Here is a 72089-nt window from a genome sequence, read left to right as displayed (position 1 = left end):
AAGCCGTATGCTTCAAAAGCAGCAATCCATTAAAGGGAGAGGTTGGTTGAATTCCATGATACATTTTGGGGTTCTGAAAACACCTCGCCCATAACAATAGTTATCTACAAGTGGGCAGCACAGTAGCACAAGTGGATAGCACTGTGGCTTCACAGCGCCAGGATCCCAGGTTCGATTCCCCGCTGGGTCACTGTCTGTGCAGAGTCTGCACGTTCTCCCCGTGTCTGCGTGGGTTTCCTCCCACAGTCCAAAGACGTGCAGGTTAGGTGGATTGGCCATGATAAATTGCCCCTCAGTGACCAAAAAGGTTAGGAGGGGTTATTGGGTTACGGGGATAGGGTGGAAGTGAGGGCTTAAGTGGGTCGGTGCAGACCCGATGGGCCGAATGGCCTTCTTCTGCACTGTATGTTCTATGTTCGACAAGTAATTATACCATGACTTATAAGTGGGTGCATTGCCCACACTGAGTTTTATACAGCAAGGCTGAATTAGTGAGGGTGCAGAAAAGATTCACAAGGAAGGAACCAGGGGTGAGGAACTTTGGTTACGTAGACAGATTGGAGAAGCTGGGACTGTTCTTCTTGCAGGGAAGGTTCAGAGGAGATTTGATGGGGCATTGAAAATCACGAGGGGTCTAGACAGGGTAGATAGGGAGATATTGTTTCCCAGCAATGGAAGGATTGAGAATCAGATGGCAGGGATTTAAAGGAAAAAGAAACAATGGCGACACGAGAAAATGCTTTTTCACGCTGCGGGTGTTAGGATCTGGAATGTTCTGGGGCAGTACGGTGGTGCGGTAGTTAGCACTGCTGCCTCATGGCACCGAGGTCCCAGGTTCAATCTTGGCCCTGTCCGTGTGGAGTTTGCACATTCTCCCCGTGTCTGCGTGGGTTTCACCCCCACAAACCCAAAGATGTGCAGGCTAGGTGGATTGGCCACGCTAAACTGCCCCTTAATTGGAAAAAAAACAGAATTGGGCACTTTACTTTTTTTTTTAAAGGATTTGGAATGTGCTGCCTGAGGGTGTGGCGGAGGAAGACTTGAAGCATTCAAGAGGGAACTGGATCCTTATCTGAAAAGGAAGAATGTGCAGGGTTACGGAGACTGGGTGGGGCAATGGCACCAGTTAAATTGCCCCTTCGGAGAGCCAGGACAGGTGAAGACGGGATGATTGGCCCCATTCTGTGCTGTCACCATCCTGTGAATCTGTGAATTATATCGCCAGTTAGATTTTCCCACTTGACATCCGAAAGCCAATTACGGCAGGTGCTGTAAACTCCAAATAAGAACAGAAAATGTGGGAAATGCTCCTCAGGTCTGGCAGCATCTGTGGAGCAAGAAACAGCGTTAACGTTTCGGGCCTATGATCAGACGAGTCAGAGGTGGAACATGTTTTGAGCAATTGCAGAGGCCGGGACGGGGGAAGAACAGAAGGTGAAGATCTGATATAGGGGGTGGAAGGCAGGAAAGAAATGACGATGGTGCAGTAACTCCGCCCAGGCCAGGCTTCATACAAACTCGAGTGCATTTGGATAACAGAATGAGCCGCAGCCATGACGTACAGTTCTTGCGTCCCAGACGGGGGCTATTGAGAATGCTAATCCGGGTCTGTGCTGCGGGTTTTAAACTCCAGTCTAATGGCTGCTATTGGGCAAGCCCCCGCCTGCTCAATAGGGGAACTCATATTCCAGACACCCCACAGGGAGACCTATCGGAAATCCCCCATGGCCTTGGCGGTCGCTATAACACCAGGCAAACAAAACAGCAATGAGACAAGTGAAGAAGCAAAAGATGGGTCCAGAGGAATTGTAAATGGCAAAAAGTTATATCAGTTCAGAGGCGCAGCAGCACGGCCGCACAGTGGTTAGCACCGTTGCCTCACAGCTCCAGGGTTCCCAGGTTCGATTCCCGGCTTGGGTCACTGTGCGGAGTCTGCACGTTCTCCCCGTGTGTGCGTGGGTTTCCTCCGGGTGCTCCGGTTTCCTCCCACATTCCAAAGGTTAGGTGGATTGGCCACGCTAAATTGCCCTCAGGTTCGGTGGGGGTTTCTGGTTTACGGGGATGGGGTGGAGGTGTGGGCTTAAGTGGGGGTGCTCTTTCCAGGAGCCGGTGCAGACTCGATGGGCCAAATGGCCTCCTTCTGCACTGTAAATTCTATGATTCTATGTTGCCTGAACAAATAGAGGCAGAGGTTCTGACCTAAAATTCTCAAAGTCAGCCCCTGAAGACTCCAAAGTGCTTATTCAGAAGATGAATTGCTGTTCCTTCATTGAACCTTATTCACCTTTACAGGAAACTCAGACGTTCCACAAGACTAGAGTCAGAAGACTGAGTTAAAGAAACGCTGAAATAAATAGGTTTTGCTAGAAGTGTGGGTTTTTTAGAGGCATTTATAACAATGAAGGGTTTTGCTCGGAGTAGATGGAAGGAGGGGTCAGCTTGGAGAGACTTGGGAAAATAACCAGGAACCCTCAATGAGAATTGAATTGTTTTGTTTACTCGGTTGTGACCTGGGATGGGGGTGACACGGTGGCGCAGTGGTTAGCACTGCTTCCTCAGAGCGCCCAGGTCCCAGGTTCGATCCCGGCTCCAGGTCACTGTCCGCGTGGAGTTTGCACATTCTCCCCGTGTCTGCGTGGGTTTCACCCCCACAACCCAAAGCTGTGCAGGGTAGGTGGATTGGCCATGCTAAATTGCCCCTTTATTGTAAACAAAAATAATTGGGTACTCTATGAGGCACGATCAATGGGACAAAGACGATAGTTGAATCCAACTGAGGTTTTATTGCTATCAAATGTGTGCCCTCCCACAGCAGCTGGCGAAATGGCTGCTGGCTGGAGGACACGCATATTTATACCCTGCCTGCTGGGCGGAGCCAGCAGGCAGGGACTACTGGCGAATCTGTAGTACAGATCCTACCGTACATCATCTAATACAGGTGCAGCAGTGGTTTACCACATTCACCCCCTGTTAAACATTGAGTCCGGCGGGGGTGGTGGATAACTATATACAACAATGAGTTAATATTTACAAGATTTGAGCAAACAAATGTCCTTTGATGACCGGTGGACCGGCCAGAGGTTTAGCTGGTCTGGGGCCTTGATGTTCCTCTGGGAGCGACGCAGTGGTGTCGGCGATGTTGGTGCTGATCTGGTCGATGGTGATTCCGGGAGTGTGCCGAAATCCTCTTCATCATCAGGCGTGGGCAGGGGGAGGACAGATGGTCCTGGGGGGGAATGCTGTTGGGAGCGACGGGGGAGGGGAGGGTGGCGCCGGGGGCGGAGGGGGTGCGGGGGGTGGAACCTGCTGGTGCCAGATTCCTGAGGGAGACAGTATCCTAGCGGCCATCGGGGTACGCCACGTAGGCGTACTGGGGGTTTGCGTGGAGCAAGTGCACCCTCTCCACCAACGGGTCCGCCTTGTGGAGTTGGACGTGCCTATGGAGCAGGACTGGTCCTGGAGCTGTAAGCCAAGTCGGGAGCGACACCCCGGATGTGGACTTCCTGGGGAAGGCAAAAAGACGTTCATGGGGTGTATTGTTAGTGGCAGTGCACAGTAATGAGCGAATGGAGTGGAGTGCATCAGGGAGGACCTCCTGCCAGCGGGAGGCTGGGAGGTTCCTGGACCGTAGGGTCAGCTGGACAGCCCTCCATACCGTCCCATTCTCCCTTTCTACCTGTCCGTTTCCCCGGGGGTTATAGCTTCTCGTTCTGCTGGAGGCGATACCCCTGCTGAGCAGGAACTGACGCAGCTCATCGCTCATGAATGAGGATCCCCTGTCACTGTGGATGTAGGCGGGGAAACCGAACAGAGCGAAGATTGTGTTGAGGGCTTTAATGACGGTGGCAGACGTCATGTCGGGGCATGGGATGGCAAAGGGGAATCCGGCGTATTCGTCGACCACACTGAGAAAATATGTGTGACGGTCGGTGGAGGGGGGGGGCCTTTGAAGTCCACGCTGAGGTGTTCAAAGGGGCGGGAGGCCTTCACCAGGCGCGCGCGGTCCGGCCGATAGAAGCGCGGCTTGCACTCCGCATAGACCTGGCAGTCCCTGGTGATTGTCCTTACTTCCTTGACGGAGTAGGGCAGATTTTGTGCCTTAATGAAGTGGTACAACCGTGTGACTCCTGGGTGACAAAGGCTGTCGTGCACGGCCCGGAGTCGGTCTACCTGTGCGCTGGCACATGTACCTTATGATAGGGCGTCTGGGGGCTCGTTGAGTATGACGGGGCGATAAAAAAATCTGGTAATTATAGGTGGAGAGCTCGATCCTCCACCTCAAGATTTTATCGTTCTTGATCTTGCCCCGCTGTGTGTTGTTAAACATGAAAGCTACCGACCGTTGGTCAGTGAGGAGAGTGAATCTCCTGCCGGCCAGGTAATGCCTCCAATGCCGCACAGCTTCAACGATAGCTTGGGCCTCCTTTTCGACGGATGAGTGTCAAATTTCAGAGGCATGAGGGGTGCGGGAAAAGAATGCCACGGGCCTGCCTGCCTGATTGAAGGTGGCGGCAAGGTCAATGTCTGATGCGTCGCTTTCTACTTGGAAGGGCAGTGTTTCATCTACAGCGTGCATTGTGGCCTTGGCAATATCAGCTTTGATCCGAGCGAAGGCCTTTTGGGCCTTGGCCGTCAGGGGAAACTGGGTGGACTGTATGAGTGGGCGGGCCTTGTCCGCATAGTTTGGGACCCACTGAACGTAATACGAAAAGAACCCCAGGCAGTGTTTGAGGGCCTTGGGGCAGTGGGGGAGGGGGAGCTCCATGAGGGGGCGCATGCGGTCGGGATCAGGCCCCAGAACTCCGTTCTGGACCACATAGCTGAGGATGGCTAAGCGGTTCTCACTGGAACGATGGAGGTTGAGGGGCGACCTGATAGAGGTCTACAAAATTATGAGGGGCATAGACAGAGTGGATAGTCAGGCTTTTCCCCAGGGTAGAGGGATCAATTACTAGGGGGCATAGGTTTAAGGTGCTAGGGGCAAGATTTAGAGTAGATGTACAAGGCAAGTTTTTTTACACAGAGGGTAGTGGGTGCCTGGAACTCGCTACCGGAGGAGGTGGTGGAAGCAGGGACGATAGTGACATTTAAGGGGCATCTTGACAAATACATGAATAGGATGGGAATAGAGGGATACGGACCCAGGAAGTGTAGAAGATTGTAGTTTAGTCGGGCAGCATGGTCGGCACGGGCTTGGAGGGCCGAAGGGCCTGTTCCTGTGCTGTACATTTCTTTGTTCTTTGATCTTTGTTCTCCTTGTTGTAGGTGAGGTTTAGGAGAGTAGCAGTGTGGAGAAATTTAGCAAGGTTGGCGTCGTGGTCCTGCTGATCATGGCCGCAGATGGTGACGTTGTCTAGGTACGGGAAGGTGGCCAGCAGCCCGTACCGCTCGACCATTCGGTCCATCTCCCTTTAGAAGAATGAGACCCCGTTAGTGACGCCGAAGGGAACCCTGAGGAAGTGGTATAGGCGGCCGTCTGCCTCGAAGGCGGTGTATGGACGGTCCGATTTATGGATGGGGAGCTGGTGGTCGGCGGATTTGAGGTCTACCGTTGAGAAGACCCGGTACTGTGCAATCTGATTAACCATGTCAGATATGCGTGGGAGGGGGTACGCGTCGAGAAGCATGTACCGGTTGATGGTCTGGCTGTAGTCCACGACCATTCGGTGTTCCTCCCCAGTTTGAACTACTACCACTTGAGCTCTCCAGGGGCTGTTGCTGGCCTCGATGATGCCTTCCCGAAGCAGCCGCTGGACCGCGGACCTGATGAAGGTCTTGTCCTGGGTGCTGTACCGTCTGCTCCTGGTGGCGACGGGTTTGCAATCTGGAGTTAGATTGGCAAAGAGGGAAGGTGGGTCGACCTTTAGGGTCGCGAGGCCGCACACAGTAAGGGGTGGTAGGGGCCTGCCAAATTTCAGGGTTAGGCTCTGGAGGTTACACTGGAAGTCCAAGCCGAGGATTAGTGCAGCGCAGAGGTTAGGGAGGGCGTAGAGGCGGAAGCCGCTGAATTCTACGCCCTGCATCGTGAGCGTGACCGTACAGTACCCGCGGATCGCTACGCAATGGGATCCGGAGGCCAGGGAGATTTTTTGGTTGGCGGGGTGTATCGTGAGGGAGCAGCGCCTTACCGTATCCGGTTGGATGAAGCTTTCGGTGCTCCGGGAGTACAGCAGGCAGGAGGTTACATGTCCGTTGACTTTCACGCTGGTGGATGCGTTGGTCAGGTTATGCGGACAAGACTGGTCGGTTGACATGGAGGCGAGTCTTGGTTGGTCGTAGCTGATGTCGGATAATGGGGTGGCTGGTGGTGCCCATGTGCTGCGGGGTGGACAAGATGGCGGCGCCCAAAGATCTTGAGGGTTAGTAAATGGCGGTGCCCATGGAACGCACGTTGGGGGGGTGGAACAAGATGGCGGCGCCCACGGAACACACGTTTTGCACGGAGGGGAAGATGGTGGCGTCCACTGGTCGCACGTGGTCTGGGGGGGGGATGGCGGCGGCCATTGTCCGTGACCGAGGGGGGGTGGGAGCGATAGCGGCTACTGAGCGGGCCTGGCACACCGCGGCGAAGTGGCCCTTCTTCCCGCAGGCTTTACAAAGGGCAACGCGGGCCGGGCAGCGTTGGCGGGGGTGCTTCTGTTGGCCGCAAAAAATAGCATCGGGGTTCGCTGGCTGGCGTGCAGCGCAGGTGTATTGGGTGGGCAGCGCCCCCGCTGGGGCGGCTGTCTGTGGGGTCCACGAAGAGTAGGAAGGGTGGGCCACGCGGCTGGGGGTGTAGGACTGGACGTTGCGCAGGGCGACCGTCATGGAGAGCGTGAGCATTTTAGTCTGCGAGGTCGCGCGTGGCCCCTTCTAGGAGTCGCTGGCGTATGAGATCTGACCCAATTCCAGTCACAAAAGGAGGTCTGGGTTTCCCTGGCCGTAACGGCCTGACAGTCACAGTCCCGGACTAGCGGGATTAGGGGCCGCCAGAAGTCTTCTATAGACTCACCAGGGAGTTGAGAGCGAGTGGCGAGTGCGTGCCTGGCGAAGAGCGTGTCCGTTTTCTGTGCGTAGTTGTCCTTGAGTAGAGTCATGGCTTCGGCGTAGTTCGCCGCATCCTGGATTAACGGAAAGACTTTGAAGCTCAACCTGGAATATAAAATCTGAATCTTCTGAGCCTCCGGAACAGGGGTTGGTGCCGCATTGATATGCGCTTCGAAGCAAGCTAGCCAGTGCTGGAAGTCCTTTCTGGCGTCGCTTGAGTGTGGATCCAGCTGCAGGCGATCCGGTTTGATACGGAGGTCCATCCTTCGAAACGGATAGCAATAAATTGAGGCACGATCAATTGGACAAAGACGATAGTTGAATCCAACTGAGGCTTTATTGGTATCAGATGTGTGGCCTCCCACAGCAGCTGGTGAAATGACTGCTGGCTGGAGGACACGCATATTTATACCCCGCCTCCTGGACGGGGCCAGCAGGCAGGGACTACCGGCGAACCTGTGGTACAGGTCCTACCGTACACCACCTAATACAGGTGCAACAGTGGTTTACCACTCTCTAAATTTATTTTTAACAAGTTTTGACCTGGGGATGGGCTGCCTGAAAGGACGGTGGAAGCAGACTCGATCGCAACTTTCCAAAAGGAATCAGACGTAGACTATACTTGAAGAGGAAGAATTTGCAGGCCGTGAGGAAAGACTGGAGGATCGGGCCTAATTGCAGAGCTCTTTCAAAGAACAGGAACAGAATGGTCTCCTTTTGTTGCTTTGAGTAAAACAATACAGAAAAGGTAAATCTGTAAACTAAACTGGGACAGGGCAACAAGAGGAAAACAAGTGCAAACCAGGAAAAGACAAATATTGGACACTATCTGTTACAACCCTGAAGGGGTTCCAACCTGCATTGTATCAGATTCCCCTCCTACACCTTGGAATACAAACTCCTCAGGTGATTAGGGGGTGGAGCTTCCTCCCAATTGGAGGAACCCCCACAGGATATGAACCCCGGCCTGGGAGCAGGTCGGGAAGGGGACTCTGAGGGGAGTGGAGAGAGAGAGAGTATTGAGGAACAGTAGAATAAAGGTAGTTGTATCCTGTCTGACTGGCAACGTGTGGAGTCCTTACCTTCTGTCACAACACTGGCGATGAGGATAAAGTAGAGCTCTCATAACCACAGGCCTCTGCACCTCCGCGGAGCTTGGAGAGGTCTCCCCTGCAGACAAACCAATGGCATTCATCGGTTAGCTTGAAACCTTTGACACCGATTCAGGCGATTGGGCCCAGTATGTGGAAAGGGTGAAACTGTTTTTTCGAACCAATGCCATCGTGAACAGTGGGCAGTTCACCGTGACCTTGCTGCCTTCTGTGGGCAGCCCTGCTTACGCCTTGATTAAGAACCTCACTTACCCGGACAGGCCTGACGAACTAGCTTTCGATATGTTGGTTGACCTGGTCAGCCGTCACCTGAATCCACAGCCCCCTATCACAGTCCGCCGGTACCGGTTTCACATGTCTTCGGAAGCTCCGACGGAGTTGAATGAGGAGTATTTGGCGCGCCCCCGGGGTCTCACCGCCCCCTGCAGGTTCGGAGTCTCCCTGGCTGAATCCTTAAGAGACTGCTTTGTTAATGGATTGCGGGACTGGGAAACGCAGCAGAAGCAGTGGGCCGTAGACATGGCACTTTCCCAGCAGAGCACCGAACGCGGCTTCCAGGAACTCCAGGGCATGGCGGTCCTCAACATCGGACACCGGCGGGACCGTTGGCAGGCAGCTACTGGGAATGAGGAACCGGGTTCATCACAGTTAGGGGACATCGCAGATCACCGAATCGGCGCCGAGACTCGCCCTGAAGCGACCGGGAGGAACTCCCCTGACCAAACACTCTCAGACTGCGGTTGCCCCCAGCGAGCGGGGTGTTGAGGCCAGGAACGAGGCTCCCGGAGGTCACGTGAAGGATCCATTCCCAGGCAACATGCCAGTCATCACCTCTCCCGAGAGTTCGCATGCACTTCCTGGAAGACCTAGAGGCTGAGGAAGCACCCCTTCCGCTACATTGTGTCCCAGGCCCCAGGACCGCACCTATCCTGGCTGGTGACTCTGCAGCTTAAGGGACACCTAATGGAGCTTGCCACAGGAGCTGCAGTCTCTGTCATCAGTCTCCGCACGGTCACAGCAATCCAGACCGGCCTCCAGTCGCTGGAATGCAGGGACACAGGAGCTCGGCTCGCCACCTATACTGGGGAACCATTGGCGATCATGTGCCCGTGGTGTGCAGGGATCAGTCCGTGTCCCTACCATTGGTGGTAGTGTGTGGCGGTGGGCCAAGCTTATTGGGGCGCGATTGGCTGTGGAATCTGCGACTGGATTGGCAGCGAGTTTGCCAGATGCACCACCGTGGGCCAGAAGGGGTGCTGGCTGAAATTCCGGCGTTTTTTTCCCGAAGGTCTCGGTACAATGAAGGGAGCAGTAACCACAATCACTGTGGATGAGCAGGCTCAACCCAGGTAGTTCCGCTCCCGCCCCTTGCGGTATGCACTTCGACCCAAGGTTGGCCAGGAGTTGGACCGTTTGCAGCAGTTGAGCATAATCCACCCCGTCCAGTTGGCAGATTAGCCAGTGTCCCAGTAATGAAACCTAACGGGTCGGTGCAACTACGTGGCGACTACAAGATGATGGTCATCCGAGTGTCCCGTCTCGACCGTGACCCCTCGGGTCGAAGACCTTTACGCCCGGCTTTTAAAAAAAATTACTTTACAGGATGCCGGCGTCGCTGGTTAGGCCGGCATTTATTGCCCAGTCCTAGTTGCCCTTGAGAAGGTGGCCAATTGCCTTCTTGAACTGCCACAGTGCTTGAAGTGTAGGTACATCCACTATGCTGTTGGGGAAGGAGTCCCAGGATTTTGACCCAGCAACAGCAAAGGGACGGTGATATGTTTCCAAGTCAGGGTGGTGAGTGTCTCGGAGGGGAACCTCCAGGCGGTGGGGTTCCCACGCATCTGCTGCTCTTGTCCTTCTAGATGGTAGTGGTCGTGGGTTTGGAAGGTGCTGTCTAAGGAACTTTGATGAGTTACTGCAGTGCAGCTTGTAGATGGTGCACACGGCTGCGACTGTCCGTCAGTGGTGGAGGGTTTGAATGTTTGTGGAAGGGGGAGCAATCAAACGGGGCTGCTTTGTCCTGGATGGTGTTGAGCTTCTTGAGTGTTGTTGGAGCTGCTCTCATCCAGGCAAGTGGGGAGTATTCCATTACACTCCTGACTCAGGACCCTGACCTTCCTGTTGCTTGCCATTTTAACAAAAGACCCGGCTCCCATGCCCACATGTCTGTTCTTGGCCTGCTGCAATGTTCCAGTGAAGCTCAATGCAAACTGGAGGAACAACATCTCATCTTCCGGTTAGGCACACAACAGCCTTCCGGCCTGAACATCGAATTCAACAACTTCAGATGATCAGCTCTACCCCCACCTCGACCCATTTGTTTTCATTTTTCATTTTAACTGTCTTTTACCATTTCTTTCTTTCTTAATATATATTTAATTCCCCGTCCCCCCAATCTTATCCCCCATTCCTTCACCTTTCTCCTCTTCGCTTCCCCCTTCCCCTCCCCCACATCTACAGTTCACCCTCTGCTGTTAGTTTCCTTGCTGTTTGGCCTTTCGCATCTTTTGTTCTCTCTGGGGACTGCCCTCTTTCCCCTTGGTTTCTGTGGCCATTAGCACCCGGTTTCCCTGGGTTTCTGTGGCTATGACTCATCTTTCATTCTCGCTCCGCAGTATAAATATTTCCCACTTTCTCTGCCTGTTAACTTTGACAAAGGGTCATCGGACTCGAAACGTTAGCTCTTTTCTCTCCCTACAGATGCTGCCAGACTTGCTGAGATTTTCCAGCATTTTCTCTTTCATTTCAGATTCCAGCATCCGCAGTAATTTGCTTTTATACTCCTGACTTGTGCCTTGTAGATGGTGGACAAGCTTTGGGGGTCAGGTGTGAGTTATTGGCTGTGGGATGCCTAGCTTTTGACCTGCCCTGTTAGCCACAGTATTAACATGGCTAGTCCAGTTCAGTTTCTTATCAATGGTAACCCCCAGAATATTGATTGTGGGGGATTCAGCAATGGTAATGCCATTGAATGTCAAGGGATGGTGGTGAGATCCTCTCTTGTCAGAGATGGTCATTGCCTGGCACTTGTGTGGCGTGAATGTAACTTGCCACTTGTCAGCTCAAGCCGGGATATTGTCCAGGTCCTGCTGCATTTGAACATGGACTGCTTCAGTATCTGAGGAGTCGCGAATGGTGCTGAACATTGTGCAGTCATCTGCGAACATCCCCACTTCTGACCTTATGTTGGAAGGGAGGTCATTGATGAAGCAGCTGAAGATGGTTGGGCCTCGGACACTACCCTGAGGAACTCCTGCAGTGATGTCCTGGAGCTGAGATGATTGACCTCCAACCAGCTTCCTTTGTGCCAGGTAGGACTCCAACCAGCGGAAAGTTTTTCCCCTCATTCCCATTGACTCCAGTTTCGCTCGGGCTCCTTGATGCCGTACTCTGACAAATGCTGGCTTGATGTCAAGGGCAGACACTCTCACCTGACCTCTGGCATTCAGCTATTTTGTCCATGTTTGAATGGTGATAGTGGTGTCTGTAAGGTACGATTAGGTGAGTATGACTATGTCAGACTGTTGTTTAACTAGTCTGTGAGACAGCTCACCCAACTTTGGCACAAGCCCCCAGATGTTAGTAAGGAGGCCTTTGCAGGGTCGGCTGGGCTGGGTTTGCCGTTGTCATTTCCGGTGCCTGGTTCGATGCCGGGTGGTCCATCTCATGTAGGCCAGACCAGGTAAGGAAGGCAGATTTCCTTCCCCTGAAGGACAGTAGTGAACCAGACGGGTTTTTACAATAATTGACAATGATTTCATGGACTTTTAATTCCAGATATTTAATTGAGAGTAAATTCCATCACCTGCCGTGGTGGGATTTGATCCTGGGTCTCTGGATGACTAGTCCAATGACAATGCCACTGTACCACCGCTTCCCCCTCAGTCGGAGCAAGATATTTACGAAGTTGGACATGAGCCAAGCATACCTACAGCTGCTGCTCGACCCAGGGTCATGGAAGTATATAACAATCAGCATCCGTCAGGGTCTGTATGAATATACCTGTTTGCTGTCTCCTCGGTCTGTGCTGCATGTCATGGAGAACACACAATGTGGATTGCCACGAACGGCCATTAACCTGGAATATTCCCTGGAGCATCATTTGCGCACAAGGGATCTGCATACCGACACGTTAATCCATCTACCTCTCTCCACAAAGCCGCTGGCACCTGTCGCAGCCGTTGAGGTAATAGCCGCCCTCTATTTCTTAGACACTCTGCCGGTAATGGCGGCCCGCATTAAGGAATGGACCCAGGCGGACCTGAAATTGTCCCGGGTCCGGCACGTGGTCCAGTACGGGACCCAGCACCAGGCTTTGCCAGATGAACTGAAGGCCTACACCTCAAAGCTGCCAGACATTAGCATCGAGGACGGTGGTCCTCTTGTGGGGGACATGGGTGTCGTGCCCCAGCAAGGTCGCACATCTTTATTGGTCGACCTGCACAACGGACATCCAGGGTTGGCCACTTCTAAAATATTGGGGCGCAGTTATATTTGGCGGCCTGGATTAGGCTCAGAGATTGAGAAGGTGGCCCCCAACTGCGCTCCATGCCAGGTGCACCAAAAAGCCCGCCGGCAGCTCCGATGCACCCCTGGGAGTGGCCCGGGAAGCCGTGGTCGCAGGTCCACATAGACTTTGCCGGTCGGTTGCGGGGGCCACATTCCTCTTCCTTGTGGATGCCCACTCTAACTGGCTGGAGGTCTACTGGGTTCCCACTACGACCCAACGTGGACAGACTGCGGAGCATCTTCAGCACGCACGGTTTGCCCAAAGTCCTGGTATCTGACCAGAATGGCATTCACCACCGAGGAGTTTGCGCCGTTCATGGCTGCAAACAGCATTCGGCATGTACCTACTGCCCTGCACCACCCAGCCCCAACCAGATTGGCCAAACGAGTGGTTCAAACCTTTAAACGGGCAAAAGGAAACATGCCCACAGGATCCTGGGAGACGCGGTGAGCGGGATCCCTTTTCAGTTATCGCACGATGCCACTTGCCATGACCGAGATCGCGCCAGCGGAATTACTCATGGGGTGACGGCTCAGGACCCACCTCAGTCTCGTCCTCCCCGACATTGTGGCACGGGTCCATCAGCGCCAGGAACGCTCCAGAAGGGACTCACGTCGGGGCCCAAAGATCCGCAACTTCAAAAGAGGTGACGCGGTCTGCGTCCAATATTTTGTGGCGGGACCCACATGGATTCCTGATGTGGTCGTCCGCACAACAGGACCAGTGTCCTCCACAGTCCAGGCCCAGGGAAATGATTGGAGGATCCCCCACAGGGTATAAACCCCGGCCTGGGAGCAGGTGGGAGAAGAGGACTCTGAGGGGGAGTGGAGAGTGAGAGAGTTATTGTATTGTGGAGCAGTAGAATAAACCTAGATGTAACCTGTTTGCCTGGCAACGTGTGGAGTCCTTACCTTTGGTTACAACATCAGCAGAAGAAATACAATCAAGGTTGCGGATGGGAAATCCAAGAATAATTGAAGACACAGCTGGGAGGTGTGTCTGGGACCAAAACTGCCAGGTTTCTCAGGGTGAATGAGCTAAGATGAGGCTTCCACCCTCCACTTCAATCTGGTCACCTCGCATGTTAAATATTGGTGCTAAGTTGATTAACGCAGTTGGAGACCCCGAGTCAGGTGGTTGAAACACGTTTTATTCTGTGCTTCAGGGTGAACGTTTCGGCGAACAGACAGAGATGATTACTGAGTGACTGGCACAGCAAAAAATCAATGACCCATGACCGTGAACCATGACCCCTTGAGCCTTCAGGACACAAAGAAGAGCAGGATGGTCCCAACTCATGCAACTGCACAAAGAAAACACCTAAAACAAACACAAGGGGAGAGATATTTAAATCCTTTATTCTCCTTCTGAAGTTTGGCAAAGAGGTTTGGTACAATTGTGCTTTCTACAGTTGTGTGTTCAAATCCTGTTTTCTTTATAAAGAATAAAATAGTATGGAAAATTCCAGAAACTGTGTACATCTTGTACACTATGCAGTGTACAATAAAAACCGAGTGCAAGTATAAATTGATGCAGCAGAATATACATTTGTGTTTTATATACAAAATTACTTTTTCTAAAACTAACTATAATGCCAGCTATGTGAGTTATATAAATAGAAAAGGGAAGAGAGAGGAGGGTAGCAGAAAGTGAGAGATAGGGAGAGAGAGTACAGCAGAGAGAGTGGGAGAGAACAGAGAGAGAGAGAGCAGAGTGGGAGAGAACAGGGAGAGGGAGAGCAGAGAGCGGGAGAGAACAGAGAGAGGGAAAGCAGAGAGAGTTGGGGAGAACAGAGAGAGAGTGGGCGAGAACAGAGAGTGGGAGAGCAGAGAGAGTGGGAGAAAACAAAGAGGGAGAGCAGAGAGAGTGGGAGAGAACAGAGAGGGATGGCAGAGAGAGTGGGAGAGAACAACGAGAGGGAGAGCAGAGAGAGTTTGAGAGAACAGAGAGAGAATAGAGAGCGGGAGAGCAGAGAGAGTGGGAGAGAACAGAGAGAGGGAGAGCAGAGAGTGGGGTGGAATAGAGAGCAGGAGAGCAGAGCGAGTGGGAGAGAACAGAAAGAGAGAGGAACAGCAGAGAGAGTGGGAGAGAACAGAGACAGAGGGAGAGCAGAGAGAGTGGGAGAGAACAGAGAGAGAGAGGAACAGCAGAGAGAGTGGGAGAGAACAGAGACAGAGGGAGAGCAGAGAGAGTGGGAGTAAACAAAGAGAGGGAGAGCAGAGAGAGTGGGAGAGAACAGAGACAGAGGGAGAGCAGAGAGAGTGGGAGAGAACAAAGAGAGGGAGAGCAGAGAGAGTGGGAGAGAACAGAGAAAGGGAGAGCAGAGAGAGTTTGAGAGAACAGAGAGAGAGGGAGATCAGAGATAACAGAGCGAGGGAGAGCAGTGAGAGTGAGAGAGAACAGAGAGAGGAGGAGAGCAGAGAGAATGGGAGAGAACAGAGAGAGTGGGACAGCAGAGAGAGAGGGAGAGAATCGAGAGAGGGGGACAGCAGAGAAAGTGGGAAAAGGTGAGAGAGGGAGAGCAGAGAGAGTGGGAGAGAACAGAGAGAGGAGGAGAGCAGAGAAAATGGGAGAGAACAGAGAGAGTGGGGCAGCAGAGAGAGAGGGAGAGAATAGAGAGAGGGGGACAGCAGAGAAAGTGGGAAAAGGTGAGAGAGGGAGAGCAGAGAGAGTGGGAGAGAACAGAGAAAGAGAGATAACAGAGAGAGTGGGACAGGAGAGAGAGGGGAGAGCAGAGAGAGTGGAAGAGAACAGAGAGATGAGGGAGAGCAGAGGAAGTGGGAGAGAACAGAGAGAGGGGAACAGCAGAGGGAGTGGGAACAGGAGAGAGAGAAATAGCAGAGAGAGTGAGAGCGAACAGAGAGAGGAGGACAGCAGAAAGTGGGAACAGGAGAGAGGGGATAGAAGAGAGAGTGGGAGAGAACAGAGAGAGGGGTTTGCAGAGAGAGTGGGAAGAGGAGAGAGAAGGACAGCAGAGAAAATGGGAGAGAACAGAGCGAGGGGGACAGCAGGGAGAGGGAGAAAATGGAGAGAGTGGGAGAGAACAGGAGAGAGGGAGAGAGTGGGAGAGAACGGTGAGGGGACGATAACAACAAGAAAGAGAGAGAAAACAGAATGGAGAGGGGAGATGGCAGAAAGAGAGCATGGGGGAGAGAGAGGCCAGGAAAGAGAGAGGAGGGTGACAGTGGGAGAGTCAGAGAACGAGAAATGGAGAGAGTGAATAGTAGAAAGAGGGGAATGGGGGAGAGGAGGATATCAGAATGAGAAAGAAATGACTGAGATAGAAGCATCTGATCAGAATCAGAAATCTAGGTTGAATGTTTCTATTAATTTTGATCATATATTTTAAATAGTTTCTGAGCTTATAATCTATAAAATGATTTGTGGTAATCACATACAACAGAAGATAGGACAATGTCCTTTACTGCAGGTTCTGTGAAGGTTGCTGTTACTGCTTTCAGACAATATGCGCCCTGGGTTAAAATTGCTCACTCAGCATTTTATTTCAGTTGCTGTTTTTTCTGGAGCTTGCAGTGTAACAATTTATGAATATTAATTTCATAAGCATTATTCCTGATCATGAAAGAGGATGTAATCTTCTTTACTGCCCTCGCTCCAGCCCTCGAATAAGCACCCTCAACATCTCTTCTCCCCCACAACCGTGAGGAGTAGACCAACCCTCAGATATCACCGCATGTACCATCACTTTTCACTGGACTGTAAGTTTCACGATTGTGTCCGGAATATTTAATGTCACCACACTGAACTTTAGCCTGAATTTGCTGCCTTGGTAGTGGAACGTCAATCTACTGGAGGTGAGGTTCTCAGATCCTAATTGCTGTTGGTTAGGCTTTTCAAAGAGGAGCTATAACTAAACCATCACAATGTCCATTAGCCTTGTTATTTAGACCCGCACTAGATGACATGCATCCATTCTAACCCCCTGCCACTTCTGCCTCTTGGGTGAGATGTTAACCCAGGGCCCGTCTGGGGATGGGAATTCCATAGCCTCTGAAGGTAGAAATTCCTCCTCATCGCCAACTTAAGTGGGAGCAGGGTGACCAACGCTCGGGGAAAGAAAAGAAGATAGACTCTGACAAGTGGAAACATAGGGCCGTGGGTGGGGTTGCTTGCACTGTGGGAACGGAAGGTATGTTGGGGGGGGGGGGTCCTGGATTATGGGAGTGGGTCACGAGGAGGTGGGCGCGATGCACATACATGGGAATCATGGAACTCCAGAAACCATGTAGCAGGGAGTCAGGCGCAGCCTCCGAAGCGATGGTTTGAAAATACGGACAAACAGCGTCCTGGCTTCGAACGATCCCAGAACACAGGACAGCCCCCTCGATTATAGGAGGGTTCCAAAAAGTCCAGGATGGTTGGTCACCCTGAATTGGAGACCCATTACTTTCAAAGTAGGCCCCGTAGTTCTAGATTCCCCAGAAGGGGAAGCATTATCTCAGCATCCACCCTGTCAATAAGATCAACTTTCATTCTTCTAAACTCCAAGTCCAACCTGCTCAATCCTTCTTCCTAGGACAAGCCCTTCATCTCGGGAAGCATCTTTTTTTGCCAGCATCTGGGCGGCTGCAATTTTAGCCTGGCAAACTGTTTTTAACAATGTGATTTTGATCTTTCTGGCCCACTGACATGTTCAATTGTTTCATTGTTCTGAGTTCGTTTAAGCCAGTCTGGTAACTGATCCATGCTCACTGTGCTTGATTGTTTAAGGCTGGGTGTGGACTTGGAGCAAAGAAAGCAGACACTGGCAGAAGCTGAGCTGTCAGCATGGTGCAGATATTTTGTAACTGCAGAGATATTTTAAAACTGTCGTACAGTTCGAAGCTAGTGTTGGCTCTGCATTGCTGTGAGACATATAAGATGCACCATGTCCGTGAGAAAGCCTAAGGCGTCTCCTGCCTCGGACCTCCCTCACTCTCAACTCTCCCCACCCGGGTAAACCCCCGCCTTCCCCTCTAGTGCACTTACCTCGTGCCAGCAACTATTTCCTTGGATTCCCTGCAGCAACTCAGCGGGAATGGGCTATGAGGGACACCGTGTTGTATTATATGGTGGAGACTGCTGTCTTGGACAGGGAAGACATTCAGGGACACCCATTACTGAGTCATGGGCAACTAGTGTCGGGTAAGCAGAGATGAGGCCAACAAGTGGTTGGAAAGAAATGCAGTTTTTCCCGCATCATCTAACAACAACCTGTACTTATATAGTATCCCTTAATCCAGTAAAACATTGGAAGGTGCCTCACAGGAGGATGGTTAGACTGAAAACTGACACTGAACCAAAGGAGGAGAAATTTGGTCAGATGACCAAACACTTGATCACAGAGGTAGGTTTTCAGGAGCCTCCTGAAAGGAGAGGTAGCAACGTGGCGAGGACTGGCGAGGGCAATTCCGGAGCTTCGAGCTGAGATAACTGAAGGCACGGCTACCAATGGTGGTGCAAAGCGGGTGGGGAATGCACTTGAGGCCAGAACTGGAGGAGTGCAGAGATCTGGTAGGGTTGTTGGGCTGGGTTCCAGGGACAGGGCGAGGTGAAATCCTGGAGGGATTTGCACACAAGGCTCAGAATTCTAGCAATGAGACATTGCTGGACCGGGAGCAGGTTAGAGAGCACGAGTACGAGTTGTACTTTTTATAACTCAACCACAACATATAACATACTGAATCTAATCAAATCAGTTAAAAAAATAAAGTTGGAAATAAAGTTTAAAGTAAAAATAAATGTGAATCCCTCAAATCTGGCTTTGCAATGAAATCTACTCCTTCATAAACCAATGGTACAAACAGTTGAAATAGTGGTAAGTTCCCACTAGAGGGCAGAGCTAACTATAAAAGCCAAATAGCTTTCTGATGCAGCCAAGTTCACATGAGATAGTGAAGTGATTCTCACAGACCAGGTTTAAATCACTCTCTGTGCTGGCTGGGCTACTCTGGGACAGTAGCAGGGATTCCACAGGTAGCCCTGCACCAGGGAACTAACATCAGTCACGATTCCTGCGCTGATCGCTAACCAGCAGATAGGACTTGCAAATAGGCTGCGATGCCCCCAAGGTCAAATAGTTTGCCGAGATTCACTGGGCCAGAGCAGGCGTGAAATGGTCACTTGGATAAGAATCTGTTTTACAATGCGGTTGCTGTACTCAAGTCAGCAAATTCAGGAAGTGTTTAAAATTATTAATTGGGTTGAGGGGGTATATAGAGAGAGACTATTTGCTTTTGTTGGGGGTGTACAGGACAAGGGAGCTTAACCTTATATTTAGAACTAGCTTGTTCAGGAGTAACCTCAGGAAGCACTTGTTCACACAAAGGGTAGCGGCAATGTGGAATTCTCTGTTTTCCCCTCCCCCGCCCCCAAACCTGACACTGATAGATTTTGTTTGGGCAATGGGTGACAAGGAACCAAGGGAAGGTAGATGGAGTTGAGATACAATTAGTCAGGATCAAACTGAATGATGGAGCGGTTTGAGAGACTGAATGGCCTCCTCCTGATCCTATGAGGGGAGAAAGTTGGAGGGACGTGCAGAGGGCAACGATTTATCTAGTACAAAACCTCCAATTTACGCCAGGGGGAATTAGTCAGAGGCTCACAGCGTGAAACAGATACTGAGAACACCCCCCGTGGACATAACGTGAGACAAAGAGCACAACAGCAGCCTGACACAGACCCTGTAACCAAAGGACGACTACTTAATGCTTTGTCCTCATATGCTTGCTCCATCCCCTGCGAGGTCCCTGATTTCCATTGTTAAATAATACTGCAGTCAATCCCTGCATTCTCTTGTGAAAGATATAATAAAAGTAGAAGAGGGAGGAAAGCCATGCATCATCGAATTATTGCTGGAATACAGCGTAGTGCCTTATTTACAATATCGACATTCACTCAATTCCCCAAATTGTCTTTTCTCAAGTGACCCATGCACTGCAACAACAAAAATATAACCCATAAACGGTGCTTCAAAAAATAGTTCAGAGCTGTCAGGAATTCAACACGAACTCCCAGCCCTTTCAGTGATGTTCGCACCTCTTCAATAGATGGCATGAATAAATAAATAATTAAATACATAAACAATTAAATAAATAAATAGTTAAATACATAAATAGTTAAATACATAAATAGTTAAATACGTAAATATTAAACTTAAAAAAAAACATTTTTTCTTCAAAGTGGCAAGCGCTTTGGCAACACAAGGGTTAACAATCCATGGCTCATAGATGATTGGCTCAATAAATTTAAAGGGGAACCATTTCATGGAAAGAGTACTTAGTTAGAGGTTCTTCCCAGCCTTCTCAACCTTGCCCCTCGCCTGAGGTGTGGTGACCCTCAGGTTAAATCACCACCGGTCAGCTCTCCCACCTCACAGGGGAAAGCAGCCTATGGTCATCTGGGACTATGGGTATCTGGGACTATGGCGACTCTACTTTTACCTTTACTTAGTTGGCGCATTCACAGTGCAGTGTGAATGACACTAAAGCACGCACACCAATAAACCACTTCTGTGTGACAGCATGGGGAAATTACATAAGGGTTTTCACCTTCAGAAATGTTGTTCCATGGAAATAGCGCCCCTTGATGATTAACAATAATAATAAATAAGCATAAAAATACTTTACAATGCTCAAATACAGTAGAATCCAGCTACAGTGATTGTTTCGGCCAGTGGAGAACGAACTTGCATTTCTATAGCGCCTTTCACGGCCCCCCCTCTGCGGGACATCCCAAAATGTTTCACAGCCGATGACTTACTTTCAAAGTGTGGTCAGTGTTGGCACAGGAGTGCAGACGACCGTCAATTTGCAATGCGGAAGGTATGCCCAAACGGTCACTGTGACTGGTCGAGCCTGGCACCAAGTTCAGGTGGTTGCCCTAAGCTCAGCTGTTCGGCCAAAGCATGTTGCCAGCGGGTCTGAAACTCGGAGCCCGCCCGTGCAAGTTATACTCATCGTGACGGTGAGAATTTTACAAGCAATTCAAGAAAACCGACCCCAAATGTCTGCTGCGTGGAAGGAAAGCTGAAACAAGATATCAGAAAACATGGGATGAGGGTTTAATTAACGGAGGAAATTCAATAGGTGAGTGGGAGGGGCTGCATTTTGGTGGGAAGAATAGGAAAACCACAAACTGCTTCGATAAAAGTCCAAATGGGGTCATGGGATCTGGAGGTTACTGTACACAGTGGTAAAAGTTAAGAAGGGTATAAAATCTTCAAACATAGCACTGAAATTCATTTGTGAAGGAATAGAATTGAGAAGCAGGGATATTTTGTTAAATTTGCATATAACCTTAGGTAGACTATATTTTAGGTACTGTGCACGGCTCTGGTCTCCAGGTTATGAAAAATACATCATGGACCCTTGTGATGAGTGTAAGAAATTGAAATATATTATATTTCATATTTGTGGCAGTAATGTTATTAAAAACCCTGGTTTAAAGTACATGCAGGGATGGGCAGCAAGGTGGTGCAGTGGTTAGCACTGCCGCCTACAGCGCTGAGGATCCGGGTTCGATTCTGTCCCCAGGGCGCTGTCTGTGTGAAGTTTGCACATTATCCATGTGTCTGCGTGAGCCCCATCCCCACAACCCAAAGATGTGCAGGGTAGGTGGATTTGACACCTTGATTGGTGGAAAAAATAATTGGGTGCTCGAAATTTATTTTTAAAAATACATGCAGGCAGCATGCCTGCTAAAGCTGTAAATTAAAGAGTCGTAAAAGGTGGGGTCATGATTGATTCCAACCACTTGGTAACAGATAAAGGGTTAATGCAATCATGTTTTCATTGCTGTAGATATACTGGAGAGTAGATCATTTATGAGGGGTTGATTTTTAGTCCTAGCTAAGCAGTTCACGAAATTTAGTGGGATGCAGATGCAATTAATGGGAGGAGCCAGGTCTGTCTGTAGTTTTGCAGTCTGTTCTAGTATTTTAGGTTGAACAGCAATTTTGTCAAATGCTGTTAGGTTGAGCAGAAGTGTACTGGATCTGCTCTTGAAAGGAACTCCCTCCAAAAGTCTCCATGCAGATAAGCAAGTAACCTGTTTTGTTAGCTTTATTTATAAGAGGCATTTGAACTGTATTGGGTTGCAGAATTGGAATTTGTGGCAGGTGTAGATAGTAAGTTCCCAAGTTTTCCCTTTTATTTATGTACTGTTTAACTGATAATTATAAAGCTATTTCTTTGATGTTAATGCGGTTAATTCTGCGTTTAGATTAAAGTTTGTTTTAACATAAAGGATACCCATTGGTCAGAATCATCACTCCGAGGGTGAAGTATCCTTTCCTCACAGTTTTACAATAAAGACATTGTTTGGGGTTCTCACCTGGTATTCTAACCAAGGTATGGCTCTGGTCCAGTATCCTAACACTCTGGACCTGGATAAGGTGCAGGATGGATTCATTAGGACGGTGTCAGAATAACTATCAGCAAAACCTAAACAGTCTAGGTCTTTTTAATTATGAAGAGATTTAATAGGTTGGTAGCAAAGAAAGCACTTGTGAGGAGTCCTAAACTAGGGGCCATAACTATAATGTAACCATAAATGAGGGAATTCAGGGGGAAAGACGTGCTTGTTAGGTGAATTGGACATTTTGAATTTGCCCTCAGTGTACCCGAACAGACGCCGGAGTGTGGCGGCTAGGTGTTTTTCACAGAAACTTCATTTCAGTAAGTCTTCTTGCGACAATAAAGATTTTATTTTATTTTTTAAATCCTTATTCTGAAAGCGATTATCGCGTGGAACATGGTACCAGAAGGTGTGATGGGTGATTCTGGAGCCATGGATAGCAGCAGTGAAGGCTCAAATTTGTCTTCCCATCCTGTGGTTGACCAGGAATCTCTCCTGCCCCTACCGGCTGCCATTGATGTGTGTTGGAAGGAACTGATACTCAACCCGTTTGACTGCAATGTGAATGCACCTTCCTTGACCATCAAGTCCTGAGGTGGGACTTTTACCCAGAGCTTCTAGCCCAGAGGAGGTGACGCTACCCACTGCGCCACAAGACCCCCGGAGCAGAAGGCGTAGTTGAGGCAAATAGCGGAGATGCATAGATTTAAAGGGATGCGTGCATGAAGGAACAATGAATAAAAATAACGCTGATGTGGTTTGATAAAGTATGTTTAGAGGAGGCTGGTATTGAGCTTAAACATTGCAGAGACTAATTGGGCCAAAAAGCTTTCTTCCATGTTGTAAATTCTATATTGAGATGAATATATCTTGCAGAGATGTGCCTGCGTTTAGGATCTTCTACTCTATACCTAACTAAATAGCACTTTCACATCATGCTGTTGACTAACCAACTGCCTGAGCTGCTAGCAAGCTTTGGGTCACACAGGATTGTAGCACCTACTGCTCTGGTTGTATGCTTATAGGAGATTGGGTTCACTTTTGGCGGGCGATCCACATGGTCACTGTAGGTAGATTCTACTGTAGATCAACTCAATGAAATGGCACAAAATGTTATTTTTGTTTTGTTGAGGAAAATGATCAGCCTTAATACACACCGCTGGCTGACGGGCAAATTCTGGGAACACACTTGGAAGTATTGCATTGTCTTGAGATCAATGAAAAAAAATGACCCTTTTGAAAAGGTCGAGTACAATTCAATCGCCGTGGAAGATGCAATAAATATATCCAGTAGCAAAGAGCAGCATAAAAAATACAGAGGTCATCTTTGCGTGTTTGTGCATGTGTGTGTGTGTGTTTGCGCATGCAACCATAGCACGTGACGTTGGCATGTTCTGGAAGAGTAACTATACCTATGGGTGCATATGTATCCATGTGTGTATGTGCGGGTGTACGTGGGGGTGCATACATGCCTATTTGTAAATGTGCATGTATCTGCATGCGCATGCATGTGTCTGCATGTTTATGCACAGGTGCATGTTCGCACTTGTCGTTGGCGTGTTCTGGGAGACCGACTATACCTGTGTGCGGCATACGTGTCCCTGTGCAGATGTACACGTGCACGCACATGCCTTTTTGTACAGGTTTAGGCGCCAATGTCAATGCTCCCAGTGCTTTTGTTTCATTTCTTCTTTCTTCCAGCGCTGGTTGAAGTATAGAAAGAGCAGTCCAACAAAAAACTTCCTGCAGCATGACAAAAATATAATCTTCATGTCATGTCAACAACTTTGAAATGGTTGCAGTTTTCTTTTTTTTTCAAAACAAAAAGAGCAAATCCAGCATATATATTTTTTTTAAAAACAAGTTTGCAAGTAATCTCAAGAAGTATTGCTTTGAGGTGGAGAGAAGTTTTTTTTTTCCTTTAAGAGGTTTGCATTTTGTCTCTCGCTCTTTTATCTTTCAGGACTCCCCCTCCTGGGGGCCCTTGAAGCAGGCGGACTCATAGTGCTTGTTCAGGTAGGACTTCAGGGCGAACGTCTTGTTGCACCGCTTGCAACGGAAGTGCTTGAAGGCGGAATGGGTCTGCATGTGTGCCCGCAGGTTGGAGCGGTCCGCAAAGGCTTTCCCGCAGTGGGCGCAGCCAAAGGGCTTCTCACCTGTGTGCGAGCGCAGGTGGCCCTGCAGCAGCCAGGGCCGGCTGAAGGCCTTCCCGCAGGTGCCGCACTTGTGCTTGAGGTCGTGGGTGAGGACATGCATGGCGAGGGCTGGCATAGAGACGTAGACCTTGGAGCAGGTCGGGCACTTGCGGGCCAGCTGGCTGTCCAGGCTGCGATGGGTCTGCTTGTGGCGGCTCAGGTTGGACGAGGTGGCGTAGGTCTTGCCGCACTCCCCGCAGCGGTGGCGCTGGGCCGCCTGCCGGCCGCTCCCGCTCCTCCTCGATCGGCCGTCCGTGATGAAGAAGGCGTCCATGCTGTAGCCCTCGCTGACCGCCGCTTCACCGCTGAAGTAGCCGCTGGCCAGCCCCGACTGCGGGCTGTCGGGCTCCAGCCCCTCTGGTTCTCCATAGACTTCGCTGACTTTGGTATAGACAGGCTCGGGGACTGTCAGACTCTCCCCTCCACTCTCATACACCGGTGGGCTGATGTAACTATGAATATAACCTAGAGATAGATGGGCAACAATATCAATTAATTCACGCGGGAACAAAACACTGCTGGAAATCTGAAATGGAAACAGAAAATGTTGGAAATATTCAGCAGGTCGGGCAGCTTCGAAGGAGAGAAACAAAGTTAACGGTTCAGATCAATGACCTTGCATCGAAACTGGGAAAAACTAGAAATGTCACAGGTTTTGAGCCAGTGTTTGGGGGGGTGGGGGGGAGGAGGAAGAGGGGAAGGACAAAGGGGAAGGTCCGTGATAAAGTGGAGAGTAGGAGAGATTAAATGACAGAAGGGTTCATGGCGCAAAGCCAAAGGATGCAGTAATGGGACAAACAAAGAAACAAAAGATATGCCTCGAGGAGTGTGAATGGCAGGATAGCCTCCCATTGGCTATTCCACACACACTTTTCCCAGTTCTGATGAAATATCACAAAAATATTAACTCCACAGACATTGCCTGACCTGCTGAGCAGTTTTTGTTTTTATTTCACTCATTCTTGCTGAAACACACTCAACGATTTGCATTTCTGTAGCGACGCAGGACCTCGCAATGGGCTTCAAAAACCAATTAAACACTTTTGGACTGTCGTAATGTAGGAAACTCAGCAGCCGCGCTCGTGCACAGCTTAGATTAAGTGTTGAAGTTTTGGAGTGAGATTTGAAACCAAAACATTTTGGCTGGGAGACATGTGTGCTGCCTAGTAAGCTGACACCATCATTTGAGAATTGAACAGCCCAGATGGAGGCAGTTTGGTCTATTGTATTTGAATTGACACTTTGAAAGCCTATTAGAATAACCCCAAATTCAGGTTCCTTCTTTTCACCTCTGCAATACTTTTCCTTTCCAAAAATATATCCAATATATCCCACCACCCTTTCAGGAACTGCAAGCCAGAACATCATAACTCACTACGTAAACAACGTTATCACCTTCTCCCCTTGTATCTTTGCCCCATTACCTGGATGTTCTCCGACTAATGGAAACAGCTTCCCTTATTTATTCTCCCAATGCCTCGTTATTTTGAACACCACGATTAAATCTTTAGCTATAGCTGCTGAACACTATCATTATAGGGTTAGTGGTTCATGACTGGTTCCACAACCTATCATTATCACACTGGGGGCCCAAAAGGTCACAGTTTGATTGACAGCTCCAAAACTTTGACGTAGGACTATGAATACAAATGTTTATTTTTATAAGGGATTTAATACTTGAAAGAAATGTTTGTTTTATTAGGGATTAAACACTTGAGTATTGAATGGGTTTTTGTAATGGATGACTAACGGCATCCCTCACCTCAAACATCCTGCAGGAGGAACATTGCACTCCCTTCCCTGCCATCCCTCTAACTTTCTACCAAGATCTGGCTAACAACTAAATTAAATTTTTTATATAAAAAAAATTAATAACAATAATAAAATATGGTACTTACCTCACACCAATGGGTTTTATTATTAGGTTAGAGGAGGAGGGCGGGTGGGAGACACTACACGTGTAGTGTCTCGGGTTTCCTCTCCACCAGAATGGAGTTCAGTCACAAGTGGAGTACCACAAGGATCTGTTCTGGGGCCGTTGCTGTTTGTCATTTTTATCAATGGCCTAGAGGAAGGCGCAGAAGGGTGGATGAGTAAATTTGCAGACGATACTAAAGTCGGTGGTGTTGTCGATAGTGTGGAAGGAAGTAGCAGGTTACAGAGGGATATAGATAAGCTGCAGAGCTGGGCTGAGAGGTGGCAAATGGAGTTTAATGTAGAGAAGTGTGAGGTGATTCACTTTGGAAGGAATAACAGGAATGTGGAATATTTGGCTAATGGAAAAGTTCTTGAAAGTGTGGATGAGCAGAGGGATCTAGATGTCCATGTACATAGATCCCTGAAAGTTGCCACCCAGGTTGATAGGGTTGTGAAGAAGGCCTATGGAGTGTTGGCCTTTATTGGTAGAGGGATTGAGTTCCGGAGTCAGGAGGTCATGTTGCAGCTGTACAGAACTCTGGTACGGCCGCATTTGGAGTATTGCGTACAGTTCTGGTCACCGCATTATAGGAAGGACGTGGAGGCTTTGGAGCGGGTGCAGAGGAGATTTACCAGGATGTTGCCTGGTATGGAGGGAAAATCTTATGAGGAAAGGCTGATGGACTTGAGGTTGTTTTCGTTGGAGAGAAGAAGGTTAAGAGGAGACTTAATAGAGGCATACAAAATGATTAGGGGGTTGGATAGGGTGGACAGTGAGAGCCTTCTCCCGCGGATGGAAATGGCTGGCACGAGGGGACATAACTTTAAACTGAGGGGTAATAGATATAGGACAGAGATCAGAGGTAGGTTCTTTACGCAAAGAGTAGTGAGGCCGTGGAATGCCCTACCTGCTACAGTAGTGAACTCGCCAACATTGAGGGCATTTAAAAGTTTATTGGATAAACATATGGATGATAATGGAATAGTGTAGGTTAGATGGCTTTTGTTTCGGTGCGACATCGTGGGCCGAAGGGCCTGTACTGCGCTGTATTGTTCTATGTTCTATGTTCTAGAGCATTAAAAAATATAGTGAGGTACAATAGACACTTAACTTTATTTTATTCAATCTCATGGCGGCTCCTGAAGTCTACCTAAGGTGGATTGTGGGTGAGTTGGAAAGGGGGGTTGGAAGGGCAAAGGAAGGTGTGTGGGGGTTCATTGGTTGGCATCAGTTGGCAGGAGGTGTGAGGGCTAGAGGAAGGTGCTGTGCTCCGAAAGCTAGTGATTCAAAACAGACCTGTTGGACTTTAACCGAGTGTTGTAAGACTTCTTATTGTTTTTTTAATTGAGTGGGACAGAGTCCAAGAGCACCAAGGTAGGCCTTTTAACAAGCAAGCCGAGGCACACACTGTATTGTTACTGGAGTGACGGCACAAGCTCCTGTTTACCCACTCCTCCACCTCCCAGAACGAACATCCAAAGATCGAGGGCACTTTCTCCCGAGTCAGGTTGTGGAGACAGAGGGCGGAATTCCCCCCCCCCCCGCCCACGCCGGGTGGGAGAATCACCCGGGCGCCGCGCGGGTTCCGCCACGCCGCCCCGACGCCCGCACGGGATTCTCCCCCCCCCCCCCCCCATTACCGGCCGCTACAGAAATGGTCGAGCGGCGATTCCCCGGCCCGGATGGGCCAAGCGGCCTGCCCAACACGACAGGTTCCCGCCGGCGCCATCCACACCTGGTCGCTGCCGGCGGGAACAGTGCGGGAACGCCGGGAGGGGGGGGTTCCTGCACCGGAGAGGGGGGACTCAATAGGGGTCTGGCCCGCGATCGGTGCCCACCGATCGGCGGGCCGGCCTCTCTGAAGGAGGACCTCCTTTCCTCCGCTGCCCCGCAAGATCCATCCAACGTCTTCTTGCGGGGCAGCCGCGGGGAGGACGGCAACCGCGCATGCATGGGTGACATCATTTACGCGGCGCCGGTCGCGTCATTTACGCGGCGCCGGCGGGCGTAAATGACGCGGTGCCGCTCGTAGCCCCCAGGGGGCGGGAGAATAGGGGGCTGGGAGCGGCCTCCGACGCCGGAGTGAAACACTCCGGTTTTCACTCCGGCGTCGCGACTTAGTCTCCCGATGGGAGAATTGCGCCCAGAAACGCTCTTCACTCTGTGCCCCCAACTCGGCAGTGAAAACTTGGACCTTTGTCTGCATCAGGGAGATAGAGAGCAGCCAGGCCCTATCGAACAAGCTAAAACTATTCATCAAATTGATAGAATCTTACAGCACCGAAGTTTACCAATCAGCCCAATGTGTGAGTGCGAGCTCTTTGAAAGCGCTATCTAATTGGTCACACTCTCCTGCCCTTTCCCAGAGCCCCGATATTATGGAGTCTGTTTCGACCATCATTTCAGGGAGGGCATTCCAAATCACCAGATCTCACTATGTTTGAAACAAATTCTCCTCAGCCCTCTTGCTAATTACCTAAAAATCTGTCTCTTCTTTTTCCTGACCCACAACAAGTCGTTTTTAAAATTCTTACATGAGATGTGGACGTCGCTGGTAAGGACCAGCATTTGTTGCCCATCTGTCCCTCATTGCCCTTGAACCAAGTGGCTCGCTGACCCATTTCAGAGGGCAGTTAAGGGCCAACCCCTTTGCTGTGGGTCAGGAGTCACACGTTGGCCAGGCTGGGTAAGGATGGCAGATTTCCTCCTCGAAAGATCATTCGTGAACCAGATTTTTAAAAAAAATCATTCAATGATCGTCAATCAATGGTCACCATGACTGAGCGAAGCTTTTAATTCCAGATTTTTATTGGTTCAATTTAAATTCCACCAGCTGCTACGGTGGGATTTGAATCCATGTCCCCAGAGAATTAGCCTGGGAACGAAATCACTAGTCCATTGGTGTTACCACGATGCCATAACACTGCAAAGCCACATAGATGTGGCACTCCATTGCAAGGAGCTTCACAGAAGCATTATCAAACAAAATTTCACACTGAGCCCATTAGGATCCTATTGAGCCAGGTGACCGAAAGCTTGTTGACAGAGGCAGGGTTCAAAGACTGCGTTAAAGAAAGAGAGAGGGGTAAAAAGCTTCAGAGAAGAAGGGTCCAGATGTACGAAAGCACTGCCACATTTGGTGGAGTGATTAAAATCAGGGATTCTCAGTAAGAGGTCAGAATTGTAGGTGCGCAAGAACCTTGGAAAGTTGTGGGACTGGAGGATGTGACAGAGAGCGAGGGGCGAGGTCACTGAGAGATTTGAAAACAAGGACACGGATTTTAATTTCAGCGCTAGCCATTCTGAATCTTTTTGTTGCTTGATTCATTTTAACAGATAATTTGTGCATGAAGCATTGGTAAGTTGTCATGTGAGAGTACCTTTAAGGAATGGGTGCTTATAAATGGGTATGTATATAAATATCTATAGTGAGAGTACCTTTAAGAAATGGGTGTTTATTATTGGAGTGATGTCAGAGAGTGGGTGGAGCTGGGCTGTCTGTCAGCTTTTTACTTTTGTTTTTGAGCAGGCTGCAGGGTGTGTTTTAGTTTCGTTTTCAGTGTTGGAGCTGAAGCCAGACCAAGCAGGTGTACTGCTGTTCTCTCTGCCATCAAAAGACTATCTCTTGATCATTTGGTAAATTCAGAATTATAAATGTTTCCAGTAGTGACTTTAACCTGATGTGCTTCTGACAAAGGTTTTGTTTTTAAGTCGCGTATGGGTGTTAAAAAGGAAAGCTTAAAGGTTCACTTAGTGTTGTAGTCTTTGGGGGTTGTATTTGAATTAATGGTTGCTAAGATGTTCACTGTATGTTTTAAAAAGGTTAACTTGAATTCATAGAATAAACATTGTTTTGCTTTAAAAAATACTTTTCCATTTCTGCTGTACCACACCTGTAGAGTGGGCCGTGTGCTCCCCATACCACAATCTATTAAAAGTTGTGGGTCAGGTGAACTCCATGATACACTTTGGGGTTCTCTAAACCCTGGCCCATAACAAAGTTCACATTAACTTGGGATTGGTTGCAGTAATACCTCATTGATGTGTGATTTTGTTGATACAATTATTTAAAGAAAATATAAAATTTTCATTTATATAGCGGCTTTCACAAACCCAGGCTGTCCCAAAGAATGTTACAACCAATGAAGCAACATTACTTGTTGTTTTTTAGTTATCCTTTTTACCCTTCGACAGCACCTTCCAAACCCACAACCTCCACCACCTAGAAGGACAAGGGCAACAGATGCCTGCAACTTCCCCTCCAAGTCACGCACCATCCTGACTTGGAACTATATCGCCATTCCTTCACTGTCGCTGGGTCAAAATCCTGCCAGTCCCTCCCCAGCCACATTGTGGATGTCCCTACACCACATGCAGAGGTTCAAGAAGGCAGCTTGCCAGCACATTCTCACCGGAAATTGGGGATGGACAATAAGAATGCCGGTCCAGCCAGGATAAATATCGACCAGAGCACGGCAGATAATTCCCATGCTCTTCTTAAAAGTAGTGTCATGGGATCTTTTGTATCCACCTGTGAAGGCAAACAGGGCCTTGAGTAGTATCTCATCTTAAAGAAAGTGAGGTTAGACAAATGGGGGAACGGCTGAACACTTTATCCCCACAGCCTTCTAATTAGCTCAAAATGGATTTCTGAGTTGTCTCATTTGTCGCTGGTGAAGTCAAAATAACGTTCCATTTTAAATTGGTGATATTCTAAAATGTGGTTTAAAAATATTTAAATTTTTCAAGGGCTCTACATTTCCTACATTATCTTTTCAAAATAAATTTAGAGTACCCAATTCATTTTTTCCAATTAAGGGGACAATTTAGTGTGGCCAATCCATCTACCCTCTACATCTTTTGGGTTGTGGGGGGCGAAACCCACGCAAACACGGGGAGAATGAGCAAACTCCACAAGTATCTAAGGAAGGATGCGCTGGCCTTGGAAAGAATCCGGAGGAGGTTCACAAGAATGATCCCTGGAATGAAGAACTTGTCGTATGAGGAGCGGTTGAGGACTCTGGGTCTGTACTCGTTGGAGTTTAGAAGGATGAGTGGACTTATGATCTTATTGAAACTTACAGGATACTGCGAGGCCTGGATAGAGTGGACGTGGAGAGGATGTTTCCACTTGTAGGAAAAACTAGAAGCAGAGGCCACCATCTCAGAGTAAAGGGACGATCCTTTAAAACTGAGATGAGGAGGATTTTCTTCAGCCAGAGGGTGGTGAATCTGTGGAACTCTTTGCCACAGAAGGCTGTGGAGGCCAAATCACTGAGTGTCTTTAAGACAGAGATGGCTAGGTTCTTGATTAATAAAAGGATCAGGGGTTATGGGGAGAAGGCAGGAGAATGGGGATGAGAAAATATCAGCCATGATTGAAAGGCGGAGCAGTCTCAATGGGCCGAGTGGCCTAATTCTGCTCCTATGTCTTATGGTCTTATGGACAGTGACCCAGAGCTGGTATCGAACCTGGGATCTCGGTGCCGTGAGGCAGCACTGCTAACCCTTAGTGTTGGGTGGAGGTGTTGACTTTGGGTGGGGTGCTCTTTCCGGGGGCCGGTGCAGACTCGGTGGGCCGAGTGGCCTCCTTCTGCACTGTAAATTCAATGATAATCTATGATTAATCTAGGACAAAGGTTCGGCACAACATCGTAGGCCGAAGGGCCTGTTCTGTGCTGTATTTTGCTATGTTCTATGTTCTAACCACTGCGCCACCGTGCTGCCTTTTCCTACATTACAACAGTGAGTAAACTTCAAAAATATTTTATTGGCTGTAATGTGTTTTGAGATATCTGGTGGTCGTGGCAACATTATATCAGTCTTCTCCATCCCAGTAATCATCCTAATGTTGTTCCTTGGCATTTTGGTGCACAAACAATGTGAAAGATCACTTAAGCCCATGAGCTTCATTGCTGTGACAACACAGGTCTTCAGTGGCCCTCTTGATCCATCAGTTCAAATAGCTGCCACTGTTACCATCATCACCGAGTGAGTATAATACAATAATTTCAAATACGTTCTCCACACAACCCAACGTTTGATGAGTGGAATCAATAAATTGCCACCCACCAACCCACCAACAAGCAATTCAATCAATATTCTGGTGCTGACAGAAACCTGATTTACAGGCAATAAGTATTATTCCCTCGCAAACCCATTCTTATTTCCTTATACATTCCACCATTTGCCCTGAACAAGCCAATACACCAGAAACATAGTTCTAATTGCCAAATGCCAACTTGCACCAACTCCCTCCTACTCCAATGGCATCATCATTTGCACATCTCATCCTCTTCTGTCCCTTCCACGCTCCCATTTCATAGAATCATAGAATCCCTACAGTGCAGAAGGAGGCCATTCGGCCCATCGAGTCCTCACCGACCCTTCGAATGAGCACTCTACCCATGTCCACCCCGCTCTATAACCCCACAACCTAACATGTACATCCCTGGACACTGAGGGACAATTGATCATGGCCAATCCACCTACCCTGCACATCTTTGGACTGTGGGAGGAAACCGGAGCACCCGGAGGAAACCCACGCAGACACGGGGAGAAAGTGCAAACTCCGCGCAGACAGTGACCCAAGGCCAGAATTGAACTCAGGTCGCTAGCACTGTGAGGCAGCAGTGCTACCCTCTTTGCCACCATGCCGCCCAACATCACCACAACAGATTATCTGGACATTTACCTCCATTGGGGCTTAATTTGTGAAAATTGGCTGTTGCATTTACGACAACACAACTGTGATCGCAGTTAATTAGAGGCAATTTTCTTTGTTTCATTTTTAGTGAAAATCGTTATCATGGGCTCCCTCTCAAGTTTGTTTTTTTAGCCGATATCGCATCCCTCAGTCTCTCTACTGATTGACATTGTATCATTGATGACTTCACCTTATACTTAAAATCCATAGAAACCCTACAGTGCTGAAGGAGACCTTCGTCCCATTGAGTCTGCACCAACCTCCCATTCTACTCCCCGCTCTATCCCTCTTACCCGCTGCTTTGATCAATGGCCAATCCAGCTAACCTGCACATGTTTGAACTGTGGGGGTAACAGGGGCATCCGGAGTAAACCCACGCAGACACAGGGAGAACATGCAAACTCCACACACACGGTCATTCAAGGCCAGAATTGAATCCAGGTCCCTGGCACTGTGCCCCCATTCCTCCAGTCTTCTTCCCTACGATCTTTCTGAACAATGCAGTAATTCACTCTTGACATAACGTTTCTCACTGGTACCTCCTAACAGCCTCACAACCTCACTCATTTTCTGGACGTTTAACTTCCAAGGTCACAATTACTAACAAGGCCACTATTGTCCAACTCGCTGCAGCCTTACCAGCCACACCTTCATTGCACCTCCCAATTCCACCAACACTCACAATCTGCCCAAGAGCAAAAGCATCAATTGCCCAGTTCCCTTGCCAAAATCACTCCTAAGCTTCCAGCTCCCTCTCTCCAGCCTTACCTCCGACGCCATCGTCATGTTAAATAATTTCCTCATCTCTGCTTTGAGCACTCTACCTTCTGCTAATTGCCCATTGCCTCCCAACCCTGCAACTCACTTCATACCTTCCCCATGAATTCTGAAGACTGACCCAGTCATGCATCACTTGACTTGGCTTAAAAATGAGAGATTTGCACCTCTTGTGCCTCAGGACCTCCATAAACCTGAGCTCATCTCAAACTCTGCTGCCCCTCTGGTAACTCACACTAAATCCTGTTCACTCATCATGACTCCATGGGCTCCCAGTCCAGCAATGCCTCAGTTTTAACATTTTTGCCCTTGTTTTTCAAACCCCTCCATTGTCTCATCCCTCCCTCATTCTGTAATCTCCTCAGCCCTCTTCAGATGTCAGCACTGCTCTAATTCTGGCCCCTTGAGCGTTTCCGTTTTTAATCCCCCAACCATTGGAGACTGTCTTCAGGAGTTTAGGCACCAAGATCAGGAATTCTATTGGAAAAAACCTTTCCACCTCGCCACCACATTCTTCCCAGTAAAGGCATGGTTTAAAACCCATCTCTTTGACCAATATTTTTCTTCCCTGTGTCATGTCAGAGTACCTTTAAGAAATAAATGTGTCAGCAATATACCTTTAAGAAAACAGTGATGTCAGAGAGTGGGTGGAGCTGAGCTCAGTTCAGCCATTTTGAAATTTAAGTTTTGAGGAAAAGAGCTTGCCTGTGTCTGTGTTTGCAGTGAGCTGGATTTGCTGTGATCTCTGCCATGAAAGACTATCTCTGGATCATTTGGGTGATTTAAACTCATAATAGTAAAGCCTTTAACCTGATGTGTTTCTGTTTAAAGGTGTTAAGTCTTTTTTGGATGTTGAAAGGAATAACTGAAGGATTATTTAGTGTTGTAATGTTTTCGGGGTTACCTTTGAAGTAAGGGATGTTAAGAGATCCAATGTTTATTTAAGAGGTAAAGTTGAGTTCATGGAATAAACATTGTGTTGTGTTTAAAAACCCATATGTCAATAACTGTAATATCACACCTAGAGAACAAGCCGTGTGCTCGGAAAAGCAACAATAGCATTAAAGGGAGAGGTTGGTTAAACTCCATGATACATTTTGGGGTTCTGAAAACCCCTCTCCCATAACACCTGCCCCAATAACGCCTTCTGTGGCTCAGTTCAGACCTTGCTCGGAAATGCTTCAGTGGTGTGAAGGGTCTTGGGGTGTTTTACTGCAATAAATGCGAGTTGTTATAATTGTTGTACCAAAACACTTTACAGCCAATGGGTAGTCTGGGTAACACATTGATAGGATTTGATGAAGAAGGGTGAGAGGAGGCTGACGTGGAGCATAGTAACAGACCAGCTGGGCTGAATGGCCCGTTTCTGTGCCGGAACTTTGATATAATTCTATCTCATACATTTCTCACTTTCTCCCAATCACCATCGTTCATGTAACTCCCTGTTGTCAGCACGGCAGGCTGTACGTCTCTAAACCTTGTCCTCCAGAGATTTAATACAGGTTTTGAAAATGATCTGGGGTTTTCACAGAGTCAGTAAGGAGAAATTGTTGGCAGAAGCAGAGTGATCAATAAACAGGGAACACAAATTTAAGGTCATGGACGATGAACAAAGAGCAAAGAAAATTACAACACAGGAACAGGCCATACGGCCCTCCCAGCCTGCGCCGATCCAGATCCTTTATCTAAACCTGTCTTAATGAAAGCAGAGGGGCAGTGAGAATAATTATCTGGTCCTGGTTATGTTCTGGCGTGTATGCCTGAAGGGACCTGGAGGCTGGTTCAATAGTATTTTACAATGGAGCTCACACAGAAGCATGAAGAGGCAGTGTCAAGGAGAGGTTGGAGCAGGTGAAGGAGTGTGACAGGTTTCCCGTGATACACTATCAATTATGATGAGACGAGAGTAGAGAGTAATCGAGGCTTTATTGAGCAGAGATGTGTTGCCTCCTACAGCTGCTGCCGAAATGGCTGCAGCTTGGTGATCACACACATTTATACTCTGCCTACTGGGCGGAGCCAGCAGGCAGGGATCTACCCCCGTGCCTGTAGTACAGGAGCCTTACCGTATTACATCTCATACGTGCACCATATACAACAGTGGTGACTACCACATCCTGCTCTCCCTCACCTCCCCCCCCCCCCCCCCCACCCCCCCCCCCCCCACCATCTCCTCTAAATGCCATGAGTTGTTTAACCAGTCGGATATTTTATAATAAGATAAAAGCAAATTACTGCGGATGTTGGAATCTGAAACAAAAACAGGAAACGCTGGACAATTTCAGCAGGTCTGACAGCCTCTGTGGAGAGAGAACGGGGAGCTAATGTTTCGAGTCTGGGTGACTCTTTGGCAAAGCTGGGGGAGCTGGAGATGGGGTCAGATTTGTATTGTTGTGGGGGGTGAGTGGAGCGGTGGGGCTGGGCTGAGGGTCAGTATTGGTGGAGTTTGACAAAGATGTCACGGACAGAGAGACAAAGGGAATGTTAACTACGTACGTACTGTGTACGTTCTCTCGGCCGCAGAAAAATACTTTTCACTGTACTTCGGCACATGTGACAATAAATCAATCAAATCAAATCAATGGGGGTGATCGAGGCTAAGAAGGGTATTGACAGTGGCACATTAAGAGATCAGAATGTGTTAATGGAAGAACAATGGTAAGCAGTGTGCCCGAAGCAGTGTGGTTTTTTAAATAATACTTTGCGTGCGATAATGGTTAAAACATTTTTTAAATTGTTCCTGCCACTGCTCACAATTGACTATCAGCTGCTGAAACAGGATTTGAACCTGTAATCATCGGGATTGTCAGCCACTACCAAGAGAATTGGTTCCTGCTTGGACCACAAAATGCGGCGATCGCGAATTGGTAGCAGAATGTCACCCAGTGGGCGATAGTTCTTCCCCTAGCAGCTAGTGTAGTGTGGAGTGAAGCCAGGGGACAAGCTGCCAATGGCACTTGTGAATAGTTTCAGCCCTTCTCTGAGATACAGTTTCAGCACACAGTGGTATTGTGCGGGGCCAGTAACGAGTCGTTTTAATGCATCTTCATGATATTCAATACTTTTAAAAAGCATTAACCCGTTTCATAAAAAGAAAGGCTTGCATTTATATAGTGCATTATCGCACCCTTCGAAGCACTTGACATGCAGTGAATTGCTTTCAAGTGCAATGACTGCTGTTACGCAGGGTTGTGTTATTCACCTGTGAAAACAGCAGACAAATGAATATAAATGCACTCGCTGCTAATATCACACAGTGTGATTTAAGCCCCTAAGACTGTATTTAGCAAACTATCAATGTGGAACCCGCTATAGCTCCAGCATCATGATTGATCATTTTTATTTTTAGCTCTCATGACGCACGCTGTGTCAAGCTGCAGGTTCCCTCCAGCTCTCAACTGAAGCTGTTACCCATTGCAGAGTGGGGCACTCTACCGCTTGTGATACTGGTATTCCAGAGAATGTGGATTCCAATCCCAGCCCAGCAGCTTGAGAACTTCAATTCAGTCTAAAAAAAAGATGGTGTCAGTAAAAGTCCCTGTGAGGGTGTTAGATTGTTGTTAATAAACCAAAATGCTTCGGTAATGCACTTTAGGGGAGGAAACCTGCGGTTCGTAGCTGGTCTGGGTCTGTATGTAACTCCAGTTTCACAGCATCATGATTGACTCTTAACTGCCTCAGTAGTGGCCTTCTAAGTCATACAGTTCACAGCAGCTAGCAATGAACAATAAATGCTGGGCCTAACCGGAGATTTCCACATCCCTAGAATGAATCTGATTTTAATAATAATAATCTTTATTATTGTCACAAGTAGGCTTACATTAACACTGCAACGAAGTCACTGTGAAAATCCCCTAGTCGCAACACTCCAGCGCTGGTTCGGATACACGGAGGGAGAATTCAGAATGTCCAATTCACCTAACAGCACGCCTTTTGGGACTTGTGGGAGGAAACCGGAGAACCCGGAGGAAACCCACGAGGACACAGGGAGAACGTGCAGACTCCGCACAGACAGTGACCCACGAGGGAATCGAACCTGGGACCCTGGCGCTGTGAAGCCGTAGTGCTAACCACTATGATACTGGGCAGGCCAACTGCACTGCAGTAGGTGGGTAGCCATACAGGAACAACAAACCAACTTGAATTTATATAGCACCTTCATTGTAGAAAAACATCCTTTCGGCATTTTACAGGTGCAATATCAGACAACATTTGACACTGAGCCATATGAGGAGATATTACAGAAAATGCTGGGAAAACTCAGCAGGTCAGAGAGAAACAGAGTTAATGTTTCGAGTCCAATGTGACTCTCCTTTGGGTCTGCACAATATCCCAAGTGGCACGGTGCCAAATTTTGTTGGGTGACACTCCTACGAAGTACCACGGGATGTTTTACAATGTTAAACCTGCTACGAAATTGCAGATTGTTATTGTCGGCTAACTCCACGTTCCTGGAGAAACGGGGATGACCAGGACGTCTTTAAGTTGGCTTACATGCAAACATGCGAATTAGAAACAGGAGGAGGCCACTCGGCCCCTCTAACCTGCTCCGCCATTCAGTAAGATTATGGTTGATCTGATTGTGGCCTCAACCCCGCTTTCCTGCCTACCGCGTTTACCCTTTGACTCCCTTGCCAGTCAAGAGCCTATTTAACTCAGCCTTAAATATACTCAACGACCCTGCCCCCACTGTTCAATGGGGACGAGAGTTCCATCGACACTGGAATGTTATGTAGCCAGAGGAATTCTTCAGTGAAGGATTGCAAGTTATTCCACCTTCCCGGAAATGACCAACACCTGGGGAGAGTGCTTCATGACTTACATCGTCTAATGGATAAAGCTAGTGACCTTTCCCCACCTTAGCCTGTGTGTATATGGGGCGGGATTCTCCCATCTGAAGGCAGAGTGTTGACGCCGTCATAAAAACTGGAGAGTTTAACGACGGCGTCATTGGACCGCTATGTGTAGCGATCCTCTGCCCTACAGGGTGCCAGCACGGCACTGGAACCGCCCACGCTGCTCCAGCTGCCGGTACCAGTGTCAAATGGGCACCGCGGGTCTGCGCATGTGCGCTGTGACCGGCGTGAATGAATGGTAGCTACCTTCTCCGCGCCGGCCCCGACGCAACATGGCGTAGGGCTACAGGGGCCGGCGCGGAGCAAAAGAGGCCCCCAGCCCGAGAGGCCGGCCCGCCGATCGGTAGGCCCCGATCGCGGACAAAGCCGTGGTGAAGGCCACCCCCCACCCCCGGGTCGGACCCCCCCTCTCCCCCCACCAGGCTGCCCCAGACAAGATGGATGCTGAGGTCCCACTGGGTAAGACCTAATGTGAATGGCGCTGGCGGGGCTCGGGCTTTTGTGGGCGGCCATTCGGCCCATCCCAGATGGTGATTCGCCAGGGGGGCCGCATAGAGTGGCCCCCGACCGGCGCCATGCTGACCGCGCCAGCGTCAGTGGCGCCGATCCTCTGGTCACCGGAGAATGGGCGGACCGGCGTCGGGGCGTCGTCACGCAAATTGCGCCCGGCCCGGCGATTCAGTGACCCGGTGGGGGCTGAGATAATCCCCCCCTTGATCACTGGGTGAATCCGTGGTCTCTCTGCCTCCTTCTGTGCCATGTTGTTCAGTTTGTAAACCTAGTGAGCTCTGCCAAGGTCAGTTAGAGCGAGCGGGAAAATGGAAACTTGGATCTCCATGCATTCAGAACATCCCAAAGAACTTTACAGCCAGTGAAGCATTTCTGAATTGTAGTCACTGTTGTAATGCAGGAAACATAGCAGCCAATTTGTACACAGCAATCACCCATGGTGAAGACTTACTGACCACATAATCAATATTTTTACTGATGCTGATTGTGGGATTAATGCTGGTTCAGGGCACCTGGGGAGAAGGCTCATCTGGGAGACGACACACCTCACAGTGCAGCACCCCCTCGGCAGTGAGGTGTGGCACCTTGAATTAGGTCTTCAGCGGCGAATCAAACTCGTTGAACTGATGAAATGAAAATCGCTTATTGTCACAAGTTGGCTTCAAGTGAAGTTACTGTGAAAAGCCCCTCGTCGCCACATTCCGGCGCCTGTTCGGGGAGGCTGATACGTTCTATTTCTCAGAAAACCCCTTTAAAGAACTGCCTCATCTTTCACAATAGAAACTTTGGAGGGCGAAATGGGTCGGCAGGGATAATTCAGAACGTGGCATGGGCCGACTTCAATGGGAAATCCCATTGGCAAGCGCTGGGGAGAGAGAGTCCCCCGTCAGCAAATGGCGCGCTGCTCAGAAACACGCGGCTGCGGGACCCGAAAATCCGGCCCAATACACCCTTGTGGAGTGGCAAATTCTGATTGCTGAAATAAAACCGGTGTTTCACAGTCAGGGGCTTTCGGTGTTTATTCCGATCTGTAACATTCTACAGCCTGGTACAGCAGTGAATGGGTTTACAAAGGGAGTTCCAGGCATTCCTGAATGGGTTTACAAAGGGAGTTCCAGACATTAGAAGTGCTGGCCTGGGGACAGCACGGTGGCGCAGTGGGTTAGCCCTGTTGCCTCACGGCGCTGAGGTCCCAGGTTCGATCCCGGCTCTGGGTCACTGTCCGTGTGGAGATTGCACATTCTCCCCGTGTCTGTGTGGGTTTCGCCCCCACAACCCAAAGATGTGCAGGGTAGGTGGATTGGCCACGCTAAATTGCCCCTTAATTGGAAAAAATGAATTGGGTCCTCTAAATTCATTTTAAAAAGGAAGGAAAAAAGAAGAAGTGCTGGCCTGTCAGAGTAATCACTCTGTGAACTGCTGGGTTACCACTGGACGTAGGTTAACATGACGTAATTGCAGGCAAATGAAAGAACGTGCATTTATATTGAGCCTTTCACAACCTCTGGACATTCTCAAGTGTTTTGCAGGCAATAAGTTATGTTTTGGAGCCAATAAGTTATGTTTTAGAGATTGTAATGAAATGTAGTTAAAAGCTGCACAATTATTGTTTCAATAGGATTTAAACTGGTTCCCAGAACCGACACCCTGATTGTTTACGTCAGTGATCTAATTTCTCTCTCACCCATCATCTTCCAAATCCATGCGCTTACATTGTTTTTTTAATACCCTTGTTAAGTGACAAACACTGCCTACTAAAATGTCGCAGATGATCCAGAGTCTGGGATCTGCAGTGTATATTTAACAGTGTAATGTTCCGCAGTCTGGGATCTGCAGTGTACATTTAACACTGTAATGTTCCGCAGTCTGGGATCTGCAGTGTACATTTAACACTGTAATGTTCCGCAGTCTGGGATTGGCAGTGTATATTTAACACTGTAATGTTCCGCAGTCTGGGATCTGCAGTGTATATTTAACACTGTAATGTTCCGCAGTCTGGGATCTGCAGTGTACATTTAACACTGTAATGTTCCGCAGTCTGGGATCTGCAGTGTACATTTAACACTGTAATGTTCCGCAGTCTGGGATTGGCAGTGTATATTTAACACTGTAATGTTCTGCAGTCTGGGATCTGCAGTGTATATTTAACACTGTAATGTTCCGCAGTCTGGGATCTGCAGTGGATATTTAACACTGTAATGTTCCGCAGTCTGGGATCTGCAGTGTATATTTAACACTGTAATGTTCCGCAGTCTGCGATCTGCAGTGTATATTTAACACTGTAATGTTCCACAGTCTGGGATCTGCAGTGTATATTTAACACTGTAATGTTCCACAGTCTAGGATCTGCAGTGTATATTTAACACTGTAATGTTCCGCAGTCTGGGATCTGCGGTGTATATTTAACACTGAAATGTTCCGCAGTCTGGGATCTGCAGTGTATATTTAACACTGTAATGTTCGGCAGTCTGGGATCTGCAGTGTATATTTAACACTGTAATGTTCCGCAGTCTGGGATCTGCAGTGTATATTTAACACTGTAATGTTCGGCAGTCTGGGATCTGCAGTGTATATTTAACAATGAATTGTTCCGCAGATTGGGATCTGCAGTGTGCATTTAACACTGTGATGTTCCACAGATTGGGATCTGCAGTGTATATTTAACACTGTAATGTTCCGCAGTCTGGGATCTGCAGTGTATGTTTAACATTGCAATGTTCCGCAGTCTGGGATCTGCAGTGTATATTTAACACTGTAATGTTCCGCAGTCTGGGATCTGCAGTGTATATTTAACACTGTAATGTTCCGCAGTCTGGGATCTGCAGTGTATATTTAACACTGTAATGTTCTGCAATCTATGTTATGCAGTGTATATTTAACACTGTAATGTTCCGCAGTCTGGGATCTGCAGTGTATATTTAACACTGTAATGTTCCGCAGTCTGGGATCTGCAGTGTATATTTAACACTGTAATGTTCCGCAGTCTGGGATCTGCAGTGTTTATTTAACACTGTAATGTTCCGCAGTCTGGGATCTGCAGTGTATATTTAACACTGTAATGTTCCGCAGTCGGGGATCTGCAGTGTGTGGTGGTATGTATTAGGGGTAATACGGTAAACCACGTGTCGACAGGCTATTGGTGGAGGGATGCCAGGTCCTGATAGGATCTGCCACCTACTGGACTCCACCCAGAAATGTCGGTATAAGAACTCGGTTTTTCCCTCCATTTCCCTCAGCAGTTGCATTCTGTAACCACGCTGCTGGGGATAAAGTTCTGCTTAATAAAGCCTTCAATTGACATTACCTCAACTTGCCTCGCGTCATATTGACAGTGCTACCCAGTATATATTTAACACTGTAATGTTCCGCAGTCTGGGATCTGCAGTGTATATTTAACACTGTAATGTTCCGCAGTCTGGGATCTGCCGTGTATATTTAACACTGTAATGTTCCGCAGTCTGGAGTCTGCAGTGTATATTTAACACTGTAATGTTCCGCATTCTGGGATCTGCAGTGTATATTTAACACTGTAATGTTCCGCAGTCTGGGATCTGCAGTGTATATTTAACACTGTAATGTTCTGCAGTCTGGGATCTGCAGTGTATATTTAGCACTGTAATGTTCCGCAGATTGGGATCTGCAGTATATATTTAACACTGTAATGTTCCGCTGTCTGGGATCTGCAGTGTATATTTAACACTGTAATGTTCCGCAGTCTGCGATCTGCAGTGTATATTTAACACTGTAAGGTTCGGCAGACTAGGATCTGCAGTGTATATTTAACACTGTAATGTTCCGCAGTCTGGGATCTGCAGTGTATATTTAACACTGTAATGTTCCGCAGTCTGGGATCTGCAGTGTATATTTAACACTGTAATGTTCCACAATCTGGGATCTGCAGTGTATATTTAACACTGTAATGTTCTGCAGTCTGGGATCTGCGGTGTATATTTAACACTGTAATGTTCCGCAGTCTGCGATCTGCAGTGTATATTTAACACTGTAATGTTCTGCAGTCTGGGATCTGCAGTATATATTTAGCACTGTAATGTTCCGCAGATTGGGATCTGCAGTGTATATTTAACACTCTAATGTTCCACAGTCTGGGATCTGCAGTGTACATTTAACACTGTAATGTTCTGCAATCTATGTTATGCAGTGTATATTTAACACTGTAATGTTCCGCAGTCTGCGATCTGCAGTGTATATTTAACACTGTAATGTTCCGCAGTCTGGGATCTGCAGTGTATATTTAACACTGTAATGTTCCTCAGTCTGGGATCTGCAGTGTATATTTAACACTGTAATGTTCCGCAGTCTGGGATCTGCAGTGTATATTTAACACTGTAATGTTCCGCAGTCTGGGATCTGCAGTGTATATTTAACACTGTAATGTTCCGCAGTCTGGGATCTGCAGTGTATATTTAACACTATAATGTTCCGCAATCTGGGAGCTGCAGTGTATATTTAACACTGCAATGTTCCGCAGTCTGGGATCTGCAGTGTATATTTGACACTGTAATGTTCCGCAGTCTGGGATCTGCAGTGTATATTTAACACTGTAATGTTCCGCAGTCTGGGATCTGCAGTGTATATTTAACACTGTAATGTTCTGCAGTCTGGGATCTGCGGTGTATATTTAACACTGTAATGTTCCGCAGTCTGCGATCTGCAGTGTATATTTAACACTGTAATGTTCTGCAGTCTGGGATCTGCAGTGTATATTTAGCACTGTAATGTTCCGCAGATTGGGATCTGCAGTGTATATTTAACACTCTAATGTTCCACAGTCTGGGATCTGCAGTGTACATTTAACACTGTAATGTTCTGCAATCTATGTTATGCAGTGTATATTTAACACTGTAATGTTCCGCAGTCTGGGATCTGCAGTGTATATTTAACACTGTAATGTTCCGCAGTCTGGGATCTGCAGTGTATATTTAACACTGTAATGTTCCTCAGTCTGGGATCTGCAGTGTATATTTAACACTGTAATGTTCCGCAGTCTGGGATCTGCAGTGTATATTTAACACTGTAATGTTCCTCAGTCTGGGATCTGCAGTGTATATTTAACACTGTAATGTTCCGCAGTCTGGGATCTGCAGTGTATATTTAACACTGTAATGTTCCGCAGTCTGGGATCTGCAGTGCATATTTAACACTGCAATGTTCCGCAATCTGGGAGCTGCAGTGTATATTTAACACTGTAATGTTCCGCAGTCTGGGATCTGCAGTGTATATTTAACACTGTAATGTTCCGCAGTCTGGGATCTGCAGTGTATATTTAATACTGTAATGTTCCACAGTCTGGGATAGGCGGTGTATATTTAACACTGTAATGTTCCGCAGTCTGGGATCTGCAGTGTATATTTAACACTGTAATGTTCCGCAGTCTGGGATCTGCAGTGTATATTTAACACTGTAATGTTCCGCAGTCTGGGACCTGCAGTGTATATTTAACACTGTAATGTTCCGCAGTCTGGGATCTGCGGTGTATATTTATCACTGTAATGTTCCGCAGTCTGGGATCTGCAGTGTATATTTAACACTGTAATGTTCGGCAGTCTGGGATCTGCAGTGTATATTTAACACTGTAATGTTCCGCAGTCTGGGATCTGCAGTGTATATTTAACACTGTAATGTTCGGCAGTCTGGGATCTGCAGTGTATATTTAACAATGAATTGTTCCGCAGATTGGGATCTGCACTGTGCATTTAACACTGTGATGTTCCACAGATTGGGATCTGCAGTGTATATTTAACACTGTAATGTTCCGCAGTCTGGGATCTGCAGTGTATATTTAACACTGTAATGTTCCGCAGTCTGGGATCTGCAGTGTATATTTAACACTGTAATGTTCCGCAGTCTGGGATCTGCAGTGTTTATTTAACACTGTAATGTTCCGCAGTCTGGGATCTGCAGTGTATATTTAACACTGTAATGTTCCGCAGTCGGGGATCTGCAGTGTGTGGTGGTATGTATTAGGGGTAATACGGTAAACCACGTGTCGACAGGCTATTGGTGGAGGGATGCCAGGTCCTGATAGGATCTGCCACCTACTGGACTCCACCCAGAAATGCCGGTATAAGAACCCGGTTTTTCCCTCCATTTCCCTCAGCAGTTGCATTCTGTAACCACGCTGCTGGGGATAAAGTTCTGCTTAATAAAGCCTTCAATTGACATTACCTCAACCTGCCTCGCGTCATATTGACAGTGCTACCCAGTATATATTTAACACTGTAATGTTCCGCAGTCTGGGATCTGCAGTGTATATTTAACACTGTAATGTTCCGCAGTCTGGGATCTGCCGTGTATATTTAACACTGTAATGTTCCGCAGTCTGGAATCTGCAGTGTATATTTAACACTGTAATGTACCGCATTCTGGGATCTGCAGTGTATATTTAACACTGTAATGTTCCGCAGTCTGGGATCTGCAGTGTATATTTAGCACTGTAATGTTCCGCAGATTGGGATCTGCAGTATATATTTAACACTGTAATGTTCCGCTGTCTGGGATCTGCAGTGTATATTTAACACTGTAATGTTCCGCTGTCTGGGATCTGCAGTGTATATTTAACACTGTAATGTTCCGCTGTCTGGGATCTGCAGTGTATATTTAACACTGTAATGTTCCGCAGTCTGGGATCTGCAGTGTATATTTAGCACTGTAATGTTCCGCAGTCTGGGATCTGCAGTGTATATTTAACACTGTAAGGTTCGGCTGACTGGGATCTGCAGTGTATATTTAACACTGTAATGTTCCGCAGTCTGGGATCTGCAGTGTATATTTAACACTGTAATGTTCCGCAGTCTGGGATCTGCAGTGTATATTTAACACTGTAATGTTCCACAATCTGGGATCTGCAGTGTATATTTAACACTGTAATGTTCTGCAGTCTGGGATCTGCAGTGTATATTTAACACTGTAATGTTCCGCAGTCTGCGATCTGCAGTGTATATTTAACACTGTAATGTTCTGCAGTCTGGGATCTGCGGTGTATATTTAACACTGTAATGTTCCGCAGTCTGCGATCTGCAGTGTATATTTAACACTGTAATGTTCTGCAGTCTGGGATCTGCAGTGTATATTTAGCACTGTAATGTTCCGCAGATTGGGATCTGCAGTGTATATTTAACACTCTAATGTTCCACAGTCTGGGATCTGCAGTGTACATTTAACACTGTAATGTTCTGCAATCTATGTTATGCAGTGTATATTTAACACTGTAATGTTCCGCAGTCTGGGATCTGCAGTGTATATTTAACACTGTAATGTTCCGCAGTCTGGGATCTGCAGTGTATATTTAACACTGTAATGTTCCTCAGTCTGAGATCTGCAGTGTATATTTAACACTGTAATGTTCCGCAGTCTGGGATCTGCAGTGTATATTTAACACTGTAATGTTCCTCAGTCTGGGATCTGCAGTGTATATTTAACACTGTAATGTTCCGCAGTCTGGGATCTGCAGTGTATATTTAACACTGTAATGTTCCGCAGTCTGGGATCTGCAGTGTATATTTAACACTGTAATGTTCCGCAGTCTGGGATCTGCAGTGTATATTTAATACTGTAATGTTCCACAGTCTGGGATAGGCGGTGTATATTTAACACTGTAATGTTCCGCAGTCTGGGATCTGCAGTGTATATTTAACACTGTCATGTTCCGCAGTCTGGGATCTGCAGTGTATATTTAACACTGTAATGTTCCGCAGTCTGGGATCTGCAGTGTATATTTAACACTGTAATGTTCCGCAGTCTGGGATCTGCAGTGTATATTTAACACTATAATGTTCCGCAATCTGGGAGCTGCAGTGTATATTTAACACTGTAATGTTCCGCAGTCTGGGATCTGCAGTGTATATTTAACACTGCAATGTTCCGCAGTCTGGGATCTGCAGTGCATATTTAACACTGTAATGTTCCGCAGTCTGGGATCTGCAGTGTATATTTAACACTGTAATGTTCCGCAGTCTGGGATCTGCAGTGTATATTTAACACTGTAATGTTCCGCTGTCTGGGATCTGCAGTGTATATTTAACACTGTAATGTTCCGCAGTCTGGGATCTGCAGTGTATATTTAACACTGTAATGTTCCGCAGTCTGGGATCTGCTGTGTATATTTAACACTGTAATGTTCCGCAGTCTGGGATCTGCAGTGTATATTTAATACTGTAATGTTCCACAGTCTGGGATAGGCGGTGTATATTTAACACTGTAATGTTCCGCAGTCTGGGATCTGCAGTGTATATTTAACACTGTCATGTTCCGCAGTCTGGGATCTGCAGTGTATATTTAACACTGTAATGTTCCGCAGTCTGGGATCTGCAGTGTATATTTAACACTGTAATGTTCCGCAGTCTGGGATCTGCAGTGTATATTTAACACTATAATGATCCGCAATCTGGGAGCTGCAGTGTATATTTAACACTGTAATGTTCCGCAGTCTGGGATCTGCAGTGTATATTTAACACTGCAATGTTCCGCAGTCTGGGATCTGCAGTGCATATTTAACACTGTAATGTTCCGCAGTCTGGGATCTGCAGTGTATATTTAACACTGTAATGTTCCGCAGTCTGGGATCTGCAGTGTATATTTAACACTGTAATGTTCCGCTGTCTGGGATCTGCAGTGTATATTTAACACTGTAATGTTCCGCAGTCTGGGATCTGCAGTGTATATTTAACACTGTAATGTTCCGCAGTCTGGGATCTGCGGTGTATATGTAACACTGTAATGTTCCGCAGTCTGGGATCTGCAGTGTATATTTAACACTGTAATGTTCCGCAGTCTGGGATCTGCAGTGTATATTTAACACTGTAATGTTCCGCTGTCTGGGATCTGCAGTGTATATTTAACACTGTAATGTTCCGCAGTCTGGGATCTGCAGTGTATATTTAACACTGTAATGTCCCGCAGTCTGGTACAGCAGCATGAAAGAGGATTATTGTCACGAAGAGAGGTGGGGTTGTCAGGTTAATTCACCTACGAACTTGGAGTTCAGAATCTTTTTCCTAATTTTTTTCCTGGGGCCGATTTTGCCAGGCAATGTACCACATGTTTTGTGGCAGCGGGAGGCACCCACCATTGGCCGACAGCGGGATCTTCTATTCCGGCCGTTGCCAACAGGGTTTCCCATTGAATGCACGAATGGAGAACGTGCAGACCCCGCACAGACTGTTACCCAAGACCGGAATTGAACCCGGGTCCCTGGAGCTGTGAGGCAGCAGTGCTAACCACTGTGCCACCGTATTACCCCAACCATTCCTTGTGATGACAAGTTCCACATTCCAATGACTCTCTGGGTAAAGTGATTTCATCAGAAAACCCTGCAATTACTTGTGACCATCTTTTATTTATGACCCTAGTCCTGGCCTCACATGCAGATGGATCCATTGGGCGGAATTTTACTAAAATTGCAGAGTCCTGGATTACGTGGGGAAAGCTGTGTGAACTCGTTGACCTCACAATCGCCTTTTCTCACCTGATTAAACAGCACTCTGTGAAATTTCACACCGCCAGCCAGAGGAGGGGGTTATGTCTAAACATGCAACAATGCCAGGGTTCTGAGATCAGATCGTCCTACATGGAGATTTAGGCCAACCCCCCACCCCAAAACATTGGACCAAACTTCCCCCACAGCACAACACAGACATCAGAGCAGAAACCCCCCTCACAGGCAGCAGCACTCTCCCCTCTCCCCCTCCCATCACAGGCATCAGAGCTCCACCCTCTTCCCGCACCCCCCCCCCCCACCTCGGAGGCATTGGGGCTCTTCCCCCCCCCTCCCCCACCACACATGAGAGGAACCATCCCCAATGGAGGAAGGTTACCCCCACCTGCCAGAGTCCCCTTGGCATTGCCCCCTGGGAATGCCCTCTGGAAATTCCCCCTTCGGGGACACTGCCCGGGTGCCAAGGGGCAATGCCCAGCCTTGTCCCTCAACCCCTCAGGCCTTCAGGCACCTTCGTGCCCCCAGCGTGATCATCACAACTGGTCTCCACTTCTAAAAACAAGTAGTAATTCACACCGGCATGATGTCATGCCATCGGGGGGTGGGGGGATAGGTGGGGGCTCACGCCTGATCAGTTCACTGGTGGGGGGTGGAGGAGATCTCAAACTGAGACCCCTTGGCATTGCCCCCTGGTGGCAAGATATCAAGCTGAGTCCCCTTGGCACTGCCCCCTGATGGCGAGATCTCAAACTGAGACCCCTTGGCATTGCGCCCTGGGGGGGGCGAGATATCAATCTGAGCCCCCTTGGCATTGCCCCCTGGTGGCGAGATATCAAACTGAGATCTTGCTGCAGCAAATCCCAGGATTTGTGCCGTGGCAAACGGGGCAGCGAGATCACGCCCATTGTCTCCACATCTACATTATCAAATCTTTTGATGACATTTTTGATCTCTATTAGGTGACTTTACCACTCCCTACTCTTTTTTTTCAGAGAAAAATACCCCAGCCTCTTCAACCTTTCTTGATAAGTATAACCTCTCTGATCGGCTATCACCTTTGTAAATCTTTCTTGCGCCTTTTCCTTTCAATAGAAGGGGACCAGAAGTGTTCTCAGAAATTTTCCTGTTGGTTATCCCATCCACGATTGATTCCCAACACCACTGACGCATAGTGAAATGAAATGAAATGAAATGAAAATCGCTTGTTGTCACGAGTAGGCTTCAATGAAGTTACTGTGAAAAGCCCCTAGTCGCCACATTCCGGCGCCTGTTCGGGGAGGCTGGTACGGGAATTGAACCGTGCTGCTGGCCTGCCTTGGTCTGCTTTAAAAGCCAGCGATTTAGCCCAGTGAGCTAAACCAGCCCCTAAACCAGTGGCAGCAGTTTGTACGACATACAAGGTGCATTGCAGCAAGGCTCGTCGGACCAGGCCTTTCAAAACTACAACCCCTGACACCTAGAAGGACAAGACCACCACCTGCAAATACACCTCCAAGCCACTGACATACTGACTTGGAAATATATCGCCGTGCCTTCACTGTCGCTGCCTCCCTAACAGCATTGTGGATGTACCTACACCACCTGGACTGCAGAGGTTTAAGAAGGCGGCTCACCACCAACTTCTCAAGGGCAATTACGGTTGGCCAATAAAAACCAGAGACACGCACATCCAATGAAAGAGTAGTATAGCGGTAATGTCACTGGACTAGTAATCTAGAGGCCCAGACTAATGCTCTGTGGACACGAGTTCAAATCCCACCACGGCAGCCTGCAGAATATAAATTCAATGAATAGAATCTCGAATTGAAAGCTAGTCACTGAATCACAGAATTGTTGCAGTGCAGAAGAAGGCCATTTGGCCCATTGAGTCTGCACTGGCTCTCCAAACAAGCGTCATGGCTTAGTGCACATTAGTGCACTTTGTACATTGTTTCAATTCAAGTAATTATCTAATGCCTTCTTGAATGTCTCGATTGAATCTGCTTCCACCACACTTCCAGGCCCCAACCATTCACTGTAAAAAGTATTTTCTCGCATCACATTTGCTTCTTTTGCAAATCACTTTAAATCTGTGCCCTCTCATTGTTGATCCTTTTAGGAGCAGGGCCAGTTTCTCCCCATCTACTCTGTCCAGTCCCCTCATGATTCAGAATCTCTTCATCAAATCTCCTCTTAGCCATCTCCTCTCCAAGGAGAACAGTCCCAACCTCTCCAATCTATCCTCCTAACTGAAGTTTCTCATCCCTGGAACCATTCTTGTAAACCTCTTCTGCACTTTCCCCGATGCATTCACATCCTTCCTATGGTGTGGTGCCCAGAACTGTGCACAATATTCCAGCTGAGGTCTCACTCGTGTCTTGTGTACGTTCAGTGATCTGAGTAATAGTGACCATGACAACTATCAGCAATTGTCAGAAAAACCAATCAGGTTCACTAATGTCTTTTCGGGAAGGAAATCTGCCGTCCTTACCTGGTCTGACCTACCTGTGACTCCAGGTCCAAAGCAATGTGGTTGAGTCTTAAATGCCCACTGAAATGGCCCAGCAAACCACTCAGTTCAAGGGCAATTAGGGATGAGCAACAAATGCTGGCCCAGCCAGTGATGGCCACACCTCATGAAAGAATAAATAAGAAAGAAAATGTTTCAAGAAGCCGTCTCCAAATGCTAATAGAGATGCTTCCAGTTGTTTTCACTGTGCAAAGCGATGTCGCTATTTTTAATAATTCTTTCAGAGTGTGGGCATTGCCTGACTAGGCCAGCGTTTCTGGAAATCCATCAGACTGGAAAGCAGCAAATATAATCCCTCTGTTCAAGAAGGGAAGGAGGCAGAAAACAGGAAACTATAGGCTAGTTAGCTTGACATCTGACACGGGGAAGGTGTTAGAATTGATCATTAAAGAGGCTATAGCTGGACACTTAGACAAGCTCAGGATAATCGGGAAGAGTCGGCATGGTTTTATAAAAGGGAAATCTTGTTTAACCAATTTATTAGAGTTCTTTGAAGGAGTAAAATCCGCTGGGGATAGAGGGGAACCTGTAGATGTACTGTACTTGGATTTTCAGAACGCATTTGATAAGGAGCCACATCAAACGTCAGTGCAAAAAATAGAAGCTCATGGTGTAGGGGGTAACATATCAGCATGGACTGAAGGTTGGCTAGCTGGGAAAGAAGACAGTATGCATAAATGGGCCTTTGTCTGATCGGCGGGAGTCTCACCGGGGTCTGTGCTGAGGCCTCAACATTTTACAATTTACATTGATTACTTAGATGAGGGGAGTGAAGACATGGAGCTAAATTTGCATATGACACAAAGATAGTAAGGAAAGCATACTGTGAAGGAAACTTATGGGCCGGGTTGGAGAATCCCCGGGGGGAGGCGCGAATCCCGCCCCACCACCCCGACACCAGCTGCCCTATTCTCCGGCGCCATTTTTCGGGAGCCAGCGGGATTCCTGCCACACCAGTCGGGGGCCGTTGACAGCAGTCCCCCCGGCGATTCTCCGGGCCCCAATGGGCCGAGCGGCCATCCAGTTTTGGCCAGTCCCACCGGCGTGAATTACTCACCTCATGCACGGCGGGACCTGGCAGGTAAGCGTGCGGGGGCGGTCCTGGGGGGGGCGTGGGGAGATCCGACCCCGGGGGGGCCCCCACTGTGGCCTCACCCGCGATCGGGGCCTACCGATCCTGCGGGCGGGCTGTTTCCATGGGGGCCTTCTTTCCTCGGCGTCGGGTCCCTGTAGGGCTCCGCCATATTGCCGGGGGCTGGCGCGGGGAAGAGAACCCCTGCATATGCGTGGAAATACGCCAGCCAGTCTGCGCATGCGCGGAAATATGCCGGCCGGTTTGCGCATGTGTGAAAATACGCCGGCCGGTCCACGCATGCGCGGATCTGAAAAATTGGAAAATTCCTCACTTTCAGGGGCTGTTGACGCCGGAGTGGTTGGCACCGGTTTTCCCGCCGGCGTGGGGACTTAGTCCCCAGAAGGGCGAATCCCGCCCATGGAGTTTGCAGATGGAGTATAATATGGGAAAGTGTGAAGTTGTTCACCTTGGCAGGAAGAATAAAAAAGCAAAGTATTACTTAATAGGAGAATGACAGCAGAATGAGGGATTTGGGTGTTCTCATGAGGTACAAAAGGTTAATATGCAGGTACAGCATGTAAATAATCAGGAAGACAAATGGAATGCTATTCTTTATTATGAGAGGATTTGAACATAAAAGTAAGAATGTTATGCTTCAGTTATACAGGGCATTGGTGAGACCATATCTCAAATACTGTGTGCTGGTTTGGTCGCCTCATTTAAGGGAGGATGTAAATGCATTAGAGGTGGTCCAGAGGAGGCTTACTGGAGTTACACCTGGAATTAATGGGTCCTTATGAGGATAGCTTGGACAGACTGGGCTTGTTTCTTCTAGAGTTTAGAAGAGTGAGGAGTGACTTGCTTGAAGTAGATAAGATCCTGAATGGTATTGTCAAGGTGGATGCTGAAAAGATGTTTCCTCTTGTGGGTGAGTCCAGACTGAGGGGGCACTGTTTTAAAATTAGGAGCCACCCTTAATGAAAATGGCTTATTGTCACAAGTAGGCTCCAAATGAAGTTACTGTGAAAAGCCCCTAGTTGCCACATTCCGGCGCCTGTTCGGGGAGGCTGGTACGGGAATTGAACCGTGCTGCTGGCCCGCCTTGGTCTGTTTTCAAAGCCAGCGATTTAGCTCTGTGCTAAAGCAGCCCCTTATAGAAATGAAGAGACTTTTTTTCTCACAGGCAGCTGTGCGACTTTGGAAATCACTATCTCGTAAGGCGGTGGAAGCGGGATCACTGAATATTTTTAAAATGGAGGTCGAGAGATTCTCGTTGGGTAAGGGAATCAAAGATTATTGGGGGGTTGATGGGAAATCTGGAGTTTGCGAGGTTTGCAAATTGAACAATGTGGGATGAAAGGATTGAGAAAGATTGCAGACGCACCCAGTGATTATTTCCATACAAGATAAGATAAACAGCCACGAGATGATGTAACTCGGGAAGCATCCTCCCCAAGTATTACCAATGCCTGGGGAGGTGGAATAACTTGCAAACCTTTCACTGAAAGATTACTGCAGCTACATCACATTCCAGTGTCGGTGCAACTCTCTTCCCCAGTGGAGGCAAGGTCACTGAATATTTCTGAGGCTGAGGTAGATAGATTCTTGACTGATCAGTGGGTCAAAGGACTCGAGTGTTAGGCAGGAAAGTGGAGTTGAGGTGTAAGTTTTTTTTTAAACTTCGCAATGGTCACAAGCAGGTGTCCTGGCTAATTTATTTGTCTTCATTAGTTCAAGGCACTGAGGCAAAAAGTACCGATTCTACTGCTGACCCAGGTGAGAAAACGATACATCGAACAGTTACTCAGTCGGACTGACTCTTGTAAACCATCACTCACTAAGACCATAACTGGAAGCAGTGATGCCCTGCAAAATATCTGATGAAATGAAAATCGCTTATTGTCACAAGTAGGCTTCAATGAAGTTACTGTGAAAAGCCCCTAGTCGCCACATTCCGGCGCCTGTTCGGGGAGGTTGGTACGGGGAATTGAACCGTGCTGCTGGCCTGCCTTGGTTGCTTTAAAAGTCAGCGATTTAGCTCAGTGTGCTAAACTGATGCCCTGTGTTGTTAAATTGGCCATTGCACAGAGGATGAAGAGCCGTAACAGGTCGACAAATCAGATGGAGCAGGAAAGCTAAGGGTGAATCGACCAGGAGGAACAGACGGAGGGATAAATGTTCAGCCAAAGATAGAGGTGAATCGCCCAGGGGTGAGTGGGAAATTCAGTCTGCCCTCAGATGACTCTTAACTCCTTCCTAATGGGAGGTCCTTTTACACTTATTTGAAGACCTGTCCAAACCAAAATGCTTCACCGCACTGGTGGGTTTTTCTACAATAGTATATTGGGTGAAATTATATTAAGGGACAGAAGTGTCCGTAACCAGAAAGCTGCTGCATCCATGGGATGCTGCCTGAAAGGGCTGTGGAATCAGATTCAATGTTAACTTTCAAAAGGAAATTGGATACATACTTCAAGGGGGTATGTTGATGGGCTATGGGCAAGAGCAGGAGGGGTGAGACTGGCTGGGAAGCTCCTTCAAAGAGCTGGCACAAGTACAATGGACTGAATGGCCTCCTGCTGTGGTGTAAGATTCAATGGAACACCGCAGTATCTGCACAGCCAGTTGTATGCAAGGAGAGGTGACCAGATGTAATCCAGAAAGAAATGGTCTGAATGAATGTCACTGATGCCCCACCCCGCTCCCATCCCTTCCTCCAGCTTATGAACTCTAGCACAGATCAAAAACAGCTGCCAGTGCCTCAATTAGATTCAGCTTCTTGCTTTGTGAAAACCCTTTTTCTTAAAGAGGTGTTTGTTTTCAAGTTATTTTGTGCCAAGTTACTGAGGCCTGTTCTCAATTGTCCTAGTTTCACGACTGAATACTCTGCAATTTAATTGGACTTCCTCACATTAGGTTAATAGGAAGTTAGGGATTACAGGGCACCCTGATATCATGAAAGGTGCTATATAAATGGAAGTCTCTCTTTATTTTTAATGAAATGTTTACCTCTAGCTTTCCTTGGTATTAATAAGTTTTAAAATTAAGCCCCACTTAAATTGGAAGTTCCTGGGAAAAGGCATTTCTTTTCAAATAAATTTGAAACACTCAACTGTGGAGCCAAGATCGAGAGTGAGTAAATGACCAGGACGGCACACATTGGGATGAGAAAGTGAAGTCAGTCAACAATAAGAAGTTAGCAACATAGAAAGGTCTTGGCATTACATCTAATTCTGGCATCCAGGGAGTCACAAGATACAATAATGATGAAGTTGTCGAGTCATCATGACAATTGCTCTCTATCGGTTAGTCTATCAGTGGGGAGAACCTTGGGAACCACTGGTTTAAGACACCCATTCTTCACAAGCACGTAACACTCATTGTTATTTATTAGTTCTTGGGATGTGAACAAGGCTGGTAAGGCCAGCGTGTATTGCCCACACTCAATTGCCCTTGAGCAGGTAATGGCAATGAGTCATGCAATTGAGAGACCGGGGGTCAGGCATAGGCCAGGCCAGGTAAGGACGGCCAATTTTCTTTCTGAAAAGGGATCAGTGAACCAGATAGGTTTCTAAACAAGGAAATTGCAGCATTATATTTATTGATAACAAGACATTCTGCTCCAGTGGTAGGATTTGAGCTCGTGCCTCCAGAGCATTAGTCCAGACTTATGGTCTGTTACTGCAGCAACATTGCCACAATGCTATGGCCCCTGTCATGGGGCCTGTCTCAAGTTACTTATCTTCTGCATTCCAACATGTTATTTTCTGACAGAAATCTTCCCGTTCGCAATTGAATGAATCAACATTGCCTTCTTCTCAGGGAAACTTTCCCAGGGCATGTCCACTCGCTCATTGAATGACAGTGAGGTGATGCCAAGCACTTGAATGTTTTTCAGTACAGGAGGAAGGAAGTGAGCTCAGTGAACTTTGATTTGTGGGGTGGTCAGAGTCAGGATGGACTGCCCACTCATAAGGCTGAAAGAGGACAGCATGGCCGCACAGTGGTTAGCACAGTTGCTTCGCAGCTCCAGGGTCCCAGGTTCGATTCCCGGCTTGGGTCACTGTCTGTGTGGAGTCTCCCCGTGTCTGCGTGGGTTTCCTCCGGGTGCTCCGGTTTCCTCCCACATTTCCTGAAAGACGTGCTGTTAAATGAATTGGACATTCTGAATTCTCCCTCCGTGTATCCAAACAGGTGAATGTGGCGACTAGGGGATTTTCACAGTAACTTCATTGCAGTGTTAATGTAAGCCTACTTGTCATTATAAAGATTATTATTAAGAGGAGAATTTTTCAGCAGTCTCATATCACACAGCCGGAGAAAAAAAGGAAACAATCTTCTAGTGTCAAAGACAACAGTCAAGTGCAGTGAGAGTAAATTAATTAAACATTGATTATTTGTTAATGCTGCTTCATAGCAAAATGACCAATAAATCACGAGAACACCACATGTCGGGTATGGGTGACAACCATGACAGTATGTGTCTGGACACTGTTAACTGAATGCAGTTTACATTTGCTATAATGTGGATGTAAATGCGTTAATGCTGCACCTTGTTGAGTGTGAGAACAGTGCCAGAATACTTAGTGTATAAGACTTGACTTGGCCTAATTTCTAACTTCACAAGAATGCAGCTCCTAACACCAGATCTTATGATAATCCAGTTCAAATCCAGCCAAGTTTCATAGATTTCATAGAATCCCTACAGTGCAAAACGAGACCACTGAGCCCATCAAGTCCTCAACAACCCTCAGAAGAAGCACCCTACCTAGGCCCCCACTCTAGACCCCCAACCCCACCTAACCTTTGGACACTAAGGGGCAATTTATCATGGCCAATCCACCTGACCTGCACATCTTTGGACCGTGGGAGGAAACCAGAGTTAAGAAAATAGCTAGCAGGGAGTTACTCGGGGATAACCAAATTGAGCAGAAATGACTAGAATGAAGCGGGTCAGTTTGTGCTATCTCCTGAGCCTTGAATCATAATGCTCACTGTCACATACCTGTTTTCATATTATAAGTCTTCTAGTTCATTTGAAGTAATACCCCCTATTCTGTCTTGCCATTAGGAAGCAGAACATGTTGAGCATACTAGAGGCTAATTGAAATAGGGTAACACTGAATGAAGGAAAGAACTTTCTTTTAGAAAGCTGTCTTTGTAATTTCAATACATCCGCAAAGCAGTTCACAGCGGTGAAGTATTTTTGAAGTGTGGTTACTATTGTAAGGTGGAAACCAGGAGAGCTAATGTGTACACAACAAACAGCAATGTGGTAACGACCAGTTAATTATGGGTTTTTCTTGTGATGTTGGGTAAGGGATAAGTATCGACCAGGACACCAGGGTTAACCGTTATTCTGAATAGTGTGATAGGATATTTTATCCATCGGAAGAGGCGTTGCTTTGACTTCTTATCCAAAAAAAACAGGATTATGATGGTTCGGAGGTTATCGGGGGTAGACGGGAGTGTGGGGTTGAAGTTATAATCAGATCAGCCATGATCTTACTGAATGGCAGAGCAGGCTCGAAGGGCCGAGTGGCCTCCTCCTGCTCCTATTATATAGTATGTGGGCTCCTATAAAGCAGCAATGTGGAAATATTAACTACTTTTTTATAAATTTAGGGTACCCAATTTTTTTTTTCCCCAATTAAGGGGCAATTTCCCGTGGCCAATCCACCGAACCTGCACATCTTTGGGTTGTGAGGGTGAAACCCACGCAGATATGGGGAGAATGTGCAAATTCCGCACGGACTGTGACCCAGGGGCTGGATTCGAACGTAGGTCCTCACGCCGCAGTCCCAGTGCCAACCACTGCGCCACATGCCGCCCATTGGAAATATCAACTTTTACCCACACAATGCTTTTAATAGAGTGAACATTCCCAAGTCATTCTTCAAAAAGTGGATTGACGTTTGTGGGCAGCACGATGGCACAGTGGTTAACTTTGCAGCCTCACAGCACCAGGGACCCAGGTTTGATTCTGACCTTGTGTTCACTGTCTGTGTGGAGTTTGCACTTTCTCCCCATGTCTGCGTGGATTTCCTCCGGGTGCTCCGGTTTCCTTCCACGGTCCAAGATGTGCAGGGTAGGTGGATTGGCCATTCTAAATTGTCCCTTCGTGTCCAAAGGACGGGTGGGGTTACAGGGATAAGGTGGGAGATTGAGCCTTGATAGGATGGTCTTTCGAAGGGTCGGTGCAGACTCGATGGGCCAAATGGCCGCCTGCTGCACTGTAGCGAGACTATGATTCTATGAATATTAGGCATGAATTTGGAAAACGGGTAGGAAGAGCTGATCCAAGTCCCATTTGAAACTGTACATTTTGTGGAATTTGTTTTTTAAAATCATTACTCACGCTGGTGTTGTGTAATAACAGCTGTGCCCCGAAGATACAGCTCACAATGATTTATTTTAGACCATACGTTGTTTCAGTAGAATTGTGTCATCGTTACAGTGTGACAGGGTATGCATGATGAGAAAGTGGTGACAGGAGGTTAGTGTGATGCTTATAGTAACTGAGTGGCCTTTAAGGTAGAAACTAGATGATATCACATAGTAATCGTGGGGGAGGGGTGCATATAATTGCGACCTTGTAAACAAGGTGAGTCTGTTTTATATCCTTCAAATTTCTCTTTCTCTTCACTTCAAGGCTTATGGCCTGTCGATTCCCTATCACACAAGATCAAATGTACCCACGTGCAGTGAAACCAGGGGGTTGAGGGGTTGAATTCTTCATACGGTATATAATGCAGTAAATACCACATATAGTCATTGTTGAATAAACTCTACCTCATACACTGTATTCAGTATATTACTGACCACACTATATATTCAATGTTAACAAGTGTTCCAAAGCATTTTACATCCTATATACAGTGAGGGCCATTATCGCTGTTCATGATTGACCATCATGATGGCACAGTGGCACAATGGTTTGCACTGCTGCCTCACAGCACCAGGGACCCGGGTTCAATTCCGCCCTTGGCTGACTGTCTGTGTGGAGTTTGCACTTTCTCCCCGTGTCTGCCTGGGTTACCTCCCGGTGCTCTGGTGCAAAGATGTCCACAGACCAAAGACGTGCAGGTTAGGTGGGGTCATGGGAGTAGGGGGGGGGGCGGGGGGGGGGGGGGAGTGGGCCTAGGTAAGGTACTCTTTTGGAGGGTGGGTGCAGAATCGATGGGCTGAATGGCCCCCTCTACACTGTAAGGATTCTGGTTCTATTCCATAAACATCCCTGACAGCACATCCTGGTTTTCTGATATGTGCTGACCCATTGACCGGATTTTCCCGCTGTGTAAATAATACAGGACTCCCTTTCCCCTAACTGTGAGGAAGGACTTATCATTGCTGTACAATCCGAAAGCAGCAAATCCCTTCAAAGGAATTCACCTCTTCCATAGGTACTTCATTAGGAAAGCACATGGAATTATGAATATGGGGTGTGTAGGCCAGACAAGATTGGTATAAATCAAATAATAACCTGGTAGATCGAAGCAACACATTGTAGATTATTTAAGAGGGGCAAGCAGGGGGCATTGCAGATGGTGCATGAGGGAGGGGGAAGGGAGGCTTTAATACTGTTCTGACTGTAGGTTTAACGAAAACCCAGGCGCGTAGTGGCTTTCCTGGACTATCATTCAGCCAGAAGCCTGGACCAATGGTACGGTGACGAGATTTCAACTCCCACCTTCACAGCTAGGAATCCGAATGCAAAGAATAAAACATCTGGAATTTAAAAAGCGAGGAGCAGTAATTGCGAAACGGTCGAACTGACTGGAAAAACTGGCAGCTTAATTGTGGGGGATCCTCGCTTGGCCAGTCCAAATGTAGGTAGAACATCATCTTGAATAATAGGAGAAGTCAGACAGCGAAATAAAAAAGCACACACACCACAACGGGAATGGGGAACATTAGCTCAAACTGTAAAATACTGCACTCAGCCCGCTGCTCAAAACAAACTTTATATTGAAGAAGGCAAACCGACATCCTCCCCCTCTGTAATTATATATTATTATCGAACGCTGCTATGTATAGTCTACACTTCTGTCACTATTCTTCGTTTCCCCTGGGCTCGAGGTTGCCTCAAGCAGGCTACAAAGGTTGGTTTTGGGGGTTTCCTTTTTCAAATCAGCAGGAATGGATTAGAAATTGAAAGGCGAGTGTTTTATTTTGCTTCGCTTGCCCCCCCCCCTCTTTGTTCTCTGTGGAGGCACTGATTTATATTCCCTGGGACACGGTTCCCTGGGTGCAGAGAACCCTCCGCTACACCACGGGAAGCTGATTACGACGAGGAGTGGGTTCAAAGCGAATGGTCAGCAAGCTCCCTGCCCAATTTCCTGTTCCCCTGACTTCACTGATACGAAACACAGTCAGAGACCGTTTGCATCAATTGCCCGAGAACCAGTTTCACCCCCATGTCACATCACAGCTCAGCTCAATGGATCCCTCGCCCAGCTCCTGTGCACACACACACATTCTCAATCAGGGGGGGGGGGGGGGTCACTGGCCAGTGACCAGCAGCAGGTACCCCCTGACGCTTATTTTTCCACCTCCATTAGCAGGGATGCACGGTAGCCAACTGTTGCAGCTCTAGCGTTGTGTCCAGCAGAGATTAGCCAGCTCAGCACGTTGGACTTTCAGTAACTCGTGCACCTACTTGTCTCAGTGTCAGAGTCGGAACTTGCATTGTTCAGCATCCCAAGGCACTCCATCAGAGCAATTATCAAGCGAAATTTGACACTGAGTCACAAAGGGAGATATCAGGGCCAAGTTGGTCAAAGCTGTACGTTTTAAGCAGCATCCTAAAAGAGGGCAGCACGATTGCTAGCTTTGCCTGAGAGCTGTAAGCAATCCGTTCGACAGCTGCCATTCAAGGCTCCCACTAACTCCAATATCTTGCTGCCTAGAGTAACAGGATGTTATATATGGTTTCTTCAAGCAGTGAATCTCAGCGAGACTATCCAAGGGAAGCAAGCTGTCAGACAAGATCGCATTGCTTCCCTGGGGAATGGGAGGGGGAGGGGAGGGGGATTGAAGTGGGAGGGGGGGGGGAGGAGGAAAAAGTCAGACAAAGATATGGCAAATGCACACCAAACTTGGAGGACGTCCTTCAGCCGGTGATACTTGCCGGGTTCCGGGATTAGATGTTGTCCAGTCGCACTGGTTGAGGAATGGAGCCGACCTGGAGAGGGTGGGGGGGGGGGGGGGGGGGGGACCGAGGGGTACGGGAGAAAATCTTGCGAAAGAAATGAAAATAATAACTAAATACAGGGAAAGGACTATTTGAACTGTTTAAACCAGGAGCTTATTCTCAAAATCAGGTCCATGGGTTGGGCGAGTTCCAACCCATGTCACAGGCACAATGATATGATCCCGGCGTTTGAAAGTAGCTTGCCTGTCAGAATGTGCTTACATAATAGGTTCCATTCAGAAAACCAGGAACGGACGGAAGATTGAGCTGTCTGTACATTTCAAATATCACACTGAAAAATTATTGTTCATGTCTAGAGATATTGGCAAGTTCGAAATTCATACATTGCACAGTATAAGACGATAGATAGATAGATAGATAATCATTTTTGGATTGTAACTTCAGCATTATCTGCATCACAAGATATACCTTCCTTTTTAAGGATGTTCATAACAATGTCAAGAGTCAGCAAAAACTCGATGCTCCCTTTGATCGCGATAACTCCAGCTAAATTTAAAGAAAACATTGCCCTTTGACTAACTGGCGCAACGAGGTAACATTTTGTATGGGTCATTGTCGAAAATCTCACACTGGCAGATCAACAAGTTTTTTTTATTTCCCGAGCAACTGATAATCTCAATAAAACTCGGCCCTTCCCCCCCCCCCCCCCCCCCCCCCCCTCCACAACCTTACCCCGTGACTGCAAAAACACACACACACAAAATTAATCCAACACGGTGACCTCCCCTCTCCCTTCTCCTCCACCTTAGCGATTCCTGCCTCCAGAAGTTTCGCTGCAACAGATTTTTCTGCTTTGGACGAGGGAGGATTATTCTGTCTGCGAGCAGCGATCTCTACAGGCGGAGAGATCGGCATTATGTAAGGTGCGGAGAGTGGTACAGCGGGAGCAGAGTGGTGCACACGAGGTGCATAAAGAGAATCTGCCCCCTCTCCAAACCCCTCCACATACACACACACACAAAGCGTCAGCTCAAGCAAAATCAGGACGCGTAATTTTTTCCCTCTACACATTTAGGGTAGGTTATTTGACATATATTACAGATATTAAACCGATCTGTTAACTCACCGTTCTCACTGACCCGGAGCCCTACGCTTCCCACTGTGTCTGTGACAGACCTGGTTATTGCGTACGAGTTATCAAGGTGTTGTTCAGAAGCTGACAGTGCAGCAGAGGAAGAGTGGAAACAATCCAATTTCACCTTCTTAACGAGAAACGATCGAGGCATGGTTTGTTTGTTTTTTTAAAACGAAGCAAAACAAAAACAAAATGATATATACAAAAAAAAAACCCCACAGTGTTATTCCTGTATCTTTTTATTGTTCTGAATTTTCAGCACCGGGACAGCTCCAGAATGGTGTTGCTACAGCCTGTGTGAAGGGGAGGAGGGAAGGGAGGGAGGAGGGAAGGGGAGGAGGGATTGGCAAGAGAGAAGCTGAGGTCAGCAAGCAAACAGCATTTATATGGAGCGCAGCCTCTGAGATCAGGTGGTACGTGGAAATGGAGCTGCTTAACTTTAATCCATCAAATGTCTCTGGAGACGCACATCAAATTACAGCTGAACAGTCTGTGCGTACGCGGGCAACACACAATACAAGTGCGCCCGAGAAAAAATAGTCCTTGCGAGGAGCACATAACACACAAGAGCTGCTGGGAAAATCCCATGTCCCAAAATTGGGAAATGTACATCGCCAATGCCTTGCCCCCCCCCCCCCCCCCCCGCCCCCCCGCCACCTCCTCCCGCGTGTGGGATAAACAGTGCTCCCTCGGAGATGATGAACCTGCCCTTTTAATCTTTCAAAGGCTAATATTTGAAGATAGGACTCGGGTTCCATCAATAATGTTGGAAATTGGCAGATAAGAGCATTAAAAAATATCGCAGGTAAAGAAATCTCAATGTGCATTTTGAAAGCAGAAAGCCTAATTAATAATCACAATTAATTATTAATGTGTTGTCTGATATGGTAACAACAAAGCCCCCCTCAGGATTTTAAACTGTCCTGCAGGATCATATTAGACGATGAAATATACAGAGGGGATATCCGGATTGGTACGGTTCAGTAAATACCCATTTAGAGCTCGCTGGCTCTGAGTATTTAAAACAAGAATCATGGGCATCTTCCGGAGGAAGGTCCCAGATTTGGTCCCGTGTCTTTTTTTCTGTCCGAAGTTAGATTTGAACTGGGACAGCTGGGGTTCTGACAACTGCTCCCAGCGCCTGGAGGTCAAGTAAGAGAGGGGGGGGGCGGAATTAGCTGCTGTCCCCCTCTTCTGACTGCTATACATTGACCCCCTGCTGAAAGTCTGGGTCAATGGATGTTTGATGAGGATAGGTTTGGGGTCAGCTATGACGTCCTCTGCAAGTCACACAGCCTGCCAGCGTTCATTGTGCAGGCTGAGACATCAATGAATAATCGCCTCCTGGGTTAGCTAGGAGAGAATGCCAAAGCGCCTATAGTCCTGCACTCCAGTGAGGGAATCGAACCTTTCCCCAGAGCGGAAAACAAAAGGAAATGGAAACCACCCCCAGCAGATCCTATTAGGTCATACACGATTCACTGGTTTAAAAGATCACTTGTCTCGCTGTCCATATAATGACACTCCAAACAATTAGTCTGGAATCTGTATCAATAGGACCACCTGTTTACAAAGGCCACCCCTGGTCGCTCCCAGTGGGGTTTGAAGGGGACATCAGCCGTCCAAGGTTGTGACTTGGTTATCTTGACCCCCCCCCCCCTCCCCCACACACACACACACACACACAATTGGGGGGTGGGTGCGAGGAGGTGAATTTTCACCCTGCCTCTTTATTCAGCCGCATTCAAAGTGTTCCTGGGCACGAAGCTGCGGGACACGCTATGCAGAGAGGGGCTGACAATAGGTTACACGAAAACTGCTTGTAAAGTAGGGATGCAATTGAATCTACAGACAGACACTGAGCAACAGATAGCAGTAGGATTGGCGGATAGCAGTAGGATTGGTTATGTGCTGTGCCCGTGTTTCAGGCCGGAACAACAAGACACAGACATAGGCATAGAATTTACAGTGCAGAAGAAAGCCATTCGGCCCATCGAGTTTGCACGGCCCTTGGAAAGAGCACCCCACTTAAGCCCATACCTGCAGCCCATCACCCAGCACCCCCAACCAACCCCTTTGGACACTAAGGGGCAATTTGCATGGCCAATCCCCCTAACCTGCACATCTTTGGACTGTGGGTGGAAACTCGGAGCACACGGGAGGAAACCCACGCAGACATGGGGAGAACGTGCAGACTCCGCACAGAAAATGGTGACGGGCATAAGGAAAAGGATTTTTACCAGTGATTCACAGAAATTCAAGAGAAATTCACAGGGAAAAGGTGGAGGAGTGGGATTAGGTTGGTTGCTCTACCAGAGAGCTGGCACAGCCATGATGGATTAACTGGTTTCCCCCTGTGCTGTAACCATTCTATGATTCTATATATTGTGAGCCAGGCTGACTAATTTAGCAGTAGGTTGGCTTACACAGACACTGATCTCACTCTCTGCCATGGGTACACTTTTTCAGAATCTAGGATGGATAGCTAGAATGTGCATTAATGTCCTTTAAATATGTAACTTAGGGGCCTAACACCTGATAAGGGAGTTCTTTGAGAAATGAATACCTTATCAGTGACTCAAGATCAGTGACCCAACCGCAGCATCATCATCAAACCAGCAGACAAAGGAGGGGCCACCGTCATACTGAACAGAACGGACTACTGCAAAGAAGTATACCGACAACTCAACAACCAGGAACACTACAGACAGTTACCCGCAGATCCGACCAAGGAACACATCCGCCAACTCAACAGACTGATAAAGACCTTGGATCCAGATCTTCAGAGCTCTCATCCCACGTACTCCCTGCATTGGATATCTCTACTGCCTCCCGAAAATACACAAGGCCAACACACCAGGCCGTCCTATCATTTCAGGCAATCAGAACCTCTCTGGCTACATCGAGGGCATCTTGAAACCCATCATACAAGGTACACCCACTTCTGTCGCGACACGACGGACTTCCTACAGAAACTCAGCACCCATGGACCAGTTGAAGCAGGAACATTCCGCATCACAATGGACATCTCGGCACTCTACACCAGCATCCCTCATGACGAAGGCATTGCTGCAACAGCCTCAGTACTCAACACTGACAACTGCCAATCTCCAGACGCAATTCTGCAACTCATCCGCTTCATTCTGGATCACAACGTCTTCACCTTCAACAACAAGTTCTTCATCCAGATGCATGGAACAGCCATGGGGACCAAATTCGCACCCCAATACGCCAACTTCTTCATGCACAAGTTTGAACAAGACCTACTCACCGCACAGGACCTTCAACCGACGTTATACACCAGATACATCGATTACATTTTTTTCCTTTGGACCCATGGCGAAGAATCACTGAAACGACTACACGATGACATCAACAAGTTCCATCCAACCATCAGACTCACCATGGACTACTCTCCAAAATCAGTTGCATTCTTGGACACACTGGTCTCCATCAAGGATGGTCATCTCAGCACTTCACTTTACCGCAAACCCACAGATAACCTCACGATGCTCCACTTCTCCAGCTTCCACCCTAAACACATTAAAGAAGCCATCCCCTATGGACAAGCTCTCCGTATACACAGGATCTGCTCAGACGAGGAGGAGCGTAACAGACATCTACAGACGTTGAAAGATGCCCTCGTACGAACGGGATATGGCGCTCGACTCATCGATCGACAGTTCCAACGCGCCACAGCAAAAAACCGCACCGACCTCCTCAGAAGACAAACATGGAACACAACCGACAGAATACCCTTCATCGTCCAGTACTTTCCTGGAGCGGAGAAACTACGACATCTTCTTCACAGCCTTCAACACGTCATCGATGAAGATGAACATCTTGCCAAGGTCATCCCCACACCCCCACTACTTGCCTTCAAACAACCGCACAACCTCAAACAAACCATTGTTTGCAACAAACTACCCAGCCTTCAGAACAGTGGCCACGACACCACACAACCCTGCCATGGCAATCTCTGCAAGACGTGCCAGATCATCGACATGGATACCACCATTACACATGAGAACACCACCCACCAGGTATGCGGTACATACTCGTGCGACTTGGCCAATGTTGTCTACCTCATACGCTGCAGGAAAGGATGCCCCGAAGCGTGGTATATTGGCGAGACCATGCAGACGCTGCGACACGAATGAACGGACATCGCACGACAATCACCAGGCAGGAATGTTCCCTTCCAGATGGGGAACACATCAGCAGTCAAGGGCATTCAGCCTCTGATCTCCGGGTAAGCATTCTCCAAGGCGGCCTTCAGGACGTGCGACAACGCAGAATCGCCGAGCAGAAACTTCTAGCCAAGTTCCGCACACATGAGTGCGGCCTCAACCGGGACCTGGGATTCATGTCGCATTACATTCATCCCCCACCATCTGGCCTGCGAAATCCTACCAACTGTCCTGGCTTGACACAATTCACACCTCTTTAACCTGGGGTTACCCCTATCTCTGGATCTGTAAAGATTTAACCACCTGCTCATGCTCGCATTCCAAGCATTGTCTGGCATCTTTGAATCTGTCTATATATATGTTTCTGGAACATACCTCTTTATTCACCTAAGGAAGGAGCAGCGCTCCGAAAGCTCGTGTTTGAAACAAACCTGTTGGACTTTAACCTGGTGTTGTAAGACTTCTTACTGTGCTCACCCCAGTCCAACGCCGGCATCTCCACATCAAGATTATTCAGCTGTGGCCAACCAAAGGTAAGTTCTTAAAATGTTGCTTTTACTCAATGACACTATGCTAATTGTCTCATTATCTGGTATAGTGTGAACATGATTGCAGTCAACTCTACGTTAAAAAAACCCACCTATGTGCCAATCATTGGCTCATGAGATGGAAGGCTGCCAAACAAGATAGTGACTAGTGAAAAATACTCAGTTTGCAATGCCCTGGGTGAATAAAACAGTACATTTTTCAATATTATTTCCACAATCCAATCCTTTACCCCCCATCAATTTTCTCCACTCCCACTCTCTCCTAATCCCTCACCCCTGTCCACTCCCCAACCTTCCTTCCCTCCTCCACCGCACCTCTCCCCTTCTCATTTCTCTTCCCCTCCCTCCCTGCCTCTCAGCTCACTTCCTCTCCTCTCTCCTCCCCAGCTCTCCCCTGCCAACCTCTCCCACTCTGAGTCTCACCTTTTCCTTTTCCTTCAAGTCGGTGACTCTTCATCAAAACTGCTGAGAACTTCAAGCATCTTACATTTTTCCATCAAGACGAGGAATCATGACTAATTTCCTTCTCCCTTTGAGACGTCAATTAATGGAACCTTTGACTGATTCACGATAATCTGGGAACCTCCTGTTCACTATACACTGGGAGCAGAACTGAGAGCATTCAAGCTCTAATGTCCCTGTTACTGCCTACCTTAATCAGTTAAACTATTAGGAGAACCATACCTCATTGTAACACAGCGATGCATCAGACTCTGAAATATTATGTGCTGTATTTTAAAGATGGCCCCAGGTTGGTGCCAATTTATCACTGGTGTAAGAAAAGCTGAACCTAAAGCTCAGGCAGGGTGGACTGAATTTGGTTCAGCGTATGATTGATTATAGATCAAAGTCAGGATAGTGTGTGATTTGAAGGAAGGGAACTTGGAGGTGGTGCTGTTCCTTTGTACCTGTTGGTCTTATCTTCTAGGTGGTGGAGCTGACGAGTTTCGGAAGTGCGGCTGACGAAGATCACCGTATAATGGCCTGTGAACACTTGGTGTCAACACATCTGAATAAATAAAATCTTTTCACAACTCCAGCGATAAGTGAATAGTTTAGCAGATGGTCCAATTTCAAGTCGCCTTTCTGTCCCCCCTCACAAAAGTGAATGTGGCCTAATGGCAGGAACAGAGTGCATTTAATAAAACACCTCTAATGTAGGAAAATGCCCCGAGTGGCTTCCCAGGAGCATTATCAAGGAGAATTTGACACTAAGCCACAAGGAGCGATATTAGGACAGATGAAAGAGGCAGGTTTCGAAGCGTATCTTAAATGGGAAGATAGAGATTTCAGGAGGGACTTCCAGAACTTAAGGGCTAGAAGCCTGAAAGCATGGCTACCATTGGTGAGGTGATGGAAATCGAGGATGAACAAAAGACCAGAATTTGAGGAACGCAGGGCCCAGTCAGTGAATAGGCCATGATTACACAACACACTAGTTGCAGTCCCCGTGTTGCTCGACCTGAAGTGCCTGAATGACAAACGGATTGAATCGGAATGGAGTAGACTTTATTTCAGTTTGGTTACTGGGGCTGTTACAACAATGAAGAGGATTTCTGAAACTTTACTGGCTGGAGTCTTATTAATTAAGGAACACTATAACTTGGAAGGTTGCTTAATTCCTTTTTCAAAGGAACACAGCGCTTCAGCTATTCAGTTGTGATGTCGGTGGGCTCAATTTCACATTGGTTGCTTTTTTTAAAAAAATGTCACATTCTAAGAATGAACTCAGTAACTTGCTGATGATAAACAATGTGCTCATGGGGCTGTAATGAATAAGTTTCAGGTTGATTCAGATATATTGGGTGATTGGATTTGTGTGTGCCAGATGTAATTATAACATTGGGATCTCCAGTCATGATGGGTGGTGACTTGAACATTATCATGATGCCGGCGAGGGAGGGGGAGGCAGAGATCATGGTGGCGATGGACACTGAGAAAGCCTTCGATAGGATAGAGTGGGGGTACCTGTGGGAGGTGCTGAAGAGGTTCGGGTTTGGGGAGGGGTTTGTCAGGTGGGTTAGGCTGTTGTATGAGGTCCCCGTGGCGAGTGTGGCCACAAATAGGAGGAGATCCGAGTACTTTCGGTTGCACCGAGGGATGAGACAGGGGTGTCCCCTGTCCCCCCTGCTCTTTGCACTGGCGATTGAACCCCTGGCTATGGCACTGAGAGAGTCGAGGAACTGGAGGGGGTTGGTGCAGGGTGGGGAGGAGCATAGGGTGTCGCTTTATGCAGACGACCTGCTGCTGTATGTGGCGGACCCGGTGGAAGGAATGCCGGAGGTAATGAGGATCCTTAGGGAATTCGGTGACTTTTCGGGGTACAAGCTCAATATGGGGAAGAGCGAGCTGTTCGTAGTTCAGCTAGGGGACCAGGAGAGGGGGATTGGCGAACTCCCACTAAAAAGGGGGGAGAGGAGCTTCAGTTATTTGGGGGTCCAGGTGGCCAGGAGCTGGGGGGCCCTGCATAGGCTTAACTTTACAAGGCTGGTGGAGCAAATGGAGGAAGAGTTCAAGAGGTGGGATGCGTTGCCGCTGTCCTTGGCGGGTAGGGTGCAATCAATCAAAATGACGGTGCTCCCAAGGTTTTTGTTCCTGTTCCAGTGCCTCCCCGTGTTTATCCCGAAGGCTTTTTTCAGGCGGGTTAACAGGAGTATAATGGGGTTTATGTGGGCGCGAGGGACTCCGAGGGTGAGAAGGGTGTTCCTGGAGCGGAGTAGAGATGGGGGGATGCCCAACCTCTGTGGGTACTACTGGGCTGCCAATGCGACGATGGTGCGCAAGTGGGTGATAGAGGGGGAGGGGGCTGCATGGAAGAGGCTGGAGACGGCGTCCTGTGTGGGTACGAATCTGGTGGCGCTGGCAACTCCCTCGGGTTGCTGCCACTCCCTCCAAGGAGGTATACCACGAGCCTGGTGGTGGTGGCGGCCCTCAAAATTTGGGGGCAGTGGAGGCGGCTTAGGGGGGAAGTTGGGGCCTCGGCGTGGACCCCATTACGGGGGAACCACCGGTTCGCCCCAGGAAGAACAGGTGGAGGGTTTTCGGGTGGCACAGGGCAGGGATACGAAAGTTGGGGGACCTGTTTGAGGACAGGAAGTTCGCGAGCTTGGGTGAGATGGAGGAGAAGTACGGGCTCCCCCCGGGGAACACCTTCACGTACTTACAGGTAAGGGCGTTTGCCAGACGGCAGGTGATGGAATTCCCGCGGCTACTGCCACACACAGTACAGGACAGGGTGCTCTCGGGGGGGTGGGTGGGAGTGGGGAAGATCTCGGAAACTTACCAGGTGATGCAGGAGGAGGAGGAAGCCTCGGTGGTGGAGTTGAAAGGTAAGTGGGAGGAGGAGTTGGGAGAGGAGATCGAAGAGGGGACGTGGGCAGATGCCCTAGGGAGTGTGAATTCTTCCGCTTTGTGCGCGAGGCTCTGCCTCATACAGTTTAAGGTGCTGCACAGGGCACACATGACCGGGACAAGGATGAGCCGGTTCTTTGGGGGTGAGGACAGGTGTGTTAGGTGCTCAGGGAGCCCAGCAAATCACACCCATATGTTCTGGGCATGCCCAGCGCTGGAGGAATTTTGGAAGGGCGTAGCGAGGACGGTGTCGAGGGTGGTAGGATCCAGGGTCAGACCGGGCTGGGGGCTCACAATATTTGGGGTGGCAGAGGAGCCGGGAGTGCAGGAGGCAAAAGAGGCCGGAATTCTGGCCTTTGCGTCCCTGGTAGCCCGGCGAAGGATTCTCCTTCAGTGGAAAGATGCAAGGCCCCCAAGCGTGAAATCCTGGATCAGCGATATGGCAGGGTTCATTAAATTGGAAAGGGTGAAATTCGCCTTGAGAGGGTCGGTACAAGGGTTCTTTAGGCGGTGGCAACCGTTCTTAGACTTTCTGGCAGAACGATAGACGTTGGTCAATGGCTGCAGCAGCTCGGGGGGGGGGGGGGGGAGGGGGTTTACTTTATTTTTGCTTATTTTATTTACACTGGAGGGTCTGAGGGGGTGTATACACCTGTTGTGTTAAGTCGGGGTGTTAATGTTAATTTATTATTTATGTGCGGGGGGGGGGGGGGAGGGGTTTGGGGGGTTGCTTTTTTAGATTGTGTTCTGTACTTAACCCTGTTGGGTTCTTTTTTCTTTCTCATTTTGTTATTGATATTTTATGAAATCCTTTAATAAAAATTTTTTTTTTTAAATGACAATGCTTCAGTGACAATGTTTCAAAGGCATGTGCACAGAGACTCGGACAACCACTGCCTCCTTGTCCTGGATCCCCATTATTCCAGGAAGATCCCGGACAAGGAATATGCTCAGAAGCAAGGATGGATTGCCTGGAAGAGACTGGATTTGTTTGACCAGAATTCATTCTATAACTTCTACCTTCCTCAGTGGAAAGGAATGTGACTGTGTCCTGGCACTACAGCACAATGTAACTGAACTCCAAACTTCCCGTCTATCTGCTCTTATATTGTGATTTATTTATCGAGCAACCAGTGAGAAGTTGATATAATGAAGCTTGAATTAAACAAATCATTATTAATAATATGGGCAACACGATGGAACAGTGATTAGCACTGCGGCCTCACAGCTCCAGGGATCCAGGTTTAATTCTGACCTTGGGTGACTGTCTGTGTGGACTTTGTACGTTCTCCCCTGTCCGTGGGTTTCCTCCGGGGGCTCTGGTTTTATTTCATAGAATTTACAGTGCAGAAGGAGGCCATTCGGCCCATCGAGTCTGCACCGGCCCTTGGAAAGAGCACCCTACCCAAGGTCCACACCTCCACCCTATCCCCATAACCAGTAACCCCACCCAACACTAAGTGCAATTTTGGACACTATGGGCAATTTAGCATGGCCAATCCACCTAACCCGCACATCTTTGGACTGTGGGAGGAAACCGGAGCACCCGGAGGAAACCCATGCACACACGGAGAGAATGTGCAGACTCTGCACAGACAGTGACCCAAGCCGGGAATCGAACCTGGGACCCTGGAGCTGTTAAGCAATTGTGCTATCCACAATGCTACCGTGCTGCCCTAAAGTCCAAAGATGTGCAGGTTATG

The 72089-nt window shown here is 48.0% G+C and overlaps 1 protein-coding gene across 1 annotated transcript; it reads right to left on the bottom strand.

Annotated features, from left to right (window-relative positions):
- Positions 1-13990: 13990 nt before the first annotated feature.
- Positions 13991-62633, bottom strand: LOC140428586 (transcriptional repressor scratch 1-like). The gene is made up of 2 exons (XM_072515228.1): positions 62289-62633; positions 13991-24668 (listed from the first exon to the last, which is right to left on the bottom strand). The coding sequence occupies exons 1-2, from the start codon at positions 62446-62448 to the stop codon at positions 23968-23970; spliced, it is 861 nt and encodes a 286-aa protein (XP_072371329.1). The 5' UTR covers positions 62449-62633; the 3' UTR covers positions 13991-23967.
- Positions 62634-72089: the final 9456 nt, after the last annotated feature.

This window comes from Scyliorhinus torazame, chromosome 8, assembly GCF_047496885.1.
Source record: "Scyliorhinus torazame isolate Kashiwa2021f chromosome 8, sScyTor2.1, whole genome shotgun sequence".
Classification (NCBI taxonomy): Eukaryota; Metazoa; Chordata; class Chondrichthyes; order Carcharhiniformes; family Scyliorhinidae; genus Scyliorhinus; species Scyliorhinus torazame.
This window is presented reverse-complemented; position numbering and strand designations above follow the sequence as displayed.

Excerpts from the sequence above, each read along its gene's own strand:
- LOC140428586 (XM_072515228.1), bottom strand. The coding sequence starts at position 62,448 with ATGCCTCGATCGTTTCTCGTTAAGAAGGTGAAATTGGATTGTTTCCAC. Across the intron at positions 24,669-62,288 it reads GCTCCGGGTCAGTGAGAACG|GTTATATTCATAGTTACATC; the intron begins GTGAGTTAACAG and ends ATCTATCTCTAG.